Below are 72,089 nucleotides of genomic sequence, written 5' to 3' on the forward strand. Positions count from 1 at the left end.
AAATATGAGTGTTCTGAGCAGACCAAGGTGCCAAGATCAGTGGCAGTAAGAAGTAGGAGTAAGATTAGCCTACAAAGTTTTGAGTTGGCAAAGTTTTTAACTAAGGGACTGTGGAAGAGTTGAACCCACGCGCCCTTCAGAATACCTAGCCCCATATTTTTCCCTCAGGTCAAAATCTTCTAAACAAATCTCCAAATAGAAGAGACTACAGGGCTTCCCTGGTGGCGCAGTAGTTGAGAGTCTGCCTGCCGATGCAGGGGACGCGGGTTCGTGTCCCGGTCCAGGAAGATCCCACATGCCGCGGAGCGGCTGGGCCCGTGAGCCATGGCCGCTGAGCCTGTGCGTCCAGAGCCTGTGCGTCCAGAGCCTGTGCTCCGCAGCGGGAGAGGCCACAACAGTGAGAGGCCCGCGTACCGCAAAAAAAAAAAAGAGAATACAAAAGAAACCCAATGTATTTTAAGATTTAGAAATAGATAATTTCTGGATATCTCACCCATTTATTCATATATTCAGTAAAAATATATAGACACCTAATATATACCAGACACCATTTTAAGCACTAGGCATGTAATATACCAAGAGAATATGTTATAAACATATATCCAAACAAAATATCATTAAATTATTTAAAGCAAGTACATTAGAAATACATTGTATTAGACTTTAAAGCACCTTTTTCATAAATGGTCATATTAAGTAAAAAAATATAAGATCAGAAATAATTTTTTTTTTTTTTTTTTTTTTTTGCAGTACGTGGGCCTCACTGTTGTGGCCTCTCCCGTTGCGGAGCACAGGCTCCGGATGCGCAGGCTCAGCGGCCATGGCTCACGGTCCCAGCCGCTCCGCGGCACGTGGGATCTTCCCGGACCGGGGCACGAACCCGTGTCCCCTGCATCGGCAGGCGGACTCCCAAACACTGCGCCACCAGGGAAGCCCAGATCAGAAATAATTTTAATAACAAAATCAATAGGTTTGATTTTTTTCCTTAGTTTCTTTTGTATATATTTTTAAATATTTCTAATTTTTGTTACAGACAATTCATAAATGCATTATTTTTCAATTTCAAATAAAAGAATATAGGGGAAAAAAAGAAGAAAAATCATCGCTATGTTAAAGCAAAGTTATCCTTGTTCCTTACTGCCAAGAACAATACTCAGTGGCACTGTGTGTACAAAATCTCCATTACAATGTATTAGACCCGAGGGAGATTTCTTTGATATGAAGCTTCTTTGAGAGAGAATCATCCAGACCTTGCTTGTTTATATACACGCCAGGAAGCACACATTGAAGAAAACCTGCAATGGAATGGAGTTTGTTTTCCTCAGTTCAAAAGACAGAATTCAGAGCTATAGTAGCAACGACCTCCTCTTCAATTTTTTTTTTTTTTTTTTTTTCCTGCGCTGCGTGTCTTGCGGGATCTCAGTTCCCCAAGCGGGGACTGAACCCAGGCCACAGCAGTGCAAGCCTGGAATCCTAACCAGTAGGCCACCAGGGAACTCCCCAACCTCCTCTTCTAAAGAATTTACTCCAAATTCAGTTCAGAGTTAATTTTCACCATCCCATCAGATAAAGGCTCATTTGATCCCTTAGCTATGAAAAAAATGAGTATAGTAACATACTTTGTAAAATACTTGGGTTTGTTAAAAATGCCAGGGATGCATTCAGCAATGGAATCCTATGAAAAGTCATTACAAAAGGTGCTATTTTCATAATCGCCTTTTGTGGAATCCAAAGCGGCAGCAACAATTCCTGGTAGGACTGTCTTTTCCTGTACCATAACCGAGATTGGACAAGGAAACCGTATACCTGATTGATTCAGGAAATCAAAGTAATAAAACTGCCAGCAACAATGCGACCAAGCTATTAGAAGAAGGCTGGTTGAAAATTTAAGCACCCTTTTACTCATTAATCTCCAACTGCTAAAGACAAACAAAAAGTAAAATTAACATGATTGTAAACTAAACACTTGTGTCCTGCAGCTACCGTGCTGGCCTGCTGAGAGGGAATGAGCTGATCAAAGCCAGCGAGTCCACTGAGAACTGCCGGATTAGTGCTGCTTCGGGGAGCGCACAGCCGGGATCCATTACCCAGCCTGTTTCGGGAACAGGTGAATACCGTAATTAATCTTGGCTTCAGTTTGGAGGGGAACAGGGAACCTACCTGCCCTGTCCACTAAGTTTATATGTTAATCCCCCGAGCTCTGGGGAAAAGTTTTTAAATTGGCGTAAAGGCTTTTTCTGCCTTTCCGAATGTGTAGAGAAGAAAGAGCTGGGAAGGGTTGCTGAGATCCCTAACTTCAGGCAGTTAAGACGCCTCCCAGGAAAGCTGTTGATTGCTGCCTTGCTTGGTGTGACTCATCAAAGCGCCCAGAGCAACGGCTCTTCCAATGAAGCTAGCGGGATTTTAATGCAAGAAAATACTTGAAGATGCAGGGGCCCACAAACACAAACCAGGAAATTCAGATACTTGGAATTGGAGTTGCTCTCAGGGGCAAACTCATCTAATCAATGGGCTCCTGAATTGCTTAAATCATGTCCAGGACTTTACATATTATTCTAGATAAAGAAAAATGAATAGGCACCTGCCTTGTCCCTCCTTTGCACCAAATTCATATTTTTAGGCAATTAATTGTACAAACAAAATATCTGCATCAGCAATAGAAATTTCACAGTAGAGACACTGAGGGCTTGCACTAAAATTCAGTGCTGAATGAACTGGGTAGCAAAATAAAACAGAAAGCAATCCTTTTTCTTTGAGGAGACAACAAATTATGGATGTAAGCAAAAGATGCTAGACGGCATCCTCTGACACCCCTAACATGGAGTGGTAGAGACCACCCTGTCACAGAGAACTGAAGAAAAGCAGGTTGAGAGGCCTGTTAGGAATTGTAACACTTGGGTGCCCCTCCCTCGTTGACATCCTTGGTGACAGGCTGAGGCCCCAGTGAGGCACAAACTAGTCATCCAAGCATAAAACCTTAAAGAGTAAGGTCCTTTTCCCAGAGACACTACACACATTGATAAAAACGTGGCTTCACTATGACTACCTCCCCCATTCCACTCTGTCCTCCCCCACAATTCAATTCGATAACAAAATATTACTACGTATCTGAAATGTCATTGTTGCCCGCTTCTTTTCCTTTTTATTTCATCTGGATCTGATGTCCTACTATTAAAATTTTGCTTGGGGACCTGTCTTAGTTCAGGCTGTTATAACAAGATACCATAGGTTTGGTGTCTTAAACCGCAGAAATTTTTTTCTCACTGTCCTGGGGGCTGGGAAGTTCAGGATCGGGGTACCAGCAGATTTGGTGTCTGGTGAGGGCACTCTTACTAGCTTGCAGATGTCAATCTTCTCATTGTATCCTCATAAAGCAGAAAGCAAAGAGAGAAAGCAAGCTTCTTCCTGTTTCTTTTTCTAAGGGTACTAATCCCATCATGAGGACTCCACCCTAGTTCTAACCTTTGAATTGGAGAGTGAGGGGCACAAACAATCAGAACCTATATCAATTTCTGACAGTATCCAACTCCTATTTGTTCAAAGTCAACTGAGCAATATTGGACATGAATCCGTGGAGAACAAATTCAACCATATATTTTATTTTTGTTGTTCAAAGTAGGGAGGGAGTCCGTGCATGGTTGCCACCTATCATGCAACAAAGCTTGAGGTGAATTCCACATGGTCATTCAGCTTGAGTTAAGGAACACTCTTTAATGGGGAAACTTACAAGCCAAGGGTCAGGAAGAGAAGATGGCATGGTCTCAGGTCTTCCCATTATCCTAGAGAGAGGGATGCTATGGCTAGGTGCTGTGTGTATTCCAGGAGAGGGACATGTCCCTTGAGATGATACTTTCTTAGAGTAAAATTGTGAAAGGGCAACCTTGTCAGAATGTGGAAACAGACTAGAGCCAGCGTGACTGAGTTTAGGTGCCAGCTGCCCAATACCTGGGGATCTCAGGGGCCCTTAAGAAGTTGCAGCCTGGGACTTCCCTGGTGGCGCAGTGGTTAAGAATCTGACTGCCAATGCAGGAGACATGGGTTTGAGCCCTGGTCCAGGAAGAGCCCACATGCCATGGGGCCACTAAGCCCGAGTGCCACAACTACTGAACCTGTGCTCTAGAGCCCAAGAGCCACAACTACTGAGCCCGCATGCCACAACTACTGAAGCCCACATGCCTAGAGGACATGCTCCACAACAAGAGAAGCCACCACAATGAGAAGCCCACGCACCACAACGAAGAGTAGCCCCCGCTCGCTGCAACTAGAGAAAGCCCACATGCAGCAGTGAAGACCCAACACAGCCAAATAAATAAAATAGTTAAGGTTTAAAAAAAAAAGAGAGAAGTTGTAGCCCCTTCTGTTAGGGGTAGAAATCTATCCTAGGAAGCTAAGTTTGGGCATAGCCCATCCTGCTGGCAGAAGGGGAGACCCTAGTCCTTTCTGGCATGATATGTGGGCAACCTCAGTACTAGCTCCCAAGGTCATTTTGGGATGATCATACTCTTCTATTCATTTTTCAAAGAGTGTTAGTAATAACCTGCTAATGGCCAGTGTAAACAGTACCATGCTACAACAATCTGCTAGGTAAAGGAAGTACTTAGATTTAATGGAAGATTGTTCAAAGATGGAAAACTTTTATTGAGTACTTGTATTACATTCAGACACATCAGAATATTAAGTTACAGGGAGAAGGCAAAATGGAGATAGCCTATCAACTGGGGCAAAAAGATGAAGATACGATGAGATGAAGAAAGATGTAAGAGAGAATAATACTTGAAATAAATTAATTTGACAAATATTTATTGAACACCTGTGCTAAGTTCTGAGGATGAGCAGGTGAGCAAGACAGATATGGCCCCTACTTGTCCTACAGACAAGTAAACAGCCCAGTATATCTTAAAAAGCTAAAATATTAATTTTTAAAGAGTTTTTCCTGAATTACTTGTACTAACATTTTAAAACTCTCTCAAGGTGAAACCCTATTTACCTGAATGAACCGAAAAAAAAAAAAAAGCTGATTGATAAACAGAAGCAATAATAAATTTTAAAGTAGAAATAAATTTTACCTAATCTTTAAAAAAGATTCAGAAAAGTTTTTGAATGTTTATTTTATTCCAGACATATTTTAGGAAAAGACTGTCATACAAAGGCCTATTTAGGGAGAATTTTTAATGTTCAAAAATAAGAATCTTACAAGTGTCCAAGACCCTTCAGGTAACAATAAAGCAACATTTACCAAGCTTTCAAGGAAATGTTATTATCAAATAGAAGGGCATTTTCAAATATGCCAGAACTAAGAACACATACCCCCTTTATGAATAAGCTATTTCAAGACACATTCTAGAGCAAGAGATGATCAAAAGAAAAAATTCAAGCATAGGGAAGTTGCAGCTGGAAGAGACTGGCAATAGTACTGAAAACATTTCATTTGTAGGGATGAGACTTGATAATTGGTGTAAATACACTTATAACCCCCCCAAAAAAGACAAAAAAATATGAATAGGCAAGCCTCACAGAAAGAAATACAATACAAATGGCTGGTAAAATATGAAAGATGATCACTTTCACCACTGATCAGAAATATGCAAGTTAAAATCACAAAGAAATACCACTTTCCAACCTATTATATTAATTTAAAAGAATTCTTTTTGAATACTAACAGAGGAATCAGCTTGACAGAGGAACCTATTGGCCAAATTTGGGACAATTTTAGCATCAAAAGAACAATGACTGTAATTGATTGAAAAACACTGACTATACAAGAAACCATGAGTCCATAAGATACTCAAAGAAAAAAAAAGTAAGAATAATAAAACAATCAGGCAAGCAAAGAAAATAAATAAAAACTTCTTTGCAGGTGACCATTACACCAAGTTCTTACTCTGAAAGGGACAGGAATATTTTTCATTTGCAATAGTAATTGTATCACAGGGTGACCTAATAGTCCTAGTTGATGAGGAAAAGCACTTCTTTCAAGAAAAATGCCAGCTATGAATGTAGACAAAATTTGAAAATCACAATTTGCAACCCCTAAGGACATAATTAAGTCAAGAATTATCAGTGAATGCTAAAACTACTAGGTAAAAGTTTGATAGAGAGCTGGATATTCACCTGGGTGCCAAAAGTATCACCTCACAGATCACTAGCTAGTTCCAAGATGATTGTCACCACATAAACCCAGTGGTCAATCTTAATATCACCAACAATGGAATAACCAGAGCTTCATTATGTGACTCCTAGTTACACCATTATGTGATGCAGTGTTTAACCTGAATCTAACTAAGACATCAGTGTCAACTTCCAATAATAAAAAATATGGGGGTTATTGTTAAATGACAATCAGAAAAATCCAGAAATTAGGACATTCTAGGGGAACAACTGTCCTGGTCTTTCCAAGTCAGTGTCATAGGAAAAATAAAAAGCTGGAGGGTTTAAGAGGGAGATAAGGAGGGATAGGAAAAGGAGTGTCTGTTCTAGATTAAAGTACACTTCAGAGACCCAACAACCAAATGCAATCATAGTTCTTGATTGGATTCTAATATGAACAAACTTGCTGCAAAGACATTTTGGGGACAAGTGGGGGAAACTTGGGTGTGTTGATATTATTGTGGTTCTGTAGGGAAGTGTTCTTATTTAGATATGCATATCAGAACATTTAGAAGTGAGGTGGGGGTGGGGGAATTGGACAGTCAAAAGGTACAAACTTCCAGTTACAGGACAACTAAGTACTAGGGATGTAATGTACAACATGATAAATACAATTAACATTGCTGTATGTTATATATGAAAGTTAAGAAAGTAAATCCTGAGTTCTCATCAAAAGAAAAAAATTTTTGCTATTTCTTTAAATTTGTATCTATATGAGATGATAGATGGTCACTAAACCTACTGTGATAATCACTTCATGATGTATGTGTTGGATTGGCCAAAAAGTTCAAGTTTTTCCATAAGATGTTACAGAAAACAAAATTTTTGGCCAACCCAATAAATCAAATCATTATGCTCTACACCTTAAACTTACAGAGTGCTATTTGTCAATTATATCTCAACAAAACTGGAGGAAAAAAATATTAGGAGTGAAATATTTAGGAGTCACAATGTCTATATTTAAAAAAACTTCAATTTAAAAAAAGTGAAACATATGACAAAATGTTAAAGTAATTATTAAATCTAAGTGATAGGTATATGGCTTTATTCTACTACTCTCTCTACTTTTCTGCACATTTATAATTTTCATAATAAGGATAGAAAGCATTTTTAATATCTAGCATTTGTGAAGGTTTAAGGAAATAGACCATGTCATACACATTGTTGGTTAGAGTGTAAATTGGTATAACCTTCTTAGGGGACAATTTGGAATATATAAATTTTATTTTATTTATTTATTTATTATTGAAATATAGTTGATTTACAATGTTGTGTTAGTTTCATGTGTACAGCAAAGTGATTCAGTTATACATATATGTATAAATTAGATTCTTTTTTTAGATTATTTTCTAAATATAAATTTAGAAAATTTCTAAATTGAGTATAGTTCCCTGTGTTGTATAGTAGGTCCTTGCTGTTTAATATCTATTTTATATACAGTAATTTGTATCTGCTAATCCCAAACTCCTAATTTACCCCTCCCCCCTTTCCCCTTTGGTAACCATAAGTTTGTTTTCTATGTTTGTGAGTCTATTTCTGTTTTGTAAGTTCATTTTTATCATTTTTTATTATTTTAAAAATATTTATTTATTTATTTGGCTGCGCCAAGTCTTACTTACAGCACGCGGGATCTTTAGTTGTGGCATGTGAACTTTTAGTTGCGGCAGGTGGGGATCTAGTTCCCTAACCAGGGATCGAACCCCGGCCCCCTGCATTGAGAGTGCAGAGTCTTAGCCACTGGACCACCAGGAAAGTCCCATTTGTATCATTGTTTTAGATTCTGTGATATGTTTTCGATATCATATTTGTCTTTCTCTGTCTGATAAATTTTATTTTTAAATATACATACCCTTTGACATAGTAATCCCATCATTAAGAATCTATTAATGACTAGTGATACAAGTGTAGAGGATATATGTATAAGGATGTTTACTATAGCATTATTTATAATATAAACAAATCTGAGACAAATGAACCAGTGAAATGGTTAAATATATTTTGACAAATATTACATATTATTTATGACAAAGAATACCATATTACTGTGAAAAAGTAGGTGTGTACTTCCTATATTGGTTTGCTAGTGCTTCCATAAGAAAGTAACACAGACTAGGTAGGAGGCTTAAACAACAAAGATTTATTTTCTCACAGTTCTGGAGGCTAGAAATCTGAGACATGTCAGCAGGGTTGGTTTCTTCTGAGGCCTCTCTCCTTGGCTTGTAAATGGCAGTCTTCTCCTGTGCTTTCACATGGCCTTTCCTCTGTGCCATCTGTGTCCAAATTTCCTCTTCTTATAAGGACATCAGTCGTACTAGAGTAGGGGCCACACTAATGACCTTATTTAAACTCTTCAAATATAGTCACATTCTTGGGTGCTGGAAAATAGAACTTCAACATATGAAATTTTGGGGACACAATTCAGTCCATAACATTTACTAACATAGAAAGATGCTCATGATTTTTTTGGTTAAAAAAAAAAAAGGAGCAGGACAACATGTGCAGTATGACCCCTTTATTTATTTTTCAAAATTAAAAAACAATAAAATCAAAACCTCTGGTACATGTTTATATGCGGTTTGGGTTATATCGAAAACATTCTGGAAGGATAGATACCCAGCTGTTAATAATGGTTCCCTGGGGAGTAAAAATGGAGTTAGGAATGGAAGGGAGGGAGAGATTTCCACTCTTTCTTTTCTTTTTCTTTTTTTTTTTTTTTTTTTACAAACATGGGTTACATTTGTGTTTTTTTTGTTTTGTTTTTTTTGATGTGGACCATTTTTAAAGTCTTTATTGAATTTGTTACAATATTGCTTCTGTTTTATGTTTTGGTTTTTTTGACCATGAGGCATATGGGATCTTAGCACCTCCTGCATTGGGATCAGGGATCGACTGACCAGGGATTGAGCCCACACCCCCTGCATTGGAAGGCAAGTCTTAACCACTGGACCGCCAGGGAAGTCCCATGGGTTACATTTGTAATTGGAAAATTTTAGCTTAAAAAGTACAGCTACAATGTAGACCACCGCCCCCCCCACACACAAAGGAAAACATATTCTTCCTTGAAAGAAAGTGTCCTTATTGAAATGGGGGTTGGGGACTGGCATTCAATCCCAGGTAGATTAACAAAGATGGGGAAAATGGGGAGAAACAAATAAAAATGAGGCAAACTACAAATAACAACGTAAAACAGAATTAAAAAGTATTGTTCTGATGTTGACTTTGATAATTACATAAATAAAGGCTTAAAGCTGACTTTGAAACACTTTAGGATTTCCTTGAACTAGTAGAATTGAAAGCAGAGTTTACCTTTCTTCCAAATTACTGCAGCAGGTAAGAGCAAACAAAGCATTCTATACAGAGAAAAAAGCAAAACAAAAGCATTCTATAAGAGAAAAGAAAGAAAGGCAAGAAGGAAAAGAAATATTTCAAAATTAAATACATAAACAAAGAGAAAAATTAGGAGATAAGAGTTATGGTAATCAATGTAAATAAGAGTTAGATTTATTGAATCCTATGTTCCTGGCGCTGAGCTAAGGACTCTGCCCTGTGCAGGTAACAGAATCAACCTGCAACTCTTTCTGGCTTTGGGGTTTGAAACGAGGCTGAGCCCTGAAGAGAACTCTATGCAACTAGTAACAAATGTCTTGGTTAGAAACCTTGAGGAAAGGAGACTTTCTGTCTCCCAGTCTGGCAAGATTCCCTAAACTGTTGGGGAGATGGGGAGAGGTGGGAGAAGAATTAGCTCTGTGATCTTCTGGGCTGAGACCACAAGCCCTTCCAATGAGCCCTAGACAAAACCTAGAGGCAGCAGGGACCCTCGAGGCCCATGTGCCAAGAGAACAGGAAGGTGCTTTTACCAGGGCCCAGGGCCAGATGTACGCAATTTGCCCTAACTCCTCCATCAGCGAATACCCTATTCCAGGAAGCCACTATTGACCATCCCAGCCCTCAAGTTTAGGCAGCCTGCTTTAGTCCTCCCTAAATGCCCTGACCCCATCTTATCACGGACCATACCATATTTTAATGATCTTTGTATATGCTTGTTCTCCTTCATTAGACTGTGAATTCTCAAGAGCGGGAATTAAGTATCTCCTGTGCCTGACACATAGTAGGCGATTTAGTTCTACAACAGAAGAATATCACTTATATTTGACTGTTTCCTCACTAAACTCTAAACTCCATAAAATTAAAGAATATACATCTGGTTTTATGCACAATTAAATCACTGGAGCCTCACACAGTGCTTGGGACAGATTAGATTATCAATAAATATTTTTGAATGATTAATTCTGTCTTCTCTATGATTCTATCTTCTCTATCTACTGTGTCACGTTCCAAGAAAAAGCATCTTCTTGACATTCTTTTCCTTGTAACGACTTAGTGTTTTAAATTGTTTCTGCCCTTTAACGTTTTAAAATTTGTCATCATTTTCCCGTTTTCATCCTCACACTCACATGGAACATGATCTCCACTATTTGAAAGTGTGCGATTTTGATTCAGCCTTGTATTTATCCTCCTATTGCAAACTGCCAGCCTTCCTATCAACCTCCGTTACCTAACTGCTAGAATGCCATGAACCAGGGGCGGTACTTAAAGGTGAACAGTTAGCCTCCAATTTACAAGCTTGCTTCTCTCCGGGGTAACTGCAAAGTCACACGTTCCTGGGTGTGACCTTTTCACGACATAATCTCCTCCACGAGTGGGTTAGTTAGATTATGTATGACTATAACCGATTAAATTAAAAGTGTGGTATAATGGAAGAGTTAAAATAGTATTCGCTAGGCAAGGTTGTGGAGTTTTTAAAAATATATGATATAGGCTTTCATAAGAGAATAAGAGAAACAAGGAAAACATGTTCCAAATTACCTTCCAAGCAGTTAGTCTGGATTGACAGTCCCACTGACAAAGGAGGGGACCAAACGCTCCTTCGCACCGGTGTCGGCGGCCGCAGCCGGCGCCTCTGTGGGCGGGGCCCCCGGAGCCTCCAGGGACCCAAAGGGAGAGGGGGCGGGGTCAAGGCGGGTCCAGGCCTTCAGGGGCGGGTCCTCAGCGGGCGAGGGGCAGGCTGGGAAGAGGCGCCATATTGGCGTCGGCCGCGCTGTATTGTCATAAATAGAGCCGGTTTTCTGGTGTTTTCACTACTCGGTTGGATGCCTCGGCCGTAGTAAGTGAGACAGTGAGCGAGCAAGCGAGCTACAAGCGAGCGGAGGAAAGTGGACAGGAGGAGAAGGGAAGAGCAAGAACAGGACTCCAGAGCGAAAGACTCGCCGGTGAGGGAGGCGCAGGAAGCGATGAAAGAGATGTCTGCGTAAGTGGTGGGGGCCGGCGGTTGGGGGCGAGGCATAACGGGGTGGGCTGGGGTGGCCGGCCTGGCACCCGTTTCTGTTCCCTGCCCCTCGCGCCGTGCCCTGAGCTCTCTCAATGGTCTCCTTCCCCTCTCCCGGCCGCTTGGCAAGGGCACCTCCCCTACACCCGGCGGCTCACCTGGCCACCGCTGCACAGACTCGGGGACTGCAGGAGTCCCCATCTGTCCCTGGCTGCCCTACCTCTGAGGACGCCCCCAGACAAGGTTGCGGCGGAAGAGAGGCGCGTGTGTCCGTGGGGAGAAATTGTCGGTTACTCTCCTGCCCCCAGCGCTGTCTGAGCCGGTCTCTGCTCCTGTCTGCATTGGCGCAAATACCATCCCCCTCCCTCCCCCTCCTCCCTTCCTGACCGGCTGTCTCCACGTCTCCTGGAGTGAATGACCTATCCCAGCCCATGGGTTTCTCTTTCGTAATGACTATGGTCTCCCTGGTCTCCCCACCTATCCACAGTACATCTGCCGGTCTATACCTCCTGCTCATACTTTGATAAGTCAGAAACAGTGTCCGTGCTTGGCAAGATTTTGTTGTAGCTTCTTACATTTTAGTTTATTAGGAAATAATTTAAACATAAAGAAAAATGCAGAGAATAACATAAGCATCATTTGTGTAGCCACCATCCATCTCTCCCAAAGCATAACTTTCCGTGTGTGTGTGTGTGTGTGTGTGTGTGTGTGTACACACATATCTTTATTTAAAAGAAAACAAGCATACCGAAGACATCTGAAGGATTCTGTTACCTTCTTCAGTGGTCCATCCACCTCCCTCTCCAGAGTTCCCCTGTCACAGTTCCAAATTTGATGCTTATTGCTGCATGTTTTTTATGCTATTACTATACATGTATGTGTCCATAATCGGCATTGTTTTACTTGTTTTTAAGCTTTATATAACTAGTATCACACTTGTCATTCAACAACTTCTTTAGTACAACATAATATCTTTGAGATTTGTCCATGATAGTATTTTCAGCTCTAATTAATTAGTACTACTGTATTGTATTCCATTGTAGGGATACACCCTAATTTAGTCCTTTTCCTGTTAGTGATTATTTTAGGTCATTTCTAAGTTTTTTTTTTTAATGTTACAGTGTGGCAGTGAACATTTTTGTACATGTCTCCTTGTACACTTGTACTAGACTTGCTCCAAGGGTGTTTACTTATAAGTGGAATTGATGAGTGGAAGGGAATGTGGAATTCTGTTGCTTGCCTTGTTTTCCTGTCTAGATGAGGGAGGTTCAGAATAATGGATTTGGAATTTCAGTGCTAGTAGGGACCTTGATAGTCAACTTTTTCAGCATATAGATAAGAAAGTGGGGCCCAAGGTAGCTGGTGTCATAGACTTCACTTAGACAATGAAGAAAACAATTAACTAGAGTGACAGAATGTTAGGACTATAAACTCTGATGCAAGCAAGGAATGTTAATGTATGTTTTGGGAACAAATCTAGTTGTGATTGCTTTTTAAAAGCTAGACTATTTCACTAGGACCTGCTAATGGGATGTTTTTGTTTCTTGGGGGGGGGGCATTGTTTTTACTTAGAGCTTTCTTTCGAGTGGCTGACTGCTTTTCAAAGACTGACTGTAGATGGTACTTGACTTAAGTCTGCAGGGTGTGTAGTGGAGGTGGCCCTGGCCCAGCTCCCATTCAGGCTCTTTGCATTTGAGCTGAGTGGTGTTGGTACAGCTGTCCTGATGCCAACACAGGCTGCTTTTGGCTTGAAAAGACATCCTAACCATGAAAGCTTGAGGCAGTATGAATAGTCCTTCATCAACACAAGCACAAAATATCCTTTTTTCGTTAAAAAAAAAAGCGGGGCTCCAACCATTAGTACTTACTAAACTTTTAAGGTAGCTAAAGTAATGAGTGGATTGAGAGATTTAATGTATCAGTATATGGTACTTTAAATTTTTTCTGCTGTTTCCTTTTTCTTGAACAGAAACACCGTGCTGGACAGCCAGCGTCAACAAAAGCATTATGGAATCACCTCTCCAATTAGCTTGGCATGTCCAAAAGAAATTGATCATATTTACACACAGAAATTAATTGATGCCATGAAACCATTTGGAGTATTTGAAGATGAGGAAGAATTGAACCACAGGTATGTCACTTAACAATGCAAAATATTTTATAGTACATTCTTTAATCATTAATTCTGTGAACATATATCAAGTACCAATTATGTCCCTGCCTAGGGATATAAAAATGACAAAATGAAGAGAAAACTTGGCCCTCCTGGAGTTTATATTTTAGTTGAAGGTTAGAGGAGGAAACTAACAATTAGCCAAGTAAGTAAAATAAATACAGTGTTACACTTGACAAGTGCTGCTGAGAAGAATGAAGCTGGGAGAGGATGTTGTCAGGGAAGGCCTCATTGACATTTGAGGGAAATTTTAAAGGTGAGAGAGGAGCTATGTGGGTATGAGGGAAGAGCATTCTAGGCAGAAGGCTTGAGGTGGGAGTGTACCTGGTATATTTAAGAAAGAGACAGCAGGGTAGCCTAGGTATGTGAAGCAGAGTGAATAAGAAGGGAAATGTGGGCTTAAAGTAAATGAGGTGGGAAGGAGCTTGGAAGGAAAGGTCACTTAGGACCTTGAAAGCCATTTATAACGGTTTTGGCTTTTACTCTGAGTGAGATGGGAAGCTGTTAGGATTTTGAGCAAAAGATTGACATGATTTACTCATGTTTAACATAGTCACTCCGGCTGCTTTACCGAGCATAGTCTGAAGGGGGGTCAAAGGCAGAAGCAGGGAAACTAGTTAGGAGGCTATTATAATAACCCAAGGAAAAACATGATGGTGGCCAGAACTAGGGATGGCAGTGGAAGTGATAAGAAGTAGTAGAATTCTGGATGTATTTTAAAAGTAGGGTGGTTTAATGACTGTGGAATGTGAGGGGGTGGGAGGGGAGGGGTCAAGGACGATGCCAAGATTTTTGGTCTCAGCATCTCGAAGGATGGGATTCCATTACCTGGGGAAGGCTGAAGGAGAAGCAGGTTCGGACAGATCAGGAATTCAGTTTTTCATGTGTTATCTTTGAGATGCCTAAACTCTTCTATCTTTCTTCTTTTTTTTTTTAAATCTGGATTTGGATATGCCATTGGTTTCAAGTTTGTTTTAATATCAAATTGCTTTTATTAAGTAAATTTTATAAAAATTAGCCAATAAATTATTTACCTGTTTTTATTATCCAAAAACTCATAACTGTCAGTGAGAGAATGCTAACCTCTATTATCACCACACTGAATTGATTTTATTCCATAGTAAGGCCAAGAAAGTTGACAGTTCATTTGGCCTCTGCAGCTTTATTGAAGGTAATTTTGATTTTTTTATTAGGCTTTTTGAATTTTGAAAATAGCTCAAAGACCAAAATACTATCAATCACATTTATCGTCTCTTTGGAACTCTTAGGAACCTAAGAATGCCAAAGAGATGTGCCATGTGTCAACAGATGTGATAGCATTAGCACGTGTATAATATGCTTTTACTCTAGCACCAACACAAAGGTACTGCCTATATGTTTAATTACTTTTTAAAATAGTTTGTTTTTGGTGTGTGTTTGTTTTCATCTAAAGCATGTTATTTTTTATTATAGGCTGGTTGTTCTTGGTAAACTGAACAATTTAGTAAAAGAATGGATTTCTGAGGTCAGTGAGAGTAAGGTAAGACTCTAAACTAAATTGAATTCATAGTTTCATTATGTCCTGGTAGTAAGATGCAGAGTTGAGAATAATCAGAAATACATTAAAACTTTTTAGTATACTTGGAAATGAATTGGTGTAGATATTGAGTCCTAAATAAGTGAGGATTTACCCCAGAGGTAGCCAGTGTCTGACTGGAGTTCACATAAATGTCTTGCTTGACTCACATGTAGTAGATCAAAATTTAACTACTGAGATTTTACTTTAAAAGCCAGATTTCAGACTTCTTGTGAAATACCAGGTCTGGCAGCACTGGGCCTTCCTTTGTGCAAGGCAGGAAGAGGCTTGAGTGGAATTGGGCTCCTCCCCTTCAGTGCTTCATGGTCCCCATCACTCCCTGCTCTCTCTGACACAGCAACTGTCAGTTATCAGTTTCTGTGTTTCTTATGTGTATACTTTCGTCATTTGCATTCCTGCCTGGCCCATGAGACATAGGAGTTTGCAAACCCTAATTTATACTTACACAACTTTTTCCCCCCTCTGGTAGCTTAACTATTTTTCTTCTAAAATCGATTACATTTTTCTTGCTTTCTTAGAGTATTTTGAGTATAATTGAATTCTCATTTGTCAGGGAATCATCACTATGAATATTATTTTACTGGCTGTAGTAAAATGAGGTGTAGGGCATGTTCAACTGGGTAATACTATTTGCCCCTTCATGAAGTGGCTCAAACTGTTGTATTTTAAATTTTAGGGTTGTTTTTTTTTTTTTACAGTTTTCCCATCTCTTAACAGCATTCAGCTGAAAGTTAATGGCTCACAGCAGTAGTGTCTCTCTCTGTCAAATCCCTTTCTGCCCACTAATCTGCATCAGTTTAGAAATTAGATAAACACCTGTTAGAATTCTTTCTTTTACAACTTGTATTATTTCCTTCTGTACTTATGATACATATATAAAATTGGTTCTTTTAAAAAATGGGCTCTGAATAAGGTTATGAGGGACTGTGCTAATCTACAATCATTGAGTTTAAATAAATGGTCTTTACGCTGTTTACTTTTGCTGCCAAATGACTATCTGGCTCATTTCTGAGCTCACAGCAGGGTTATCAATAGTAGAGGTTTTCAGTTAGGTTGAATTCTGAGCAGGTGAAATGCTAGTCATGAGTAATAAAAAAAAAAAAAATCATGCTTGTTTCTCTGCTACTAGCTGATCAACTCCTTAAGAAATAAACCTTATTCACCTGTGCAACCTCAGGACAGAGCTCAGGGATTGAATAAATGTCAGCCCATAATTGCTATGGGTATGCAAACCAGATACACAACTTGCTAGAATTCTTTTAAAATCAGAGTATCAAGCTTTATGACTTCTTGTGTGGTCTTTATGTCAGCTGATGTGGTTGTGCTGAGGTCTTTGCTCCCATCCATATTCTAGGATACATCAAGGGAAGTCAAGTGTTAAACTATTCACAAAAGAGGCTAGATTACTTTATTGAGAGATACACCTAACTAATTTTCTTACTGTGTGGTTTTTTGCACCTAAAAGAAAAATCCAGTAGAATCTGTTCCAAGGTCAAAAGGTTTTTTTGTTTTTAATTATTTAAATTGCTTTTTCCCTCATTTCATTCACATCAGTGCTTTAATCTGCAAAGACCAGTAGCTGGTTTCCATTTAATTTCTAGGCATAAAACCATTGTTAAAAATTTGAGGCTTTGCCACTGTTTGGCATTTTTTAAGCAAAGAAAATAAAATATGTAATCATTTTAAAAATTTTAATTGGTTTTAACATCTTTATTTGCATAGATAAGGTGATTGGTCTTTTTTATATCATTATAATTCCCTTTCATTTATGCATATTTTAGTTTGAAAAATATCTGAAGGATTTGAGTTAGATCAAAGATCATTTTAGTATTCTACACACAGTTGGAATATTTAAAGTTTAAACAGTCCAGAACTCCAAGTCAAATCATTTTAGTTAAATACTGTGGTTTGTGGGGAAAATACTTTACTCTGTGATTCAGTTTATCACTTTCTCATAAATCAAGAAGAAATCATGCTTTTCAAAGTAGGAAGGTAAACTAAAAGGGGCTTCTCTATCCTTTTGATTCATGTTAGTCATCAATAATTTTATTAACTCTTTCTAGCTATTATTTGTGGTACTCTTGAAACATGTCCGTTAAACAGAAAATAACAAACATAATGTCCTGTTATGCAGATACTTTTAGTCAAGTTCATTAGCAGATATTACTCTCTGGAACTTGGACTGGGCATTTTGGGGAAATAGAAGTAGTAGACAGAGTTCTCACCTTCAAGGAATTCAAATATAGTTGAAGAGATGGAACTAACATACACAGAATAAAAAAAGTCAATAAATGTAGTATAAAAGTGGTTAAAGATAATAACAGTAGAGGAGCACAGGGGGAAAAAGGAGCTTGTTACAAGATGGATAATCAAAGAAAGCTTCATGAGGGAGGTGGAACTTGAAGTGATCTTTGAAAAATAGATGGTATTGAGATACCCAGAGAGGATGGCAAGCATTTGAGAGAAGGAAAATGGCAAATGCAATGGAAAGGAGACTAGGTTATGTAACGTGTTGGCAGTTGGAGCTTCAGAAGGGAATATTAGGAGACAAGGCAAGAAAGATCCTTAAGAGCATACTGTGGATGTCCTTGGGATCCAAGGATCAGAATCCGTAGAAGAATGCATTGGCAAGTTTTGAGCAGAAGAGTTATGTAATAGAGTTAATTTAAGAACACCAGCCAGTGAATTTTTAACAAAATGGAGTAAGAAATAAAGACTAATGGCAAGAGGGTAACTTATGATACTGTCAAATAGCACAGAATGGGAGTGGGTGGGGAGGAAGTGACATGTGAGGGATATAACCTAAGAATTGGTAAGCCAGGAAGAATAATAATGACTTATAGGTATGGGCAGTAAGGAAAATAAGGAACAAAAATAGAGAAATCAGGAGGTATACCTGGTTTATCATAGGAAGAATTTTTTGCTAGGTTTCAGGCATGTATACTGAAGTGGATCAGAAAGTCTGAGTGAAAATATCTGATGGGCAGTTAGAATTGGCTCTAGAGAGAGGTGAAAAGTAGCATTGTAATTCTGGTACAACCAAAAATATGTTAATTAAAGTTGTTAGATTAGGTCTCATAAGGAGATCATGTCAAGAATTACCCCACTTTCTGGCAGAAATATTACAGAGCTAGAATCAATAAGTTAAGCATATCTGTCACAAAAACTAAAGGGGAAATAGTATTAGTCAAGAGTATGATAACTGTAGAGAGCTGAAAGTGCATTAATTTGGTAGTTCCAAGTTCCTTGGTGACTTTTAAGTGATGGAGCCAAATCAGGTAATTTAAGTGATGGAGCCAAATCAGGTAATTTAGGGTCAAGTGATAAAAAATGTTTTTCTTAAGATAGAGATGTGTGCATGTATACTGGACACAAATTTGTCTTGTCTTTCCTCTGGAAATACCTTCATTACTTCAGCTGCAATCAAAAAAGCTCTGAAGTACTTTTACAAATGTCAGGTCACCAAACTTGACAAATGTAGTACATATCAGTAGCATTTAGGCAATTTTTTAAAATTGAGGTATAGTTTATTTACAATATTATATAAATTTCAGGTGTACAACATAGTGATTCTCAATTTTTAAAGGTTATATACTCCACTTATAGTTATTATAAAATATTGGCTATATTCCCTGTGCTATACAGTGTATCCTTGTAGCTTATTTATTTTATACATAGTAGTTTGTACCTCTTAATTCCCTACCCCTATCATGTCCCTCTCCCTTTCCCTCTCCCCACTAGTGACCACTAGTTAGTTCTCTGTATTTGTGAGTCTGTTTCTTTTTTGTTATATTCACTAGTTTGTTTTATTTTTTAGATTCTACATGTCAGTGATATCATACAGTGTTTGTCTTTCTCTGTCTGACTTATTTCACTAAGCATAATACCCTCGAAGTCCATCCACGTTGTTGCAAACGGCAAAATTTTATTCTTTTTTATGGCTAATATTCCATTCTGTATATATACTGCATCTTTATCCATTCATCTGTTGATGGACACTTAGTTTGCTTCCGTGTCTTGGCTATTGTAAATAATGCTGCTATGAACATTAGGGTGCATATCTCTTTTCAAATTAATGTTTTCATTTTCTTTGGATATATACCCAGGAGTGTAATTGCTGGATCATGTGGTAGTTCTTTTTTTTTTTTTAATTATTTATTATTTGGTTGTGCCGGGTCTTAGTTGTGGCAGGTGGGCTCCTTAGCTGCGGCTCAAAGGCTCCTTAATTGTGGCTTGCTGGCTCCTTAGTTGCGACGCATGGGCTCCTTAGTTGCGTCATGCAAACTCTTAGTTGCGGCATGCATGTGGAATCTAGTTCCCCGACCAGGGATCAAACCCAGGCCCCCTGCATTGGGAATGTGGAGTCTTAACCACTGCACCACCAGGGAAGTCCCTGGTAGTTCTGTTTTTAGTGTTTTTTTAGGAACCTTACTACTGTTTTCTACAGTGGTTGCACCAATATACATTCCCATCAATAGTCTACAAAGGTTCCCTTTTCTTCACATCCTTGTCAACATGTATTAGAGCATTTAGACAATTTTAATGCTAAATAATTTGAACAATTGAATGCCTTAAAAATTTTTTAATTTTATTTTAGAATCTCCCACCTTCTGTTGTGGCTACTGTTGGTGGAAAAATTTTCACCTTTGGCTCCTATAGGCTTGGAGTACACACCAAAGGTAATTGCTTTTCTATGTTTTACTGGTAAGAACTTACAATAACAAACTTATTTGTTGTTCATAATCAGAAAATACAGAGGAAAAAATTCCCATTATCTCACTACTAGAGTACTATATTATTTCCTATACTCATCTTACGTAGTTTCTTCTGTACATATGTTTGTGTATACAAAAATGTAATACATATTCAATATACTGTTCTTGATAATAAATACTTTGATTTGCAGGAGCTGACATTGATGCACTTTGTGTTGCTCCAAGACATGTGGAGAGATCTGATTTTTTTCAGTCTTTTTTTGAAAAATTGAAACACCAAGATGGCATTAGAAACTTAAGAGTAAGTATCCTCTCGTATTTAATATTTTGAATTTGTTAACAGATAACTGCAAAAGCTAGGGCTTATGATGGTTGATGTATTTCTTAAGAAGTTGCTGTATCTTGTTAAAATAACAGTAATGACTAAAAACATGGGCTTTTTAGTTATACACACCTGTGTTGAATCTAGAATCTACCACATATTAGCTTGTGGATTTTGGTCAAGTTACCTATTCTCTCTGAGTCTCAGTTTCCTTAGCTATCAAATGAAGATCTAGTGATAACATTCTTATAAAGTTTTTTGGAGGATTGATGAGATAATTTACATAAATCATTTACTATAATATCTGATAAATGGTTGGTGCACAGCAAATGGCTCATTATGTATAAGGTTCAACTAGTAACTCTTTATGTGTGTATATCTAGCCATTCATTCAGCAAATAAAATTTCAGCACCAATGATTCATCAGATACTGGCCTTAGTCCCACAAATACAAGAGCGAACAAGATAGTTTATGTGAGGGAGGGACTGGGGGTACTAAGCAAACAGGTAGTTTTAATGCAATCTCAAGTGCTTGGATAAGGCGAAGCTCAGAGGATTTGTGTTATTTGGGTGTCTGGGAATGGAGAAGGAGGTTAAGAATTTGTTAGGTTGGGGAATTCCCTGGTGGTCCAGTGATTAGGACGCCAAGCTACCAGTGCAGGGGGCGAGGGTTTCATCCCTGGTCGGAGAACTAAGATCCACACACGGCAGTGGGGCCAAAAAATTTACAAAAAAGAAAAAAAAATTGTTAGGTTGGGGGATTAAAGAAGGCTCAGAGAAACGTTTCTACTAAATCCAAATGATATAGATTTTTTTTGATAGATTAGTCATGGGATCTGATATTTTAATATCTAACACTAGTGCTTTTTGTAAATAATCAGTTTTCAGCTAAGTTCAACAAATAGTAAATACCCAGACGATAGCAGTTCTGCCTGCCAGTTTCTGATGAATATTTTTAGAAGGATAATATGTTAGGTAACTACTGTCATGGACATTTTGCGTATCTTAAACAACACAGTCACAAAGTAGAAGTGCTTGCTTAGGTAGAATGAGAAACTAAGAAAATTTTCAGTTTTCCTACTGAGTTAAAATAAAAATTGGGAGAAAAAGTATTCATGTTACTGGCATTTGGGAAGGATAAAGGATTACACCTTATTTGTTATAATTGTTTTCTTTTATTGTAGGCTGTAGAAGATGCCTTTGTGCCTGTTATAAAATTTGAATTTGATGGAATTGAAGTAAGTGTTAAATATTTTTCTGACTTTATAATTGAATTATTTAACCTATATGGGTTTGTTTGTTTGTTTTATAGTTTAAAAATCAGACTTATATAGGCACAAATTTTAAGGAATCAAATACTCTAGTCATGGTGAGTCCTTCCTCACCATGGAAAAGGAACCAGCCTCCATCCCTACCCCCAAGATGTTTATACACATCCTTCTCATTCCCATAATCTCCTAAAATAATTATATTATTATAGTTTTAGTTGGAGCAGTATTCAGTGTTTATATTATTATGGTCTTATAAATAATGTTCAAAACTGAGCACAAAACGTACTAGGTTACCATTCTTTGCTGTGTGTCTTTTGTTTTCTTGGGAGTTAATGTTTTGTGTTTTATTTGCTTGATGTTTATACTTTGACTAATTCAAATTCAGTCTCTCCTAGTTGTCTAAATCTCCGCTAAATAGATTTGGATTTCTCAGGTGTCCTGTCATTATCGTCTTGAAAAAATATCTCACTGATTCTTCTCACTTCTAATCCACACTGATTGTTCTCCATGACTGATAATACAGCTGTCATTCTGACATCTCTCTTCTCTTATCCTGGGATTTCCTTTTGCTTCTCTCTTGAGTTTTCTTCTTTCTTGACTTACTTTCATTTTAGTGGCACTCATCCACCAGCTTCCTGAAAAAGAGCACATATTTTTGAGATCTTGAATGTTTACAAATATCTTTATTTTGTTCTCACACCAAATTGATAGTTTGGCTAAGCATAGACTTCTAGGTGGGAAATAATGTTTCTCAGAATTTTGAAGGCCTTGCTTCATTGTCTTCTAGCTTCCACACTCTGTTGAGGAGTGTGAGGCCAATTTGGTTACTCATGGTTTTTATGTGACCTATTTTGCCTTTTTGGCCACTTGTGTGATTTTCTTTTCTTCTTTTTTCCCTGGTCTTCATAGTTGTAAAATTTATGGTAATACACTTTGTTTTGGTATGTGTCTTTTCAACCAAATGTGCTAAGGCACTCAAGTAGTTCTTTCAGTTTGGAAATACCTGTCCTTCAGTTCTTGGAAATTGTATTGAATTCAGTTGTGTTGCCCGCCTTTGTTTTCTGTCTCTTTCTGGAACTCCTAACATTTGTATGTTGGACCCCCAGGACGGCCGTGTTTTTTTGGGGTTTTTTAATTTTTTTTTACTTCTTCCTTCCCACTTATAACTACATCTTCATATTTTTGTTCTGCTTTTTGGGGGTTTTCTCATCTTCTAAATGTTCTCTTGTTTTCCATTTCTGCCATCATATTTTTTTTAATTAATTTTTTAAAATTTATTTATTTATCTTTGCGGTACGCGGGCCTCTCACTGTTGTGGCCTCTCCCGTTGCGGAGCACAGGCTCCGGACGTGCAGACTCAGTGGCCATGGCTCACGGGCCCAGCCGCTCCATGGCATGTGAGATCTTCCCGGACCGGGGCACGAACCCGTGTTCCCTGCATCGGCAGGTGGACTCTCAACCACTGCGCTACCAGGGAAGCCCTGCCATCATATTTTTAATTTCTAAGAATACTTTTTTATTCTCTAAATGTTCCTTTTTATTTAAGAACTTATTTACAGCCTCCTGTCCTTATTTCCCAGATATAATATGTTTTATCTCTGCTTCCTTAGATCTGCTGAGTCTGTTACCATTTGTCCATCTGCTTTCCAGATTTCATGGTTTTTACCGTTGTCTCCTTCTGTTCTCTTTGACTTAGTGGGTTATGCCTTTAAAAACAAAATAAAACTAAAACAAAAAAACAAAACAAAATTTTGCTGGTATTTTAGTGGGGTTTCAAGAGGGAGTGAATGTAAATGTGTTGGATCTGTCATCTTATCTAGAAATTCACTTACAAGGTTTTGATTTTTTTTAATGATTGGCAAAATTAAAATGCTTACTCTTAATTTGAAAATTATTCTCCCAAAACTTTGCAGTGATTTTCCAATGTGATATTACCTGCATAGGCCTTTGGAAGTTTTGGTAGAACTTCCCAAACTAATAATTAGAACTTTTTACATTTTTGAGGTGGGAAGGGGGGAGAATGGACTAAAAGGAGAAAAAGTAATATTTCTCTCTCTCTCTCTCTCTCTCTTTTTTTTTCCATCTTTCCAAAGATTGATCTAGTCTTTGCAAGACTGTCAATACAAACCATATCAGATAATTTAGATCTAAGAGACGACTCTCGACTGAGAAGCCTTGATATAAGGTGTATTCGCAGCCTAAATGGTAAGCTTCTAAAGAGAAATCTCAGATACCTACTTGAAAACAATTAGATGAATAGAGATCTTTTTGCAAAACTATTAATAGACGTTTTAAGAATTAGACAAACTCAGTTAAAAATGATGTAATTTTCTTTATACAAGTAATCTGATCACATTTAAGCATCTTAAAACACAAATTTACTTGAAATGTTTATGTTTATAGCAGTGGTCCTCAAACTTACTGGTCTCAGGACCCTTTTATACTCTAAACATTTTTTGAGGACCACCCCCCCCAAGATCTTCTGTTTATGTGAGTTATATTTATCAATTTATCATATTAGAAATAAAAACTGAGAAATTTTTAAGGTGTTTAATTATTAGTTCATTTTAAAATAACAATAGTAAACCCATTATAAGTGAATATAAATATATTTTTGTGTGAGAATGGCTTTTTTATTTTTTTGCATTTTTGCAACTGTTTAATATTTGACTTAATAGAACACAGCTAGATTCTCATATCTGCTTTTGCAGTCAATCTCTTGTAAAATTTTGTTTTGATTGAAGTATAGGAAGAAATCTGGCCTCTTAAAGATATGTAATTGGAAAAGGAAGTATTTTCATAGCCTTTTCTGATAATTGTGGATATTCTTTAATACTACACCAAAACTTGACTGATGACAATTTCCTTTTTTTTTTTTTGTAAATTATCTTCTTTCTGGTGGAAGCCTCTTTTTATTTATTTATTTATTTTTCTTTTAAAATTTTATTTATTTTTTGCTGTATTGGGTCTACATTGCTGCGCGCGGGCTTTTCTCTGGTTGCGGCGAGCGGGGGCTACTCTTCATTGCGGTGCACGGGCTTCTTATTGTGGTGGCTTCTCTTGTTGCAGAGCATGGGCTCTAGGCGCATGGGCTTCAGTAGTTGTGGCACGCGGGTTCAGTAGTTGTGGCTCACAGGCTCTAGAGCACAGGCTCAGTAGCTGTGGCGCACAGGCTTAGTTGCTCTGCGGCATGTGGGATCTTCCCGGACCAGGGCTCAAACCCATGTCCCCTGCGTTGGCAGGTGGATTCTTAACCACTGGACCACCAGGGAGGCCCAATTTCCTTTTTCTTTTCAACAGCTTTATTGAGGAGTAATTGCATACCATAAAATCCATCCTTTTTAGGTGTACAATTCAGTAGTCTTAGTATATTCACAGAGTTGTGCACCACAATCCGATTTTAGAACATTTTCGTCATTCTCAAATGATCCCTCATACCCATTTGCAATCATTCCTTTTTCTAACCTCCAATCCCAGGCAACCACTAATCTACTTTCTATCTCTATAGATTTGCCATTTCATACAAATGGGGTCACGTAATATGTGGTCTTTTGTGTCTGGCTTCTTTCACTTAGCATAATGTTTGTGAGGTTTATCCATGTTTGTAACATATATCAATAGTTTGTTCCCTTTTTTGCTGAATAAAAGTGATCTTTTTAAAGTGTTAATTAGAATATCAGACCTAAAACTGTATCAGTTAACTTTTTGTACTCTGTTGCATTAAAATCTGTTGGTCTGTCTTATTCTTTGAATGGATCTTTTACCCATGCATGATTTTGTCCTATCATGCCTTAGTCATTTAGAAAATACTGGCTCACAAAGTTATTTGGATCGTCTAAATGTTAACACACATTTCATTATAAAATAATTTTAAAAAAAATCACATTCATTAATGTCACCACCAATCTCATTAGAAAAGTCTAAGTCTTGGAAAGCTGTCAAGCTCACACTAGCAGATACCAGTTGTCCAAAATTCTAATTTTTACTTGAAACTTCAAGTTTTATTATTGGTAACAAATTTTGTCATTTGTTTTCCTAGAAGTGAGGAGCTCACTTTGTTCATTTTTTAGGAACTGTCTGCTAAATACCCAAGTATGAATAACTGTAGTTGTCTTGTCAATCATTCTTTCAAGTAAAACTGGTGTTCCTTGAAAAAAAACAGATAGTTCAGCTTACCTTGAAAATGTTCAAACATCACACACGTTCCTTTCCTGTTTTCTAACTGCAAATTTGTGGTGAAGACAATATTGTCTACTATTTCAGTTTGTTGCCATGGCTTTGATTCACTGCTAAGATACCAGCAGTTTTACCCACCACTGGTTTGGCACCGTGAGTGCAAATGTTAACACAGTGAAACAGGCAAAGAAAGCATTAATATTATAGAAATAGATTTAACCTAATAGATTCCCAGCAGTCCACTGACCACACTTTGAGAACCACTGGTTTATATTGGATTGGCCAAAAAGTTCATTCAGGTTTTTCCATAAGCTGCTATGGAAAAACCCAAATGAATTTTTTGGCCAACCCAATATTTTGTTTAACTTAATCATTGCATTTTGCTGTATTTCCAGAGTGCAACAGTAAATCACAGTATTTGTGGATAAGGTTTGCATTAAAGCAATAACAGTTTTATAAGTTGGAGGCATTTGATTAACAGTAAAGCCAAAGGTGGAAAAAAGCTAAAAAGATATTCAGACTCATCTCTTATTTTAATATTGGATTGTATAACCCATGTGCTTTTTAATTCTTTGTAAGCAAACTGATTTCTCTTATATAAGAGCTACATTTAAAGTACATAAAGAAATTAAGCCTCATATTTTAGTATCTTTGATATTTTTAGCATTTGAGAGTCAAAGTTAGAAGGACATTTGAATTAACTGGAATTTGTTGCATAATGAAAAATGAATGCTTTATGTTTTTCAGGGTGTAGAGTTACTGATGAAATTTTGCATTTAGTGCCAAATAAAGAAACTTTCAGACTCACCCTAAGAGCAGTCAAACTATGGGCAAAACGTAAGTATCCCAAGTCTTTTATTTTACGTTTGCATTATAAAATTATAATTTTCAGTTGCTCATGGTAGAAGCACATATGGGAATTCCTGAACCTGTTGATACCTTGGGGGATTGAGGTGCAGTAAGCTTTGGAGAAGCTATTTCTTTTTCACGTGTGATGCTTACCAGTGCTCTGATGTGTGACTTTACCTTCTTCTCCCATGGGTGAAAACTAAAAGCCCCTGACTTTACATCTTGGATTGCAGCCAGGGAGTCAGAATGAGTTAGAACTTGAAGAGTAAAACCCTTACTTGTGTTCGAGCTGTCTATGGACAGGACCGTCTCATCATCTCTGTCTCCCCATTACAGCAGAGAGGCTGGTGTATAGCAGGTGTTCAGTAAATGTATTAAGTGAAGAACCTACTGTGATAGTTTTAACCTTTTGTTTTTACCTTCCAACACTCTTCTAATAAAGCCTTGAACTGTACTAGTTTATATATATATAGGATGTGGTTCATAAAAGACCCAGCCCTGAGCTGGCACAGCACAGTTTGTATTATTTGTAACTACATTTAAGCTGTGCTGCACTTCTGGCACCAGGTTTTACAATCTAAAACAGTGCTTTCCAATCAAACCTTCTGTGATGATGGAAGTATTTCATATCTGTGCTGTCCAATACAGTAACCATATGGCCGTTGAGCACTTGAAATGTGCACCTGAGGAACTGAACTTAAATTTTATTTAATTTTAATTAAATTTAAAATTTAAAAATATCTAAAGTGAAAACATAGGTCCTCACAAAAACTTTTACACAGATGTTCATAGCATTATTAATAATGTCAAAGTGGAGACGACCACAAAATGTGGTATATTCATAATGTGGAATATTATATGGCAGTTAAAAGGAGTGAAATATTGATACATGTTACAACATAGATGAACATTGAAACCATTATGTTAAGTGAAAGAAGCCAGTCTGCATATTGTATAATTCCATTTATGTGAAATGTTCAGAGTAGGCATATCTATAGAGGTAGAAAGTGGATTTAGTGGTTGCCTAGGTCTGGGAAGACTTGGGGGAAATAAGAGGTGTGTGACTGTTAAAGTTTTCTTTTTGGGGTGATGAAAATGTTCCAGAGTTGATTAAAGTAATGACTGCACAACTCTGTGAATAGAATAAAAACCATTGAATTTTATACTTAATTGATGAATCTTATGGTATGTGAATGATAGCTCAATAAAGTTACCAAAAAAATACTATATATAGGCACATGTAACTTGTGGCTACCATATAGGACAGTACACATCTAAAAAGACCTTAAGCAAGTAGAATTTGTCCTTGGGCTCAATTATATTGTGTAGTCAGGGTAAAGTAATCTGCAGTAACGGGGTATCATGAACAATTTGTTTTTCCTTATAGATTAAATACCATGTTTTGTCAATTATTAGATGCATGTTTTTCACATTTAACATAACTGAAATGATATTTTGTATTTTTTTCTCTTAATGGGACATAAAATCATCTATATTATATAATAACTGAGGACATCTTAGTTTTGATGAAATATGGTAATGCTTCTTTATAGATTGCTGTAAGAAACAGTCATTCAAAAAAAGAAACAATCATTCAAGAAAATGAGTAATATCAATGGTGTATTGTACTTTATGGAGAGATATACAAATTTTTGCACAATACTGAAGTCAGTCCCCAACTTTACAGTTGAATTTTTAAATGCCCAAGAACATGATTAGGGTAGTCCCCCCTTATCTGCCATTTTGCTTTCTGCAGTTTCAATTACCTGCAGTTAACTGCAGTCTGAAAATATTAAATGGAAAATTTCAGAAATAAACAATTCATAAATTTTAAATTGCATGCTGTTCTGAGTAGTGTGATGAAATCTCTCGCTGTCCTGCCTGGGACAGAGATGGTATTGCAGTACTTGTGTTCAAGTAACCCTTATTTAACTTATTAATGGGCCCAAAGTGCAAGAGTAGTGATGCTGGCAACTTGGATTTGCCAAAGAGAAGCCTGTAAAGTGATTCCTTTAAGTGAAAAGGTGAAAGTTACCAACTTAAGGAAGGAAAACAACCGTAGGTCGAGGTTGCTAAGAGCTACATAAGAACGAATCTCCTATCATGAAATTGTAAAGGAAGAAAAAGAAATACGTGCTAGTTTTGCTGTCTCACCTCTGTGAAACTGTGAAAGTTATGGCCACGGGACTTCCCTGGTGGCGCAGTGGTCAAGAATCCGCCTGCCAGTGCAGGGGACATGGGTTCAAGCCCTGATCCAGGAAGATCCCACATGCCACAGAGCAACTAAGCCCATGCGCCACAACTACTGAGCCTGCGTGCCACAACTACTGAAGCCCGCACGCCTAGAGCCCATGCTCTGCAACAAGAGAAGCCACCGCGATGAGAAGCATGCACCGCAACAAAGAGTAGCCCCCACTCACTGCAACTAGAGAAAGCCCCAAAGACCCAACACGGCCAAAAATAAATAAATAAATAAATTAATTTTTAAAACGTTATAACCACAGTGATAAGTACTCAGTTAAGATGGAAAGGGCATTAAATGTATACAATAAGATATTTTGAGACAAAAAGAGGCCATATTCACATAACTTTTATTATAGTACATTGTTATAATTGTTCTATTTTTATAATTGTTGTTAATTTCTTACTGTGCCTAATTTATAAATTAAACTTTATCATAAATATCAGTACCATCCCATGTTTCAGGCATCCACTGGAGTTCTTGGAACGTTTCCTCCACAGATAAGGGGGAACTAGTGTACTGTTGAAAAGTTTTTCTTCCCTACTTGTGGACCCTCTGAATATCTTTCCTCCTCCCTTTCATTTCTCTCTCAACCACAGATATTGAAAGGTGGGAAATTCCAATGTCATATCAGTAGAGCCCAGTTGGACAGTCAGAACTGAGGCAGGGAACTGAGATGTCTGTATTGGAGGGCAAAGTAGGGGGTAAGATGAGCAGCTTAGGGTTTACTGATAAGAATGTGAGCCTAACATGAAGGTCTGTTTGTTGATTTTAATGTTTCTATAAGGGAGAAAAGTTCTAAGCAAATCTTAGGAGGGAAGTTGTACTGTTCCTTACACTTGAATGTCATGGATAGTAGGTCCTAACAATAATTAACAACTGTATTAATTTTCTAGGACGTGGTATTTATTCCAACATGTTGGGATTCCTTGGTGGTGTCTCCTGGGCAATGCTAGTTGCAAGAACTTGCCAATTATATCCAAATGCAGCAGCTTCTACTTTAGTTCATAAGTTCTTCTTAGTTTTTTCCAAGTGGTAAGTATTCATATGCATATTTTCACTACTTACTAACCTCTGCCTATATGTAAATTTGTTTGCAAATTTAAGAGTTTTGCTTACACCTTTTGTCGTCTTACATTCCTTTTTTAAGTTAAATTTAAAAACATCAAAATTGAGGCAATGATGGGACCCCAGATGGTGCTTTCTTCTAGGGGGACTGTGAATGTGGGCCTTTAGCTTATGAGAGTAGTCTTTGCTAATTACTAGCTATATAGAGGTTAAGATCTCCTCATATGTAAACTAAAGATGATAACTATAGCTGCTTCACACAATTTATTAGGAGTATTCTCAGTAAGTGTTAGCTGTTGCTGTTATTAAATTATCAGAGTTAAGTCCATGAAAGCAAATGAGAAGGAAAGAAAAAATTCAAGTTTAAATTAGTTGCAGCTAATGGGCAAAGTAGTATTTGCCCTTTCAGAGAACACTGCTTTAAAATAAGCAGCTTTTCCCTTTGTATACTCCCTTCGTCAGTTTCTTTTTTTTTTTCAATACCAAATACCCAAAACATTTGCTGTGTGAAAGTTGGAGCAGCATCTAATGATTTTAACATTTCATATAGTTCCTGAAATGAGGTCTTATGTGAGTTTATTTGCTTATTTCATGTTAGGGAATGGCCAAATCCTGTGCTGCTAAAGCAACCGGAAGAAAGCAATTTGAATTTGCCAGTTTGGGATCCTCGGGTATGTGACTTATTACGGCATTTCATTAAAACCTTTTAGGAATAGGATGATTCTGTAAAGTGCAGTCTAGTTAAGGATAATTCCTCGTGTTCCTGTTCATCTTCCTTCTGTGTAACTATAGTCCTTTCCCTCCCTCTACTGTGTTTTTTCGGTGCAGATGATTTGTATCTCCAATCCAATCCAAATGTTATGTCATTAAAAATCACCCATATAAGACTTGAGTGGGTATATCAACCAAGATGTTATAATCTATTGTTAAAAACTGTCTTACAAGTAATTAGTTACTAATAATAAAGTACTGAAGTATATAAAGGATGTACTTTGCAGTACAGTTTAAAGCAGATTCATGGTTCCATGATAGCATAACTCTCACTCACCTTGCATTTTAATGTGCTTCTAAAGTGATACTCATTCCTCTGAGTAACCAAGGGGAAGTCATCTGTTGAATAGGTGCAGAAAGAGGATGGAGAACCACTGGACCAGATAATGCTTTTTGCCCTTATGATATTGTATTTCCTTGGTTCTAAAAGACCACTGTTTATAAGCTGCACCATCCATTTAACAGCTTTTTGGGGGAGAAATAAACTTCTGCAGAGTTTTCTTTAACTTTGATTATCAGACACATCTGACTTCAGAAATAACTGAAGTTGGGGAGGGGAAATGTACTTCTTAGAACTGAGGAGATGTAGTATTAAATTTATATTTCATATTCTTCAGACTTTTGGGGATGAAGTGAGGACAACTGAAATAGGAGAATAGATCAATTATTCTGCTTCTAATTTCACAGGTAAATCCATCAGATAGGTATCATCTCATGCCCATAATCACCCCTGCCTACCCACAACAGAATTCTACGTATAATGTGTCCACATCAACTCGAACAGTAATGGTAGAAGAATTTAAACAAGGTAAACCTGTCAGCCCTATTACCCTTTACATGTTCCCGCGAGTTTTTGATTGACAACAGTGTTATTCTCTATTGCAGTTATGCCTATTATTTCTAAAAGTTCTTTCAAATGTGTATTTTTTAAGTACTTGGTTTTGCAAAATATATGATAATATGAAGGCCAAAAATAGAGCCACCCCGGTCTGGTTGAAATTGACTTTTATGTTCTAAGAAAGAGCATAATAAATCTACACTTTTTTATTCAGGGATTTGGTGGGGTTAGAACTTTGGGCGTAGGGTCACACAGGAGCTGATAATACGATGGTCAGTTTTCAAAATCACTGTCTCTCTCTCTTTAGGTCTCGCAGTCACAGATGAAATTCTTCAAGGGAAATCAGATTGGTCCAAACTCCTTGAGCCACCAAATTTTTTCCAAAAGTATAGGTATTTGAAATTTTGCATTTTGTGTGTGTGTGTTTAAGGAAGAAGAATGTTAAACTTATAAAGTTAATACACAATAGGTGACGTCACTTATATTTTAAGTGAGGTAAAGGATAGGTTAGCAGAAACCCTAGGTGATGAGAAAGTCTCTGTATTCTAGTAGTGTCTAACCCAGTATTTGTGGGTTTTGGGGTTTAGTGAATTGTTTTTAATTAGAAGGTCTAGAATTAATTTTGTGAAAATCAGAGCATGTTTTAATTTTCATAAATGTGTGCCTGTATTAGCTGTTTTGTTCATTGGGAGGGAGAAGGAGTAATAAAGAGTAAAAAAGAAAAAGTAATAATGGAAAGTCAGACCCTAACAATGTTTCTCTGGCTTTTTTCCCCCTGATTATTGCTGAAAATTCTTCACAGACATTATATAGTATTGACTGCCAGTGCATCAACAGAAGAAAATCATCTAGAGTGGTAAGACATTTCAAGTTCTCTATCTACTGTGTGATGATAACATATTTATATGGTACTTTATCATTTCTAAAACACTTTCTCTATTTTCAAAATTATTAAATCTTATTGATGACTGTTGTACTTGACCATGAAGCATCAGTGTTTAAGAAATGCCATCAAATTAATGTTTCAGAATTGGAAGTGACATGAGATAAGAATATATGTACAGATTTTTGCCTTTTGTCACTTCTCAGAGTCAGATTTAAGCAAAATTTTGAGGCAGTTTGAATGATTCTGATACCTAGCCTATTACCATATATATATATATATATATATATATATATATATATACACACACACACACACACACCCCAGACTATATATACACATATATGTATTTTGAAGTATAGTTGATTTACAGTATTATATTAATTTCAAGAGTATACCATAATGATTCATTATTTTTGCAAATTGTACCCCATTAAAAGTTATTACAAGATAATGGCTTTAATTCCCTGTGCTGCACAACATATCCTTGTTGCTTATCTATTTTATACATAGTTAAATCTGTTAATCCCATACTACTAATTTGTCCCTCCTCTTTTCCCTCTCCCCTTTGGTAACCACTTGTTTGTTTTCTGTTATCTGTGGGTTTGTTTCTGTTTTGCATATACATTCATTTGTATTATTTTTCAGATTCCACATATAAGTGATATAATACAGTATTTGTCTTTCTCTGTCTGACTTATTTCACTAAGCATAGTATTCTCCAGGTCCATCCACATTGCTGCAAATGTCAGAATTTCATTCTTTTTATGGCTAAGTAGTATTCCATTTTGCACATACACCACAACTTTATACATTCACCTGTTGATGGGCACTTCAGTTGCTTCCATGTCTTGGCTATTATAAACAGTGCTGCTATGAACATTGGGGTGCGCATGTCTTTTTGAATTAGTGTTTTCATTTTTTCCGGATATATACCCAGGGGTGGAATTACTGGATCATATGGTTCTGTTTTTAGTTTTTTAAGGAACCTCCATACTATTTTCCATAGTGGCTGTGCCCATTTACATTCCCCCCAACAGTGCACAAGGGTTCCCTTTTTTCCACATCTTCCCCGACATTTGTTATTTGTGTACTTTTTGATGACAGCCATTCTGGTAGGTATGAGGTGACATCTCGTTGTTTTGATTTGCATTTCCCTGATGATTAGTGACTTTAAGCATCTTTTCATATGCCTGTTAGCCATCTGTATGTCTTCTTTTGAAAAACGTCTTTTCAGGTCTTCTGCCCATTTTTTGATTATTGTTTGTTTTTTTTGATATTGAGTTGTATGAGCCCATATATTCTTTTAATTTAGGAGATGGTGGCATGAAAGGCTTCAGAATCTTAAGCTTCTGTCAACGGATAGGAGATATTTTTGGTCAAGGACTAGTACATTGTTTTTAGCGCATCTGAACTGATTCCTTCTGCCTCCAGTGTATTGACTTCACTAGCTCCATCAGGCAGAAACTGTTAGACCACCAAAGATGGTTGTGCTTTCCTCAGGTCTGCTTTTTGGGAAAGGAAAACATATTACTGTCCTGTTTTTGCTTCAAGGGTTTAATGCTTATTTCATTGACAATTAAAGAGACCTTGGGAATTCCCTGGTGATCCAGTGGTTAGGACTTCATGCTTTCACTGCCAAGGGCACAGGTTCAAATCCCTGGTTGGCCAAAATGAATGAATGAAAAAACAAACAAGAAAAAAAAAATTTAAAGAGACCCTGAAAAGAATCCTTTCACTAAAACATTTTATTTGTCTAGATTAGGGGTCAGAAAACTATGGTATAGTGCAAATCCAGTCTGCTACTTATTTTTATAAATAGTTTTATTGGAACACAGTCACACTCATTCATTTATGTATTGTCTATGGCTGCTTTCCTGCTGCATGGCAGAGTTGAATAGTTGTGACAGAAACATACGGCCCACAAAGCCTAAAATATTTACTCTGGCCCTTTACTGAAAAAGTTTGCCAACATCTCATTTAGATAACACAGAGGAGTAACTAAGTGTTTTGTATATCCGCTGTTGAAGAACATATAATTATAATGTGTAAGCTTTTTCAAGCGTTTGAAAATGTGAAAATGTTCTTGTAGTTATTCTTTGTAATTCATAAAATCATTAATAAGTTAATAAAATAAGTGACAGTAGTCACATTTAAGTGAGGTAGAAAGTAAAGTTGCAGGTATCTGATGAAGTTTTTTTTTTTAATAAATTTATTTTTTATTTATTTTTGGCTGCGTTGGGTCTTCATTGCTGTGCATGGGCTTTCTCTAGTTGCGGCGAGTGGGGGCTACTCTTCGTTGCGGTGCGCAGGCTTCTCATTGTGGTGGCTTCTTTTGTTGCAGAGTACAGGTTCTAGGCGCACTTGCTTCAGTAGTTGCAGCACGCGGGCTCAGTAGTTGTGGCTCGCGGGCTCTGGAGCACAGGCTCAGTAGTTGTGGTGTGAGGGCTTAGTTGCTCCACGGCATGTGGGATCTTCCCGGACCAGGGATCGAACCCATGTCCCCTGCATTGGCAGGCAGGTTCTTAACCACTGTGCCACCAGGGAAGTCCCTGATGAAACTTTCTATATTTTAGTAGTATCTGATCTGATTTTAGTGAATTCTTTTTAAAATTTAATATCTAGTATCAATTTTGTAAAGATTAGAGCATGTTTATTTCATGAATTAAGTGCTAGTTATTAGCTCTTTTTGTTAACATTATTTAAATATATGTTAGCCTTAGGGTTTAGGCATAAGATTTGAAAGTAGAAAAAGATTTAGAACCAGGTTAATGAACAGTTTTTGTTCATGCTCCAATCATGACTATTTTATGGTCTTAAAAGGCAGGGTATTTTAGATCAGGAATGCATTAAATAGATCAGTTCTTCTTGAAAAAGAAAGGGAAGGAAACAAATTCACTAAGTAACTTCTCACTTACCTGAATGGTATTTTAAACAGAGTCCCTAAAATATTGTACTGAATTTTTTTAATGAACCCTGTAAAGCATCATAGCTAATATGCTGTTTGGTTTACTTGGATGTAGCTTCCACATTTAATATGGAAAAATCTTGTCATTTTATTTTAGGGTTGGATTAGTAGAATCTAAAATACGTGTACTTGTTGGAAATTTGGAACGGAATGAATTTATTACTCTTGCCCATGTAAATCCCCAGTCATTCCCAGGAAATAAGGAACATCATAAAGAGTAAGTTAATTATTTTTTAATATCATATTTTTAAAATAATGGTATCCGAAATATGCATGGTTTAAGATCAGTTGTGAGATGCTATTTAACAGGCATTGATGGAGGATAATACATTGTATACTTGATCACGAGTTGTCATGCATTAAAACTAAGTACATGCTTTGTTGGTAGCCCACAAACCCCAACAAAAAACTCCATCACAATATTTGGAGCATCTTTAAATATATATTTAGTAAGTCATTTTTGAAGCATTTAATCCTCTTGTATAATAACACAGGATAACTTAACAGTGTTCTTGGTGTCAGTTTTAAGAATTTGGCCAAACCATTGACATTTGTATTTATGCTTCCATAGACCAAGTTTTAATTACCAAATAGCATCTGTAAAATTGTAAAAATTAATGGAAATTCTTAAATTTTTTATTTTATAGCAACAATTACGTATCAATGTGGTTCCTTGGAATAATTTTTCGGAGAGTAGAAAATGCAGAAAGTGTTAATATAGACTTGACCTATGACATACAGTCATTTACTGATACAGGTAAGACTTTGTCATCATGGAGCTGTGGTGCTCAACCTTGGCAGTAACGCAGTATCACCTGCCTAGGATCTGGCTGGCTATATTTTTTAAAGTTCTGCAATTGGTTAAATGAAGATGGAACAGCTATATCATGAAAATTAATTCTGCTATTAAAAAAGTAAAGGCATGATGAAGCGACTTCCAAGACCTGTTTGTGGGCGGGGGTGGGGTGGGGGGTTGCAGACCAGTGTAAAGAAAGAATATATGTATGTTTGCTTAAAAATATATAGACTAAAAAAAAAAAAAATACATAGACTATCTCTGGAGGGATATATAGTTTTTTTAAAAAAAAAACTGGCAGAACTGGTTGCTTTTAGGTCAAGGAACCAGGTGTGTCTAGTGGACAGGAGTGAGGCAACTTCACTGTATACTCTTGAACCCTTTTGAGATTTTGTTGTTGTTGTCATTGTTGTTTTAAATACTTATTTAATTTATTTGGCTGCACCAGGTCTTAGTTGCAGCATGTGGGATCTTTGTTGCCGTGTGCGGGATCTTTAGTTGTGGCATGCGGGATCTTAGTTGCAGCATGCATGTGGGATCTAGTTCCCTGACCAGGGATCGAACCTAGGCCCCCTGCATTGGGAGTGTGGAGTCTTAACTGCTCAACCACCAGGGAAATCCCCCCTTTGAGTTTTGTACCATGTAAATGTATTAACTGTTTTAAAACAAAAAGAAGACTAAAGAAAGTCTATAGGTGATTCTTAGTGTGCACAGCCAGTGTTCGTAATCACAGTCATAAAGACGACTTGCTTTTTACTTTTTTTACATGAAATAAATATCATTCAGTACAGGCTTGCTGAATATGTCTCAGAATCAGTGAAAAGGGTCTTTCACATCTAGCTCCCTAAGAATATCTCCCTGGAATATCTTAATATATCTGTTATAAATTTGGAGTTGTCTTAATAATCTGGAATAGTGTACATTCATACTATTAATATTCTTGGTTAGCTCATCTGAGTTTTCTAAATTCTTTTGAATTAAGCACTCACATTTATCATGAAAATCCAGGTTCCTGTGCATCACCTAGAACCACTGAATCACATGCTCTGGGAGTGGAGCCAGGAGTCTGCACACTGAACAAGCACTCCTGGTGATTCTTTTATAAGCAATCTTGAATGAAAACATAGATATAAATTTTTCCATTCTAATTTGGACTCATTTTTCCAAAATGAGGGGGTTGGGAAGCTCTGTTTATTATAGATTTATAAAATGTTCTTCTTCAGATAGAGATACTGAGGCCCCAAGAGATTAAATAATTTACATTTCACAGTACTTACTGTGCAAAAGAAAGCTCCCATCCCTGTCTTGAGTAAGCTTATAATCTAATTTGGTATTCACAATTAACGTACATTAAATAATTTATATGGTAGTTAATAAAAATGATTTTCTTATAAGGAGTGAAAAGCACTAGACTGGGGACCTAGGCCTACGTGTATTCCAATTTTGGCAAGGCATTCAAGGCTGTTGAGCCTCATTTACCCACCTGTATAATAAGGATGTACTTTTAGATGGTTTCTCATGTCTAACATTCTGTGGTTGGTGTAGAAAAAGAAGCTTCATGGAGGAGGAGAGCTTGAATTGGCATCTTGGATATTTGGTATTAGGATTAGCTCAGACTTGGGCAAATAATTATGAGAAGACATTGCCTTTGGGGAAAATAGCAGAAAACAAGATTTGGAAAAAGCCTTTTTTCCATACATTTATTTTGTTAGATTTGATTATGGGGAAGTCTTAGAAGTTGGACATGAGAAAACTAGTCAGTACTTGAATAGGGTTGTGACATTGTGAAAATGTTTTGGAAGTATTTGTTCTGTAAGAGGAATGTGTGTTTGTGTAGTGATGTGGAGATATTAAAGGTATGTATTTCAGAAAAAGAAAACAGCCCTTGGTTCAGAAGGAAGTTCCCCATTTTAACATACTGACTCTGTTACAGTGTACAGACAGGCAAACAATATAAACATGCTAAAGGAGGGAATGAAAATTGAAGCAACTCATGTTAAAAAAAAACAACTTCATCACTACCTTCCCGCAGAGATTCTTCAGAAGAAGAAAAAGGTGAGTTTGTACTCGTAACTCTCCAATCTGAGTGGAACTCAGACGAATGATCCTGGGACCAAATTTGCATTTTTATAACGCCCAAACCTATTGAGAAGAAAGAGGGAAGGTACAGACAATTCAATCTAGGACTAAAATCTTACCTTCATTAATCACCAAAGATAATTTGTTTTATATGTACTTCAGAATTGAAACCAGTCATTTTTCTCATTTACTTTTTGAAATCCTAAAAGCTTTCCCCTCTTTCAGCAAAGTCTTTCTGATGTCAGTCGAAGTTCAAGTGGACCTCAATCCAAAAGATCATCTCTGGATAGCAATTGTTTGGATAGCTCCAGAGACACTGATAATGGAACACCTTTTAATTCCCCGGTGTCTACAAACAAGCCTTCCAAGCCTGATAGTCCTCCTTCAGCAGAGACAGAAAGGTCTGTATTTCAAAATTTTCCTCTCAGTCTTCAGCTTATTTGAGGATAATGTAAACTTTTCTATACCTTTGCTAAATACTTTTTTTTTAACTGTAAAAAGATTTTATTTTGCCAGTTAGTAGTCAGTTTCTTATTTAGAATTATTTGACAATTTGTGGTAATCCTCTGGGGCATGGTATAGGTTTATGAGTATGTGGGAGTAGATAAGTACATAGAAATGTGCAGGTTTTCCTTTAATTTTTTCTGTAATTCTCTCCCTGGGTCCTCTTCCTTTCCCTACCCTTTTCTCTTCCTTCAGTGAAATGTTAAAGTTAGGAGTACTTGAAAGAAATTATCTTAAATGTTAAAATAAGAGTGTTTTAAATGCGTACTATTTAAATCATTTAATGATGATATTTTAACACTTTTAACAGGAATAATGCTGAGCCTGCTGCTGTAGTTGTGGAAAAGCCACTGACTGTCCCGCCAGCCCAAGGACTGTCTATTCCCGTCATTGGTGCAAGTAGGTATCTACGCTTTTTTTTAGTAACGATACTACTACATTTGTATTTAATTACTGAAATCTTTCTTTTTTCCTTTTCAGAAGTTGACTCTGCAGTAAAAGCTGTATCACCTCCAGCTGTGTGTACCATTCCTACTGTAGTAGGACGAAATGTCATTCCTAGAATCACAACACCCCACAGCCCTGCCCAGGGGCAGCCACATCTAAATGGAATGTCAAATATAACTAAGAATGTTACGCCCAAAAGATCCCACTCCCCATCCATAGATGGGTCTTCTAAGAGGTTGAAAGACATAGAAAAGGTAAAATTACAACTTCAGTGGTGATTCAGTAGTTGATTTTTTTCAAAGTAAACTTAAAATAGTGCTGAAGAAACTCAAATTCTTCAGTTATCTTAGTGTTCCATTAGGATTTGACTGTTTAAAAAGAGTATTTACCTAAACCCTAATAGGATAATACTAATTGTTCATCTTAAATTCAAATTACTGGGCTTCCCTGGTGGTGCAGTGGTTAAGAATCCACCTGCCAATGCAGGGGACACGGGTTTGAGCCCTGGTCCGGGAAGGTCCCACATGCCGCGGAGCATCTAAACCCATGGGCCACAACTACTAAGCCTGCGCTCCAGAGTCTGTGAGCCACAACTACTGAGCCCGTGTGCCACAACTACTGAAGCCTGTGCACGTAGAGCACATGCTGTGCAACAAGAGAAGCCACAGCAGTAAGCCTGCCCACCACAAAGAAGAGTAGCCCCCACTCGCCGCAAGTAGAGAAAAGCCCGCGTGCAGCAATGAAGACCCAATGCAGCCAAAAATAAAAATTATTTAAAAATTCAAATTACTAATGTGTCTAAAAATTTGAATGATCTTCGTTTCTCTTTGACTTACATAAAGGCATTATTGGTAACTAAATAATCATGTTTATTGTGTTACAATGTTGATCTCCTCTGCTTCCAGTAGGTGGTGGTAAAACTGTTTTATTCATTATCTGGATAGATTAAACAAAAAGATAAAACTTTAGAAATTAAGGGTGGCAATGGAATTGTCTAATTTAAATTCTCTTCCCTCATCAAACCATGTTCATAATAGGTTTTTTTGTTTGTTTGTTTGTTTTTTTTTTGGCTGTGTTGGGTCTTTGTTCGAGGGCTTTCTCTAGTTGCGGCGAGCGGGGGCCACTGTTCATCGTGGTGCGCGGGCCTCTCACTGTCGCGGCCTCTCTTGCTGCGGAGCACAGGCTCCAGATGCGCAGGCTCAGTAGTTGTGGCTCACGGGCCCAGTTGCTCCGCGGCATGTGGGATCTTCCCGGACCAGGGCTTGAACCCATGTCCCCTGCATTGGCAGGCAGACTCCCAGCCACTGCACCACCAGGGAAGCCCACGTAATAGTTTTGATGTTAGCCTGGTCACTAATTAGTTTCTCAGTTTATATAGATTTATGTGTTTTTTATAGGTAATAGCAACTCATTTTAATGTTTATATTTTAGTTTATTCGACTTGAATCAACGTTTAAGGAATCACGTGCTGCTGAGGACAGAAAAAGAAAATCAGTGGTAAGTATATCAATAGTGTGCTTCAAAATATTTACTTTTAAAGAGCCATGTATCAGGAAAAGTACTATATTCAAAAGTAGATCAGATTATATCTGTCAACTCTTGGTTATGTTTCATTTCATGTAGAAATAAGCATTTGCATATAGGAAAGAAAGTTTTCACTTGTATGTAATTCTGTTTTTAGGATGCCATTGGAGGAGAATGTATGCCTATTCCAACTATTGATACATCACGCAAAAAGGTAATAGATAGTCTTATCTGTAATAAAATACGCAGTTAAAAATTCATAGGTAATCTGCAGGTACAAAAAGCTTACTAAGAAGAGCCTAGCATGGGGTGAGGAAAAGAGTAGTAAGATTTTGTCCCTGTCCTCAAAGACCAGCAGTATAGTTGGAAGTTGGGTTGGAAATAGCAAACAAAGTGTATGATCCTAAATGTATGTACCTCAAAAGTCTAGAAAAGAGGGAGTCGTTTAAGACTTTACGATTTATGCAGGTTATGTTCAACCTTTGTTTTCATTTATTTTTAAAGAAGCAGTTTAGTGCTCAGCACAATAATTTCTTACCAACACTTGATAGTCTTTTGTTGTACACCACTGCTTACTGACAAAATTTAGGTTTGATAGTTGGGGACCATAGTTACTAATATTTTGGAGGAACCAAATATACTGGTATACAGAGTAAGTACCTTTAAAACATGAGCTAAAGAGCCCCTAAATCTCAATTTAAAAATTTATTTTCAAAGGATTACCATTTAAGCTAATAATATTATAGGTGCTCAAAAAAATCGGCCTTGTGTAAATCAGAAGAAGCCCTTCTTTGAGAGGTTACAGCAAACAAAATGGCTTATTTTTCACCCCCCATTAAATAAAGTGTTTCTCATCACAGTCAGCTGTCACCCTGCCAGGTTCCCCAGGATGTATTGGCAATTCTAAAGCAAAATAGAAAATGTCCTCATACTTTCTATTAGTTGTAGAATTTGTAAAATTTCTTTTAACGTAAGAGTGGGTTACAAAAAGTAGAGGTGTATAATTATGTATGGTAATGGAAAAAAAATTGAGATGATATTAAAGTGTGAAATGACATGTCTGGGTTTTGCTTTAAAAGATTTCAAGTATAAAGGGTAAGGGGCATAAACCAAACAAATGTGGCAAAATTTTAATAATGTCTGAGTCTTCTTTGTGGCATCTAAGTCTTCATTTGTGGCATTTAAGTCTTCATTGTCCTTCCTATTCTCTACTTCAATGCACATCTGAAATTTTTCATGTCTTTTTTTTTGAATGGATGTGTGTATGATATAATTTGTTTAGCCTAGGTAACATGCGAGGAGAATTAATTCTTGCAGTCATCTCTTGACAAGAAGCTGATATGCTGTTTCTGTCAGACAACTATCTGTATTTTAGGCTTCTGTCTTTGTTTCTGTCTTAGACTTTGCCTTCATTATATAATAATCTTTAGTGTCTTCAAAAGCCCTCATATAGATGTCCCTGACTTTTACCATCACTGAAGTTACCTACCCTGACTACAAAGTTGGTTTTCCTAAAAACTTAATTATCTCACAAGTTGGGTTATTCTTCTGCATGAATGTATTACAGAAACTAATTGAAGGCTATAACTGGATATCAAGTTTTCCTCTGTATCACACACTCATTTTTTCACCTTGCACCCCAAGAATTTCCTGTTTAGTGACCATGCTCTTCACCTATTTCTCTTTAACATTGCCCGAGTCTGAGGAGGACTTTGTTCTTTATGCATTTCTCAGTCTAGAAGTGGCAATTGATTAAACAAAGTCCTCTTTCCTATTCATACAGTCCTCCCACTTCTACCCTTTCCCTATCCCTCTGCTTTTCACCTGTTTAAAAAAAATAATAATAAGTCCCCAAAACAAGGGGACTTGAACATAGGGAAAAAATATTCAACACATACTTGAGTGTTTAGGAACTTAAAGCATTTGGGAAAAAACTCAGAGTTTTGTGACTGATTTACTCGTTGGACCTTTATAATGTGTATTTGTTTTTCCTACTTTGTATTTCTTTCTAACAGAGACTGCCCAGTAAAGAACTACCAGATTCATCATCTCCAGTTCCAGCAAATAACATCCGTGTCATCAAAAATTCCATTCGACTGACCCTAAATCGGTAAAAGCAGTGCCTCCTTACTTAAGTGAATATGCAATCATTTAGTGGCATAGATGCAGCCACTCTTTTTAAGATAGAGGTGGCTGTCATACATAAAATAAGGTGAAAGTTACAGTCATCGGCCTAACAACCTTGAAGTGGTTTTTTGAACTCTCACACTTTGACCTGCAGATGCTGTAGCATTCTCTCATTGATTGCTACATACAGTTCTCTGAGGATGACCTGCTATCAAATTATCATCTACAATATTATGGCTTTGCGTTGGAGGTTTTACTGCCTTAACTTTCGATGCTTGTTTCTCTGTTGTGGGAACCAGTTCTTGGCTCTCTGGACACTGATAAAACAAGTCCTGAACACCGCCCCCCTCTTTTTTTTAAGTCTTATGTTGTAATCATTGTATAGAACTAAAAAAGTTGAAAACAAAAAAAACAAAACAAAAAATGTAATTTTCCAAATGTTAACACATTTACTTTATCATTGAAGCCACTTTGTGACACCTGAGATAAATGAATGTGAGGTATCTTCTCTGCTTTCCTCATTTGTGTAGATGTACTTATGTCTGTTCTGTTGATTTAAGTTATTTTTTCTTGGATTGGCACACGGAATATTTAACTTTTTATTGTGCCTTTCTATCCAAATGTTGCATAGTTACCAGGGAGGATTAGTCCAGTGATTACATAAGAGTTGGGCACCATAAATTCTCTATATTTTGCCTCCCATGGAGGCCTTTGAAATGCATCTTTATTAAGAATCAAAATATGACCAGGATACTGAAAGTCAGTATATGAACGGTGAAATTGTTACATATCCTATCTCATGCCATTTCTTGTTAGTTGACTGGTATTTTTTACTGAGGAGCAACTCATTCCGGCATCAACAGTAAGATGCCTTTAAGTATGGCAAACTTGTATTTTTGAAGTGTACGATTAACTTGGCATGATACTTCCTGACCATTACTTACCGCCACAACTTCAAACAGTTCCTTCGTGGACTAGGCATGCAGAAATGAGCAGTGGATTTTATTGAAACCTAAAGGCATTTTTGAATGACATTGTTACCAACCATTAATTGGCTCAGGACCTTTGTAATTTTTATTTAAATATATGAGTTGTCTTTTTTTACACTGCCTTTTTCAGTGCATTTCTTAATATTTTTTAAGTTTCATGAACGCATGCTCCATTTATTAAAATCCATAACCATGTAATTCTTCTTGTAATATGTTGATTCAGTGTTTTGTAAATGAAGTCGTATGTATTTTCAGAGTATTTTTGTATGTACTGTAAGATACCATCTTTTCAAAGAGAAAACTTTAAAACCTTTACTGTCTCTCTTTAGTCTAATTTTTTAAATATGGATTATGCTTGAATTACTCTTTAAACGAAAATGTATAGATTACACAGCCAGGAATGTTGGTATATATTACCTTCTTCAGCTTTCACTCACCATTTAGTAGGTCCAGTAGGAAAAACACAAAATGGTACATTTGAATAGTGCAGGGAAAATCCTTGGTTATATAGTTTATAGGACTCATGGGATGCCATTTAGCCAGTGGAGTAATAGTCCATTTTCTCTTGCAAGCCCTTTACCATTGAGTTGAAATACTTGAATTCTAATTGTCAGAGAGCAGGATCCTTCTTTTCCCACTCCTGTTCCTGACCCCTACGTCTCTGAAATGGAAATTGTAGTGTTTAACTTTTACAAAGGAAGACTTCTTAAAAGTAAAGAAGAGCAAGGGGAAAACAATGGTTGTTCCATTATTCACTTTTTATATAGCAAAATATGAGAATGAAATCCCATAACCAAGTTGTAGCTTCCTTGGCAAAGCTGTTCTCTTAGTTGACCCTTTTTCTTTATTCAAGTATTTTGAGATTTGTTCTATAAATACTCTATTTGAGCAAAAGAGAATGATTATGCAAGGACTGAATAACTGTCACCTGACTTAAAACATTGATTGATTGAAAACTTCTTTAATAAGGGCTTTAAGAATTCCCCATACGTACATCCATGTTTACCCTCTTATATAAACCGATTCCTTGGAGTAACTAGCGGAGTTCATCTTTAATAAGAAAGCAACAGGCCTAACCTTTGTACTGTAGTATAGTCATTCCTCTTGTTTTAATGGTCCATTTGACATGGGGTTAAGACATAGCCAAGAGTTTAATGTTAGACTTCTCAAAGATAGCATTCTTCAACCTGTTTGGTAACTGGGGAGTTGATGAGGTGCTTTTGAGATAGCGGGTTTGGTCAGAAATGAGGTGTTTTCTATCCTGAACAGTAGGTAGAACATTGAGTACAGTTGACCCTTGAACAACACAGATTTGAACTACATGGGTCCAGTTATATGTGGATTTTTTTCAATAAATATAGTACTTGTATTTTCATTTCACAGAACTTTAAACTAATTAATTAATTATAGGGGAAGGTTTGATTGAGATCACAATATGTGGAATCGAAAGAACTAGGGTTTGAGTCCTGATTCGATCCAGACTGTTTCAGCTTCCTGCCCTTGGGTGAGTCATGTATCAATTCCTTTGTTTTTGAAGCAGAGATAGCAGTACAGGTGTTTTCAACTGGGGTGAGTGGGTTGGTGCCCCTAACTCCTGCATTGTTCAAGGGTCAACTGTACATTTTGTTACCATGGTAGGAGACCTCCATTGTAAGGGTTCCAAGTAAGTAAGAGGGAATGGTCTGCAGTTATGTGCTGTGTTCACAGGCACTAGGTAGATGCATTTGATTTCAAGTGTAGAGACTATACCTAGAAATATAACTAGAAATATATTTTACAAAGTCAAATAACCTGTTCTTCAGTATGTAGACACATGTTCATTTTCACAAGGGTATTTTAATCTCATTTTTCAGTGACTGGCTCTAAAGAATAATATATCAATGAAACAATTATCTGCTAGTTTAAACCTTAGGGACTTAACTAATTTGAGAGACAGGATAAATGGCTTAAAGCCTTGTAAAATTGGGGCAAGAGGATCTTATAAGACTATGCTTACAATAAGAGTTTTTGTCTTAAGGCAGCAATTTAGTAACATCATTAAAATGCTTACTGTCCTATATAGTTGCAGTGAAGTGAAGTGAAGTGAAGATGGGCAACGTCGAAATGGGCTGAACTTATTTTCCACTGTGTCCCACAGCTTTGAAATAGAAATTCCTAACCTGCGGATCATGGACTGTAGGGAATCCCTTGCAAATGTATATAAGAAGTTTTTGTTCATATACATTTTTCTGAGGGAAAGTTCATAATTTCATCAGCTTCTCAAAGTGGTCACGACCCTTAAAAAAAAGTTAGGAACCACAGCTTTTCAGGATTGAATAATCCCAAACTCTTTGCAGTTTTCTTCTTAAGATTTTTCTGTGGTGTATTTCTGAAAATGTACTGTGGCTCTTAACTAGTAAAGTGGGCTAATGAAGGACTCTGGAACACTGAATTTCTCTCCAAGTTTCTTTATATATCTCAGATGAAACTTCATCAGTATTTAGAAAAAGGTGTATGATTAGGTTTGTGTCTTCACTTAACTTAGATTCATTAACAGGGTCAAACTTAAGTTCAACAAATTTCAGCCTAAGAATGATCAGAGTAGAATAGCTTAGAATAATGATTAGAAATGGTAAAAAAATAGGATTTATCATTAAAGATCCTAATCCTTTGATTTTGGTAGGCTTAAGTTTCTTATCTCTCCATGTTTGTGGTTCAGATCAGAACAGACTGAACAGACCAATAAACAGAACTTTAGTGTAAAAAAATTTTTTCTAATAAATAAAATTGTGTGTGTATTTAAATAAATAACTATTAAAAATTCCAAAGCTTAGAATTTAGGTCATGATAATAGTGATGAATATAGTGCAAGTGGTGGAAGAAAACTGGTCTCAATAATGGTGACTATTTCCTTAGGATTTTTTAAAAGAATTGTACAAGGTCAGACTCTTCCCAAATTTCCCATTTTTCCTGGAATAATTTTATATTTGAAGTAGTTGAACATAAGATTATCATCAGGCTTGCTATAATTTTTAATGTATTGCTGCATTTTTAGCAAGGACCCACGTAATTACCTTAAAAAGTGCTTAGGATATCTTTGAGGTCAATGGTGCTACATCACGTCACAGTATTATGTAAGATGAATGCAGCTCCTGTTCCTTTTTAGCTAGCTGTTTGTGTAGTTCATATTAACTTTTCCTGCCTTTTATCTGGATTGTCTTAATTTCTTAGTTGTACACACGAGCCTCATTATCTGTCTGGAATAAGTAATCAAATAAACTTGCTTTGATAAATAGGTGTTGATGATTGACTGATATTATTCGGGAGTAACTTAACAGTACCAGACGTCTTTAACTTATTTATCAAACTGACAGCCAATTCGGTCCTTCACCACTCAGAGTCTTTGGCAGGTAGTGGTATCCACAACCTGCTTAACATAAAAGCAAAGTTCATACTCAGTTTGCCTTACACGGAATATCTGATTAAACCTTAGCAAGCAGTAGCATCTGCCTCAAGTGTTGAGGGCAAAATTCTATCACCCTGTGGTCAACATCAGGCAACCAGAATACTCTCCTAATGGCTGGACAGAGGTGCCTTTAGCAATCAGATCTTGGGTACTGTCCACAGAAGTACAAGCTACAGAGCTTGTTACATTCTTGTTAATGACTTGTTTTTAGCCTATCCACCTATCTTAAATCAGGTACTGAATTCACAAGTAAGAACCTGCTGTCTACATCAAGATTATTAGCAAGCCACTCATGGCACCAGTGGAAACACACTTGACATTTATTAAGCTAATTAGCAAAGCCTCCTGTATTGAGTGAGCTGTGGATAACAGAAGGGCTTCTAATAGTCACTTGTGAAGTACACTGATTGGAGTGCCAGCTGACCATCCCTGGAGTGTGAATTTCTGATTAGGGCAGCTCACTGCTCCTAGGATATAACTTTAACACAATTATCACACTATGCTGAATGTGTTAAATTAACATCATAACAGGTTCTTTGTGGCTCTGAATGCATTAAGCTATTAAGGGCAAGATAGAATTTGATGCTTTTAAAGCGCATGTTCCAAAAACTATCTTTCACACCATATCCAGCCAAACTATTACTTATTAGTCCTTAAAAAGACACACTTCTAAACCCTTCCTTGCCAACCTCTGATTACTGACATTTTGAGCCTAATGGCCACATAAAGCCTTCCATGATAATCTGGTCAGAATCAATCATCCTACCTTCCCAACACGTTACTTGTGACTTTTCAACGTTTTAGTTACTCTAACTTGCATAATGTTCCGTTTACATACTTGCTCTCCCCTGAGAGGTTGTAAGTTGAGAGTAGGAAGCTATATCCAAGGATATGTAGTGGGTATCCAGAAAATCCTGAAGAAGAAAATGTGTGAGGGACTTCCCTGGCGGTCCAATGGTTAAGACTCTGCGCTTCCACTGCAGGGGGCATGGGTTCCATCCCTGATCAGGGAACTAAGATCCCACATGCCGTGCAGTGTGGCCAAAAATAAATAAATTTTTTTAAATGCATGAGTCCTGTTTCGTTGGTTGGTTTTGATTTTTTTCTTTTTAGTCTGAAGAGGGTTATCTAGAAGAGAGACCTGATGAAGGAACTAACAGAAGCAAACAAAACTTAGTGAAGATCATTAAGGCACGTTTCTTTTTCACCGTGAAGATCATTAAGATGCATTTTTCAAACTTTTTCAACTGTAACACTTAGTTAAAAACATTTTAGGGCTTCCCTGGTGGCGCAGTGGTTAAGAATCCGCCTGCCAATGCAGGGGACATGGGTTCAAGCCCTGGTCTGGGAAGATCCCACATGCTGCAGAGCAACTGAGCCGGTGCGCCACAACTCCTGAGCCTGCACTCTAGAACCTGTGAGCCACAACTACTGAGCCCATGCACCTCAGCTACTGAAGCACATGCACCTAGAGCCCGTGCTCCGCAACACGAGAAGCCACCGCAATGAGAAGCCCGCGCACCGCAACGAAGAGTAGCCCCCGCTCACCGCAACTAGAGAAAGCCTGCTCGCAGCAACGAAGACCCAACACAGCCAAAAATAAAATAAATTTAAAAAAAATTTTATATTGCAAGCCAGCACATACATGAACATGTGTGTGTACATATAATTTATATATGTATATACACACATAGGTAATTAAAACAAGTTTCACAAAATGCTCTCCTACTATGCGAGACGCAGGTTGATATTTTAAGAGCCAGCTGTGATCTCACTAAGGTGATTTCACAGCCTCTCCTGAGTTGTCACCTACAATTTGAAATACACTAGAAGTTCTCTTCCCAAAAGTTCATCTCAAACTTGGATCATCTTTCTTTATTCAGCCTGTTTTAGAATGCAAACTGTTACAGCAAATAGTACTGAAAGGCTAGTAGGGTGAAGCATGGTGGAGAAGTAGATGAGGCTAGCTACTCCTTTCTCCCAAGGAAAAACGTTACCCAAAAGACTTAACATCTTTGCATCAACTGACAATAAAGAAAAAAAAATCATGAAAGCCAAAAAATCAGCAAACGGCAAGAATTGGGACGTTTGGATGGTATTTATTTTAGTATTGGTTAGTTGACCTCAGCTGACCAAGGGGTGTCATCAATCCCTGGAGGGTGCACTGGGGATGGACTGAAGAATGACAGGCTTAACTTATTAACCAAAGTCACTAGAGTGAAATGTATAAATTTCTCATTTAGAAAATTCTATTGTACACACACAGCTCTCATATAATATCCCAACATGGTCGAGGAGCTCAAGGGTCCCAGAGAATTGGGGTCCAATAGTAAAATTATTACTATCTCCTGTGGAATTCTAGACCATAATTATAAACGTTTAACATTTCCTAAGCAGTTAGGATGTGCCTTTTTAAACATTATAGCACTTAATCTTTACAATGATCCTAATAAGGTAGCACTGTTGTCCTTATTTTACAAATAAGGAAATTGAGACAAAGAGTTTATGTGACCCGCTCCAAACTGCATAACTATTAACTGGCAGACTCGGGAAGTATTATGATTCAAAGTATAACGCTCAATCATATCTCCCATTTATGAAAGAACTTACATGGAGGTGTGGATCAAATTCCTGCCACCCTGCATTCTTCTGTGGAGTCTGGAACTTTTGAGGGAAGGCTGGCCAGCAGCAGCAACAGTCATTTGTGCCAGGCTGCAGGGGGCACTGTGGCCTCCTGCAGGGAGCCCAGGGCTAAGACTCAGGAAAGCCCAGTTCTGCCCAGGCTCTGCCACTTACATCTGTGTACCTTCAACAGACACTCAACCCTCCTGTGCTTTGCTTTCTCCCACCTGAAACACTTGCCCTTCAAACCTCATGGGGAAGCTGTGACATGAAAATATTCCAAAAGATTGGCAGGTTCTACAAACAGGATGGACAAACAGACTGTTAATCTCCCAGAATAACAGCTGTGTAGCATTCCTTAGCCATCAGTCTAAGAGCAGGAAGAAAAGGGATCCAGGAGGAATATCGCCAAGAAAAGAAAAGTAAAAATGAAGTTTTACTTGATATGCTTGATCATAGTGAGAGGATATTAAGACTTCTGTCAGAGTTTGAGAACAACCAAATAATTTTTTAAATGACACATCTTAGTTTCAGTGAAACTATATAAAAGGAAATATATGCTTTATATTATATATATATTTTATATATAAAGCTATATAAAGAGGAAATAAATCCACAGTATATCACATGGCTCAGCTATAAACATTCATATAGTCATAATAATATAAGTAGAGAATATTGAACTAGCCCCAAATTATACCTATACTGAGAAGGGGTGGCAGAGGGCGGGGGGGAGAATAGGGTGTAAGAGAGTGAAATCCTCACCTTCAGTGGTAGTAAGTAGAAAATATCTAAAACCAAAACGTGTATAATAGTGTAAGCATGTTATTTAGAAATAATAGAAAAATAAATAGTAACTAGGAATAAATAATAGGAGAAAAGTCTTAAAGACTTGAAAATAAATGTCTCTAGGGAGCAGAAATCAGGACTGAGGAAGAGGAAGGGAGAAGATAACTTTTTGTTGTTTTTTAAGAAGAGTTGTAGAACTTTTTGCCTCTTAAACTAGTATATCCACTATCTCTAACCAGTATGCAGTCAGAGAATGTTGTAGACTTTGGAACAGATAGATCTTGGCTCCAACCCGTACTGCTTGTGAGACCTTGGGTTCCAGGTTCCTAATCTGAAAAGTGAGACTATCAATACCTGTTTCGCCAGTGAAGCATCGAGAAGTGGTTTAGAAGCTCTGCGGCCAGACTGCCTAGGCTCAGACTCCAGCTCCGACTGACTGACAGAAGTTGTGAAAATTCCTTAATTTCTCTGTGCCTCGGTTTTCTCTTCTGAAAATGGTGGTTACGATCACAGAACCTACCTCAGAGTTGCTAAATGGATTGAAAGAGAGATCCAGAAGCTCCTGGCACATAGTGAAGTTCAATGAATAACTGAGGCATTAGAGGGTTACACGAAACAGTGCATTGTGCACTAGGCATGGTGCTTGACCCTGAACGGGCATCCACTTCTAAACACACACCCAAAGAATCAGGGAAGAAGCCGGCGCTGGTCTCCCCAACCAGACTGAAGTACTAGATCTCTACCTTCCATGCAATGATGTGAAGATAAGTGGTCCCTGCCGGGCCACCAAGCCCCTCCCTACACGTACTTCCTGGAAGAGTTGTTTTATTTGGAGAAAGTATGTAAGACTCATTTAATTCTTACAGAGTTTCACTGGCTTGTTCTTTGGTCTGCTTAAATGTTACAACGGGTTAGGCTTAGATGAGAGTGGCTGTCAAGGCCGTTTGTGCCAGTCAGGACTCACGGAGCGCCTAGCGGGGCAGCTGCACCACCAACGTGCAGTAGACGCTCTCTGGCTTAAACAAGCATCCTCTGATTTCAGGTGAGCCTACACCTGTGACACCTGCCCACGCATGGAGAGATGGCCACAGGAATGATCCAAAGCCACACCCGTCCCCAGACATACCTATACCTCTTGACTCCCGCCTCTCCTGGGAGACAAGACTAACCCAGCTCCAAGTCACTTCCTGCCAGGGCTTCAGGGCAATTCAAAGAACATCTAAGTGCAGGTTCTTTCCAAATAGATTGGTTTCTTGAAACTCACAAGAAGTCAAACATCAGAAAAGAGGGGATTTCTGAAAGCCACCCACTAGGATGGCAACTGGTCCTTGGTAGTTTCAAATATTAAGAAAAGAAAAACAAATCGGCGTTGATTAGGCAGTATCTAATCTCCCTGAGCACAGGAAGTGAAGGCAATTGAGCCTGATTTGCAGGAGGCCCTGAGGGTGTACAAAGCAGCCACTCCTCTAGCAAAGCCCACTCACCGTCTGCAGAGACACCTGCTTTTCCTGCCCCAAGCTGAGCACACCAGAGGGAAAGCACCATTAAATTCCCTGTGAGCTCGGGGCCCACTAACTGCATCAAGGTCACCAGGTGAAGGGGTTGGGGAAGGAGGGAAGAAAGGATGAGATCAGTTTGACAGGCTAAGTTGATGGGGTCAGTGGGAGACAAGAGCCATGAAGCCATTCATTCCACAAATGTTTATGGAGCCCCCAACATTCACCAGGCATTGACTTAGCCACCCAGGACACAGACAAGAATGAAACTTGTCCCTGATCTGAAGGACCCCCTAAGACTGGTAGGAAGCTGACTGACATCTTGGTTCTGCCACACCATGGGAGCACAGCAGAGGGACCCCTTACTTCTGCTTTGGTCAGGGATGGTGCTAGGGAAGAACGACCTTAGGGTTCAAAGTTGTAGAACAATTAGGAGATTTCCAGGCAGACAAACAGTTGGGGGAGGTGGGAGGGTGAAAAGCAATGCAGAGGAAACCACATGTGCAAAGGATGGAGTTTCTGGAAATTAGATGGTGTAGTGGGGCTGTGTGAAAGGAGTACTGGATGCATTTAGGGAAAAGGTGTAAGAAGAGGCTAGAAATGTCGGCAGAGTCCCAATACCTGTGCATGGGAGAGGGAGAGAAAGAGGCAGGGAGACGGTGAGTTTCCTGCTATGGTCTAGCTAAGAAATGAGGAGAGCAGAAACCACAGCAGCAGAGAGGGGACATATTTCAAGAGGTTTCTGGGGGTAGAATGGATGGGATCCGCGGACAAACTGGATTAGGGAAAGAGTAGAAGGTAGTTCCCACGTCCTTGGGTTGGAAGATACTTTTCTGTCGTTAATTCCGAGAATACAGGGGCAGTGTTGGGGTAAGAGGGTCAGGAATTCAGATTTGACAGCGTCAAATTTGAGCTGCCTCAAGCTCACCCTTATGAAGATGTGCAGTAGAGAGTGGGAAACACAGACATACCTCATTTTATTGCACTTTGCAGATACTGTAATTTTTACAAATTGAAGGTTTGTGGCAACCCTGCATTGAGCAAGTCTATCAGCACCATTTCTCCAACAACATTTTCTCACTTCCTGTCTCTGTCTCACATTTTAGTAATTCTCACAATATTTCAAACCCTCCACCAGCAAAAAGATTACAACTCGCTGAAGGCTCAGATGATGGTTAGTGTTTTTTAGCAAAAAGTGTTTTAAAAATTAAGGTATGTGCTTTCTAGACATAATACTATTGTACACTTAACAAACTAGAGTATAAACATACCTTTTATATGCACTGGGAAACCAAAAAAAATTTGTGTGACTCACTTTATTGCAGTGGTCTGGAACTGAACCCGCAATACCTCCGAGGTGTTCCTGTGTACTGGTCTGGAGTCCAGGAGAGAGGTCTTGGCTGGAGGTTCAGGTTTCACAGTTTGGCAGGGTTGGCTTTACAGATACTTGTTAGTGGGGAACTAGGCTTATGAGAGGGGTTCTCCTACTGGAGAAACAGAGGGGACAGCTTATCTGATTGGTCATCTTGGGGAAGGAACTAAGCAAGTGCAGCCAGGCCCTGGGGGCTTACCCACTCTGGATCTATCCTGCTGTGTGCTGAGTGGTTCCCTGGGACTGCAGTGGGTGGTCTGTAGAGAGTGAGCCACTTGAAGCAGACCCAAAGCTATGGCCTCCAATCAGCATTTTCAGTAATAAAGCGAACGTTTTGATCGCCATCTGTCTTCTACAAACTCATGAGGGAGAAGGTGTTGTTTATTGAAACCACTGCCAAACTCCCAACACTACTAGTGTACGTTTTGTTTGCTGTACTTTTCTCTCCTCTGCATTCCAAGCAGGTGGTCAGGCCTGTTAGTGGAAATATCTTTCCTAAGATGTTTTTGCAGGGTGAGAAAGCAATCACTGGTAGCCTGTGCATGGTGTTCCTGGGGCCAGGGCTTTGAGGGCTGCAAGAGGAGACAGAAGAGATTCGACCCTGGACTGGGAAGAGGGAAAATACCAGCAGGTCCCCGAGGAGGACTGGGGTCTGGATGCTGCTCTGTGTCAACTCGCCAGGGAGGTGACAAGTCCTCAATGAGGGCAGCTGAGCAGTGCAGTTGGGAAGGCTGGACCCCAGGCCCAGGAGCTCTCACTTTACCAAGGATTCCTTTGCTCCAAGCAGTAAGGCCACTGGCCCTGAGGAACCATGGGCCCAGACCAGGGAACATCTCAGCAATTATCAGCCAGACCAAAGACCAATGGCTTTGACTGGAGGGGCCTCCCAGGAGGAGCCGACTTGGCACACCCCTGGGTGGAAGCGGGGGACGTTTACTGAGATTAATTTCCTGCCAGCACAGTAGAATCGGGGCTCATTGCCAGATTGAAGTTGATTTAAACAAAGTCAAGAAGTGTATTTCCTTCACTTCAGAGTTGGAAGACTAGGATTCACAGCTCTGACCGTAGTTATCAGAACACAGGGGTGCTGGGAGTACCGAATGCGGGGCTCAGAGAGAGTGAAGCCAGGGAGTGTGGGCAAAAGCCTGGACAATCTCAGATTTAGGGGTAAGTGAAGAAATAAGGGGCTGAAAAAGCAAAATCAGCAAGGCAAGAGATGCTAAAGAGAAGAGTTAATAGCATTAAATACTGCATGAGTCCACTAAGACTAGGACTGAAGTGTAGCCATGTGATCTGGCTGACCTTAGGATGACCTTAGCAGAGCAGTGCTGTGGAGGTGGACTCGAATGCAAGGAATAAAGGTCACATTCTCAAGAAGAGCAGCAGGGGAAGAAGGGAGAATCAGGGGTCATAGATCGAAGTGGAGGGAAGATTTATTTTGGACTTAAGAGATTTCTGAAGGTGCCTTAAATTTGAGGAGAAGAAGCCAATGGAACAATTGCGGATACTTCATAACACTGGATCCAGAGGACAGGAATATTTGCACATGTTGAGGAACGAGCCCAAGCAGGGAATAGGAATATGGAAAGGAAGGCAGAAGGTAGAAGTGATGGTAAGCTGCCACTTTAAAAAAAAATAATAATAATTATTTATTTAGGTGGCACCGGGTCTTAGTTGTGGCAGGTGGGCTCCTTAGTTGCGCCTCACAGTCTCCTTATTTGTGGCTTTAGGGTTCCTTAGTTGCAGCATGCGAACTCTTAGTTGCAGCATGCATGTGGGATCTAGTTCCTTGACCAGGGATCAAACCTGGGCCCCCTGCATTGGGAGCGCAGTCTTAACCACTGTGCCACCAGGGAAGTCCCAAGCCACTTCTGATATTACATTATAAAAAGACTATGCCTTCCCTCTTGGGCACTCTTGTCTTGCTCTCCCTTGAGTCACTCCCCCCTGAGGGGAAATCAGCTGCCATGTGTAAGGCAGCCCTATGTAAAGGCCCATATCAGTGACCCTAGAAGAGGATCCTTCAGCACCAGCCAATAGCTTGATTGCACTCTTATGAGAGACCTTGAAGGAGAGGCACCCAACTAAAGCACAGCCAGAATCCACAAACTATAAGATAATAAATGTTCGTTCTTTTCAGCCACTAAGTTTTGAATGCAGCGATAGATAACTATGAAGAAGTAGATATGTTTGCATGCAGGGAAGGCAAACATTTGAGGGAGCATGTGCCTGAAAGCCTTCCACTTTCTGTGCTGAGAGCAAGTTGAAAAAGAGAACAAAGGTTTGGCATGGCTACATTGGAAGATGAGAAATTCAGCTGGCTAAGGGTGCATGAAAGAATGGGCCAGTAATCGTAAGAGCCCAGCTGAGATGGGTGATTTAAAAAAAAGTTGAAGCTACTGCAATAAGCAGTTAAGGACTTGTTGTCCAGCTACCTTGACACCCTGCAATAGAAGAGAAAGAGGTTGTTGAAATGACCAGGATCGGGAGTTTATAAGATGATGAAGTAGAAAGCCAAAGAAGCAAATCAGTTGGAGATGCTAGCAAGAGACGGGCTACAGTGATGGAACCACAGGAGGGGAACAAGAGGTGGTGAGAAGGTCACAACTGGATGGACAGAAAATGGTAGGTAGCCTCAGTGAAGCTGGGGAGCTGCTTAATGGGCTTAAGAGTGAGAGGAATCAAAAGGCCCTAGGCCTGTGCTCAGAGAGGAGCAGTTCTGGGTGACCAGATGACTCAGGCTGTGCCCACGGGTGCAGGTTTCTTAAATAAGTGCCTTCTGCCAACTCCTCCAGTCTGATTCAAGCCAACCTGAGCTCCCTTCATCCCATCACCATGAACGCCATGCTTCAGCCACAAAGGACTCCTGTGGTTCTGTTCTCATGTCGGCCTGGGTTGCCCTCCCTTCCAACCCCGTCTTTCCCCAACAGATTCCTTTTCAACCCTCAAGCTCCAGCTCATGTTCTGCATCCTAAGTGAGCTCCTCACAAATGTCTACTATCTGAATTAATGCCTCCCCACCCTATTACAGCCTGGAGTTTGCCATATATTATCATTAGGTTGATGGGGTTTTCTGTTTTCTCCATCAGAAGGTATATCCTTGGCGGGTAGACAGTGCGAGCCAGGACCTTTAGGTAGCTGGTGTTCCCAGAAGAGTGTCTGATTTGCAATCAGTGCTCAGTACTGAACTGGATAAAGTAGTAAAATAATAAGGCTGAAGGCACTGAGCACACAGTAAGTCTTCCTGAGGAACTCTGAGATGAAAAGGGCAGCGGGAGAGAGCACATCCGTTCACTGTGCATCTGCCAACACTCATGACAGCTGTGCCAGGGAGCTCTTCCAAGTTTGGAAGACTAAGGCTCAAAGGTTCAGACTTGGCCATCACTTGTCTCTTTACTCCTCCCTAGGTCCATCAATATGCCGATAACTCCCAGAATTCCTCTCCAGCCCAGAGTGTTCCCGGGATGGACTCTAGACACAACTCCCACTGCCTCTGCCACCTCTCTAACAGGCCTCTCAAACGCACATGGTCACAGACTCCTGATTCCGCCGCAAAATGTATTGCTCCCACAGCTGTCTTCATCCTAGTAAACGGTGACTCCGCTCTACAAGGTAGGTCTAAAAAATATCGACTCCTCTCTTTCACACAACCTCCGTCAGTGGTCCGATCGGCACTTCCTGTCAGCTCCACCACCCGCGGGTGTCTACATTCAACCACCCACTCCCCTGCTTCCAGCACCTGCCACCTGGATTATTGCAAGCCACTCCTTACCACCTGCCGGCTTCCCGCCTGCCACCTTCAGCCAATTCTTGGCACAGCAGCAGAGAGGTTCTTTTCAAATGTAAACCCCATCTTTCCGCTCTCCCGTTTAAAACCTTCCGCTAGCGCCCCATCTCAGATCCTCAGATGGCCTACCAGGCCCTGCCTGATCCGGTCTCCTGTCAATCACTGCTCTGATTTTTAAAATAGCTTTTCCAGATATAATTCACATGACATACAGCTTGCCTACTTACGGTGCACAACGGTGTGGCTTTTAGCACATTCCCAGAGCTGTGCAGCCACCATCTCAATGAACGTTACAACGCTTTCATCATTTCAAAAAGAAACTGAATCCCCTAGCCATCACTCCCCCATCTTCCCCTCTCTCCCAGTCCCAGGCACCCAGCTTTCTGTCTCCATAGATTTCCCTTTTGTGGATATTGCCTTGAAATCTGAGTTTCTCTCTGCCTCCTGAAAGCCCCTTCTGCCCACCTTCTCCCTCCTCCTCTCCTACCCCACCCAACACCTTGGCCTCCTGATTCTCCCTGAACACTCCCTTCTCAGGGCCTTTGCACTTCGGTTCTTTCCACCTGAACCCCATGGTCCCCAGATCACGGCCACACCTCATGTCTCCACTCAAATGCCACCTTCTCAGGGAAGGAAGCCTTCCCTGACCGCCATACAAAACAGCACTCCCATCATTCGCTTACCCCGCACCTTACTTACTTTCTCTGCGTCACTAATCATGATATATAATATAAGTAATTTATACAATATATATATAAAATTATATATGATATCAAGCATGCATATTTTTTTTTCCTTTTTTAATTGCCTGTGTCTCCCTGCCACCCATGGAATATAAGCTCCAGAGGGAAGGGGTTACCACTTTTGTACCCTTAGTGCCTTGAACAGCACCTGAAATATACTCTATAAATATCGCCAAATGAACAGCAGAAACAGGACTTGAACATCAGTCTACTGGACTCCAAAACCTATAGCTTCAGTCACTGTACTCTGCAGATCTTAGAAAATGGGAAAGATTTGGACAGTGGCAAGAGGTAGGAAGGTCTAACGCCCATGCTCAGGGTGGTGCATGCTGAGGTACGTTGCCCAGGTCTCCCCTCAGGATGGGGTGTTCTTTACCCCAGCTGCGGGGAGCGTTGGCAGCCAGCAGCTCACAGCTGCATCCTCAGGGCTGGCCCTGGCCTAAAGAGAGCCGCCTCCCTCAAGGCCACTCTGCCCCTTTCCAAAGCAGCCTGTATCCAATGGTCAATGTGGGGTATAAAGCCTGCCCCGAGCTCCAACTGTAAAGGGCCATCCTAGCTCCGGAGCTCCTTGTGACATTTGGTGAAGACTTTGTTGGGACAGCATCAAAGTTCAACTTTTCCCTCCAACAATCCTGCTGCCTTTCCTCCTCCCACAGGCATTGATCTTGAGTTCACTCCCCAATAAACTTTGTGCAGGCAAATCTCTGTTGCAGAGCCTACTTTCTGGGGAGCTCAACCTGTGATGCTCAGAATAAATCCTCCAATGACTTTCCAGAAAGGTCAAAAGATCTTTGGGAAACTGGACACAGAACAAATAAGCTGGGCCTCTGAAAGCTATGCCAACAACCAGATGAGCCAGGCTCATCACATCCCTTTTAACAGAATAACATGGAAAGGAAGAGAATGTGGCGTGCGTGGCCCACGACCACTGCCACAGCTCGGGAGTATGCCTCACGTGAAAGCAACTTCATTTCTTAGCCAAGCAGACCTCAGCTTGGGTCCCTGTCTGTGCCATGACCTCACCCTGCTGAGCCAAATCTGCAGCAACTCATGAGTCATCGGGCTCGATCATAATTTCCTATTAGCTACGTACCCCGCCCCAAAGGACAGTGGTTATCTTCACCTCCCCCTTCTGGAGCCTGGCTGCTGAGTGGGAGAGAAGAGGGGAGGGGAAAAGGAGTCATCAAGAAATGACAACCCCAAGGGGGCAGCAGTATCCCTGCCTGAAGTCTAGAGAGGAACAGGCAAAATTATTAAAATCATACTTGCCTGTCAGCCTTTCAGTTGAATAAGAAATTAGAAGGTGGTCTCCTCTCTAGTGTGGGAGCAGCTTGAGAGCAGGCATCAGTTATCATAAGTAATAGTACAGCCATTCATAAGACCATGAGTCATCCTAAGGCCGCTTCTCATATAGAGACTGGGCCAAGCTCTGTTCTGGGCACTTGACATGTATTCAACTAGTTTCACCCTCTTAACAACGCTTTCAGGTAGGTGCCAATCTTATCACCCTCATTTTGCACGTGAGACTAAGGCACAGAAAGCTTAAGAAAGGGTAGGAAACTTACTAAGGCCACACAGGTTACAAGAGAGTTTGGCCACTGTACCTACCACACTACCGGTGTGTATAATTCAGGGCCGAAGGCAGTGCTTGGGTTTGGTGGGGTACACTGCCCTGGAGGCCCTTCTCACAGCTAACCGCACACCCCTCAGGGGCAAGTAGGGGTGAGCGGCCCCCTGGGTTAAAGAAAACATGGGTTAAGGAGAAGTGCAGGGGCTTCCCTCCAAGCGCCCCTTCTTCCTGCCTAGGGTATGGGCTGTGAACATCTCCCCATGCCTAGATTCACGGCGCCTGCTTTCTCTTTGATGCATTCATTCTTTCCAGATTTTTTTACTTTCTTTCCATTTGCTCACAAGGGAAGGCCTGCTGGGGCGGAAACATCATGCTTGAGTGAAAGGAGAACAATGGGTGCTGGCGGCCGAGGAAGCCTCGAGTGTGGTGGCTGTACTGCGGTTCCAGAACTTCCTCCAGGCAAGATCTGATCTGACAAGACACACAGCAGGGCTGATGCAGACATTCATCACTTCCTCCCTCAACAAAAGGTGCTAATAAAATAAACTTCTCCTCTCACTGGCCACTTGGCCGCTGTGTTGATTACAGCAAGATCTTTATGGACTCTGGTTCTTTACTCATCCTTTCCGAGTATTATTTTCCTTGTACCTATAAGCCCCAGCCCCTCCCAACACACACACACAAGAACTTGGCTGCGTTTTTCCTTGGGCGTCTCTGGGTAGTGTTGTTTATTCCCAAGTTACCCTCCTGGACCAAAAAGAGTGATGATCCCCTTAGGTTCCAGATTTTAAGAATGTCTAGGTTTAGCTAGACCAGTGTTTCCCAAGCTGTTTTCATTATTACCCCCTAAAGAGCCTTGTCAGGTATTCTTTTCCTAATCGCCCTTCTTCCCATGACATTACTGTCTACCAGCATATCTCAGGGCCACGAACCATTGTAATATCTAAGATTTTTTTCACATACCTCTGCCCTCACCCCCCGCCCCACTTCACCTAAGAAACACCTTGGGGTTAATATCGCCTGCTAAGAATATATGAGCTGGAATCAGCAACAGAGTTTCCAGCCTGGCACTTTCTTCCTTTCAGTGGTGATGGCTGATATCCTGCCCCAGCGCTGCATTTCTTGCTCCTGGTTGTAAATAAACTCCCATCTACCTCTCCCAGTCAAACCTTAAGCCTGAAGTAATTTCACTCGTAGGTAATTACCCAAGAGAAATGAATGACTGTGTCCACCAGAAGACCAGCTTTAACTGTAACAGCCCCAAACTGGAAACAACCTAAGTGACCTCCAATAAGAGAATAGACAAAGTAGGATATATTCACACAATGGAATATTACCAGCAACAAAAAGGAACAAACGACTGCTACACATAACAACATGGATAAATAGCAAAAACAATGTAACTGAAAGAAAACAGACACAAAAGAGCATATATGGTATGATTCCATATCTATGAAGTTCAAGAACAGGCAAAATTAGTCCATAGTGATATTCGGAATAGTATTGATAGTTACCTCTGGGACAACTTAGAGGGAAATTTCCTCCTCTATCTTGATCTGACTGATTGTTACATAGGTGTACTCAGGTTAAAATGTGTGTACTTATATAAAAATAAAAAGTCTGGCTATACACTTAAGATTTGTGCACTTATCTCTATAAATTACACCTTAAAATTTTAAACAGGTCCTTGAAAGCTCCTAAAAAACAAATCAGCCAGAGGTGCCTGGTTAAGATACAGATTTCAGGGTCCCATTCAGAGACCTACTCTATGGGGCAGGGCTGAGAAACTGACCCTTATCCAAGGCCCCTGGTTATTCTGATGCATGTTGTCCTGGCATTACCCTCTAAGACACACTGGTCAACAGCACCAAGGCATGTGGGATCTTAGTTCCCCTACCAGGGATCAAACCAGCGCCCCCTGCATTGGAAGGGCAGCGTCTTAACCCCTGGACCGCCAGGGAAGTGCCCAGGTCAAGAGTTTTAGCAGAAGGTATTTACTGGCTTCAGTGGCATCTTGGTACATGTTCCCATTCCATAAACCTGAAGAACTTGGAGTGAATGGAATAAATGTAGCAAAATGTTCCCTGAAAAGCTGTGAGAAATGCAACAAAAATAGACCCCTATGTCCTATAAGCTTAAACTGAATCAATGTGAAGGCAAACTGCCCTCTAGGAATGAACGCTATGATGTTGGAAGCAAGGGAAAAAGGCAGAGAAAGGGACCCTTGAGACTAAACAGTTTTGAATTGCTGCACTTGAGTACTCTGGTTGCATCCCACCCTAGAACACTGTGTGTGGAAGGCAGAGAATCTTATTTGGACCTGAGTACTAGCTCCTCCCGTTGAGCTGTGTGACTTTGGGTTCCTTAACAGCTCTGATCTTCAGTTCCTTCTCTCTAAAATGGGAATAACAGAATTTACTTCATGGGGTTGTTGTAAGGATTAAAAGAGAGAAAGAATATAAGGACATTTTACCATATGTAGGGAAGGAAAAAAGTTTTTTTCCCTCTACCCTGTTAGGTTCTGTACCTGGGCCCTGTAAGTTAGACTGACAAAAGACACATTAACAAGAGAGAAACAAACAGAAGTTTATTAACATGTGCATTGCACATACCTATGGGAGTACCCAGTGATGTGTAACTCAGAGGGGTGGTTACAACTCGGGCTAGGTGGCATCTTAACAAAAGAACAACACACTTTGAGAAGTGATAAGAAAAGGAAAAGGACTTTGAATTTCTAGGGCAGCAAGTTGTGGGAAGACAAATACATGGGGGAACGAATGAAAGACAAAGTCTTGTTAGTAAAGTTTGTTGTATAGGTTCCTCCGGTGCCACCTCTGAGCTGATAAGGGTCTAGAGGTATTTCCAGTGATGAACTTCTGTCCTTTCTGGTAGAGAGGGGAAAGGGACACCTTTATAAACTTCTGTCCTGCTTTTAGGCAAATGGGGAGAGGACAGAGAGCTTTTCTTACATCTGCTTCTTCTCAATTGCTGGCAGTTCAGAATCATTCTTATACCAGAGTGGCATATTTGGGGGAGGCATAGTCTGCTACCAGTCATATGCTTGGCATGCAGAAGGAGCTTCTTAAGTGTGGCTTTCCTGAAATGTAAGTTGTTTGCACTAGCTTCAGCTCCTCATTCACACATCAAATATTTACTGGGCACCTATTTTGTTCCAAATACTGAGGGGCCAGGGCTGGAAGGATGGATGAGATGTAGACACGCACAGCAGATGAGGTGGGCAGAACGACCTGGGAGGACAGGAACTGGGGATACGCTGCACAGTGCAGGCAGCAGCCCCACCCCAGTCTCGGGGACCAGGGACGGTGTCTCAAGTTCCCCCAAGCTGAGTTTAGCAAGATAAAGGGAAGTTGCCAGAAAGGCTGGCATAAGGACAAACAAAGGCCTGGGGTAAACAGGGCATCTAGCTGTGTAAACTTTCTGGGTTCTCTTTCATGGGGTGCACTGATATGAAAGCCAACATCTAGGGAGAGATTGCTGTGTGCCAGGCGCTGGGTCGGATGCTGTGCAGAACGTGAGGCTAAGTCAGTCCATGCTCTCAGGAAACTTTCATCTGAATCAAGCCCTCCCTAAACCCCTACAGTAAAAGACATCAGGGGATCGAATTACACACATAATTTGTATCTGACCTAGCTGTGAACCAACTGCTAGTCCCCAGGGGGGAGGGCTGCAGTCTTGGGTGCTCTTACTATTTGGCCCCTGGACCTGGTAAAAGTCTCTGACCATGGAGGGAGTCGGTAAGCATGCTGACTGGCCCAGTCCTACTACCTCTATCACCCTCAAGTTACAGCATTTATGAGGTTCTGCTTCTTGGAAGTCAATTGCCAGGAAACACTCATGAGTGGCAGAAACCACACTCCACCTCTGGTATGTCGGCAGTATCTTTTCCCAGGTACCTCAGGCAGAATCCAAAGGCCACCATGTCACTTTATCATAAATTCTACCTTTTCAAGAAAACTTATGCTCTCTGTGAAATTGAGCAACCTCTCCAGGGCTGTGAGAAGTGGTTCATGCTCAGCGGCATAGTAGTAACTGTTTAACATCGGCTCTGCGGGGAAAAAAAAGCCCTGACTTGTTCACCAATTCCTCTGGTGTAAATACTCCCACCATGACCAATTTCAAGCTACCAAAGCTACGCCACTGAGTGTGGAGTCGGGAAGAGATGTGTACGATCAGCTCTGGCCAGTGGAAAGGAGTCTGCTACAGCACACCCCTGAGTCATGCTCTTGGCAGCCCCTGAAAGATGACTCACCAGAATGATTTGTAAATGCAACCTCAGTGATGAATAATGGCATATTCTTAAAAGCCCAAAAGCATTGTCTGAAACACCTTCGGGCACTAGAGTGACCTGCTCTCCGAGCTGGGCTCACGTATTCTTCTCTAGATCAGGCTACCTTCCATATCAAGTCCCATCATTTTTCTGCCCAGTCTCCTCCTACCCATCCATCCTTCCATTTTCAGCTTAAGTCACTTCCTCCAGGAAACCTTCCCAACACTCCAGTCTCCACTTAGCTCCTCCTACCATGAGCTCTCAAGGCCCCACCCACGTCTCCTTGCTGGGCTCATCACAGTTGAATGTTAAATGTTGTTGGTGTGATTATTTGATTTGTATCTTTCCCCGTCTAGATTAAATTCCCAAAAGGCAGAGCCTGGTCACCATTGATCCCTCCCCCAGCACATGATGGGAGCTCAGAATACACTTGTGGGACAATGAAGTAGAGGATGTGACGAAGAGTCTAAACCAAGAGCACCGACACGGGGCAGAGGCAGAACTTCCTTTCAGGATCGCCCCACAGCGCTCTCTCCACCTTCCGTCAGTCGCAAGGTTTTCAGCTTCAGTGTCAGTTTAGCCCCAGGGGCATCCTCATCCAGTAGAGGAAAAAACTGTCCAGCTCTGATGAGAAGACCCTCTAGCCATGGGCTACCACTAGGCTTACATGGCTTGTGTACACGTGAGACAGAGATCTCCTGTCTGGCCAGATGCAGCCCCAAGGACCCTTGATTTGCTACACGATGCTCTTTGGTGAAGAAAAACGCTCCTCTTCCTCAGAGCACACAGCTTGGTGGGCAGCACTGGGACTGAGTTTCAGCCCTTAGTCCACCACCTTTGTGCATCGTATGAACTGCAGAAGTATGCACAGCAGCCCTGTTGGCTTGGCCTCCCCAGGAGCCAGCCTCTCCAAGATCTAGGGACAGAGAGTTGAGGGCAGAGCAAACAGCAGTGCAAAGTCCCCGAGGCAGGGCTGAGCTCAGACATTGAGAAATAGGAGGAAGTCAGAGAGGGCAGCAGGGGCCAGAGGGGAAGGAATTTGACTCATGAAGAGCTTATATTTCAAGTGTTGAATTGAATGGAAGTCGTAAAATTGGATAAAACAAGAATTTTCACTCTTATTCTCATGACCTATGGACTACAATGGGAATAGACCCTGAGGGAATGTACCAAGGTGGCCCCCTTATTATACACAATAGTTTGGGGACCAGGTCCCCTCCCAGGTCATGCAAGACCTGAGCCAAATTATATTGTGAACCCTCCTTCCTCCACCTTCCCCTCCAGGTAAAAGCAGGTTGCAATAAGCACGGAAGATGGCCTTAAAGGGGTGGACATTTATTGTTACATGTACCTATCCCCTTTCCCCTCTTTTGGAATTGTTTCTTTTCCTAATCCAAACATGTGATTTGAATGAGGGCTGCCATATTCTTACAGACCTGGCTCTTGGCCTGAGGTGGAAACTTGGCCTTAACTAAACCAGCTGAATTCTTCCCTAGGATTTTAAAAATATGGACCAGAGAGACCTGAGTAACTCCTTTCTGTTGCATTTATTTTCTTTTTTTGGAGGTGAGCACTTATTACAAAACTAGGCTTGGGTATAAACGATACAATGGTAATAACAGGAAAGGACACAGTCCTGCCTCCATGGAGGTTATAGTCTAGTGGGAGGGACTAGACTAGTCCCTCCCACTAGATTGTGAAATTACAAAGGGGACAGCTACTACATAGAAGAGCCTGGTGGTACTCTGAGACCTGTGATGGGTGAAGTTGGCCATGGCTGGCTTCTCAGAGGAAGTGATGACTGAGCTGGGATCTAGGCATTGGGAATGGCACGTGAGAAGACTAAGTGGCAGGAGAGAGCATGGTGAGTATAGGCAGAGAGGACAGCATGACTTGAGAAGAGGGAGAAGGTTGGAGTGCAGTTTGATGCCAGATGAGGATAGAGGTGTAGGAAGAGACCATTATGTGTTAGGAATTGTGTTTTGTTCTAGTTATAGAGACCTGTAATAGGAGTGGCTTCAATAAGATAGACATTTACCATTTCTCACCTAAAAGTTGTCTGTAGATAGAAAGTAAGCATCTTTATCCCAAGCTCCTTCTACCATTTTCTCTGCCTTTTTTTTTTTTTTTTTTTTTTTGCGGTACGCGGGCCTTTCACTGTTGTGGCCTCTCCCGTTACGGAGCACAGGCTCCGGACGTGCAGGCTCAGCGGCCATGGCTCACGGGCCCAGCCGCTCCGCGGCATGTGAGATCTTCCCGGACCGGGGCACGAACCCGTGTCCCCTGCATCGGCAGGCGGACTCTCAACCACTGCACCACTAGGGAAGCCCTCCCTGCCATTTTTAGTGCTCATTTCCATCTTCAAGTTCTCCTCATACTCTCAAGATGACTGCTCGAGCACTAGCTATCACATCCACATTCCAGGCAGAAGGAGGAGGAAGGCATAAGGGCAAAAATGGCAAAACTTCCAGCTGAGTCAGCCTTTTATAAAGGACTTCCCCTAGAAGCTCAACTTAATTACTTCTGCATACATCTCGTTATCCACCCGTGACTGCAAAGGGAAGGGGGAAAATGTGATCTTTTCAGCCAGGTACGTTGCCAATTCCAACAACATGGGGATTTTGTTACCAGGAAAGAAGGGGAAAATTTCAGATGCCTTTGAGATACCCAAGAGTAGACACCAGGTAGGCAATTGGCTACATAGGCCTAGAGCGTGGAGAAAGGTCTGTGTTGGAGAATAAATATGGGAACCCTCTAAGTAGAGATGGTGATTAAAACTGTGAGGATCTCTGAGGGAGGAAGTAAGAGGACCTAGGATAGAGCCTCGAGGAACTCCAACATTTGATGGCCAGGTAGGAGGCTAAGCCAGTCAAGAAGACAGAGAATGAGAGAGATAGAAGATGGGAAATGTGAGGCTGCGGCACCACCCTGTTGGGGACAACCCCTATCTGCAGGGAGAGAGAAGAAAGCGTCCTTGTAGAGAGTTAGCCAGAGAGAAGGACTGTGGGAGGAGGAGGCAGGATGAGGGAGGGATGTTTTCCCTGGTTCCCTCACATCTGATGCCCTACCCTTTCTGTGATTGAGCTGTTGAGCCATCTTTTTTTTTTTTTTTTTTTTTTTTGGCTTTTTTTTTTTCCACACGCGGGCTTTCCCTAGTTGCGGCGAGCGGGGAATACTCTTCGTTGTGGTGCGTGGGCTTCTCATTGTGGTGGCTTCTCTTGTTGCGGAGCACGGGCTCTCAGCGCACGGGCTTCAGTAGTTGCGGCTCGCAGGCTCTAGAGTGCAGGCTCAGTAGTTGTGGTGCACGGGCTTAGTTGCTCCACAGCACGTGGGATCCTCCTGGACCAGGGACCAAACCCATGTCTCCTGCATTGGCAGGCGAACTCTTCTTTTTTTTTTTAAACATCTTTCTTGGAGTATAATTGCTTTACAATGGTGTGTTAGTTTCTGCTTTATAACAAAGTGACTCAGCTATACATATACATATATCCCCATATCTCCTCCCTCTTACGTCTGCCTCCCACCCTCCCTATCCCACCCCTCTAGGTGGTCACAAAGCACTGAGCTGATCTCCCTGTGAAGCAGAATTTCTTAACCAAGCTCTCTATCCATGTACCTGAGATAAACAGCAAAATCAGATCTGGCCAAGTGGCAGAAGGAATTTTAAGTAGTAGGGAAAGGGCCAATAAAACTATTGTTCATTTTTTGATGAGGGGTGGGGAATGGTTTGAGTAGAAAGGACTAACTGATAAACCATATCCTATTTCCACGTGACTTTGAGTTCCCTAGGTACTGGTATAAACAAGGATATGAAACACACACATCCTCCCTACTCAGGCGGCTAACTAAACCAAGTAACTGTACCCCATCACGGGCCATAAGCTTCTCCAAAGCTCCTTTTCTAATCCAACCTATTATACACATGCAAACCATCAACTTTCCCAGTTTGGGAAATAAACATGGAAAATAGTGCTCAGTCCTCAACGTTTTCACCACAGGAGGTCTTGGAGATGGGTATTTTGACTCAAGCCAGTCTCAGCAGCTAAAATATCACCTATCCTTGTCTACTCTCTTGAGAAGGAATGAAGCAACTGGGATGAAACAGGAGAAGTGAGCATTTTATACAGGAAAGGTGATATACAGTAAATTTCATACTGAAATGGTTTTATTCTAGGAAAAATTAGTCAGGAACAAATGCTAGATTTCTTATAGGCTCAAGGTTTAATCGAACTAGTGGGTAATTGTCCACAAGAGATTGTCTGGTCTTGAGAAGTCGTATCACCATGCTCCAAGCTTGGGTGTACTGTTCACATACTTCACCACTTTGAAGTCTTTGCTCACAAAGTTTATGGCATTAAACTGTTTTTGGTTTCCACCTTAAGGGATATGAAGCTGTTGTACGTTCTAGATCAGTCACGGAATTAAACAAAACTCAGCTACCTCTGAATAAGCCTACTCCTTGAGTCACCCTGAGTAATTTTCACTTATGTCATTAGTAACTGGAGTGAGGGAAAAAACTTCTAATGTGTAACTTTTAAGAGCCTAAGTCATTCCCTACTAGAAAATTAAGAGTTTAGTGATTCATAGCAACTCTTCTAGGCCAAAAAGATGCTTCCGATTATATGACTAGGTAGTCCCTTATGTACTACCTGCTTGAGCCCCTGGGGAGCTGGGCCTCCACCCCAAATCGTCTCCCTCTATCCACCCTACTTGTTAGGGTGTTCAAAACTTTTTGGTCCCTCCTCCATTTAAATGAAAATTCCCCTCAGGGGAGCATTGTCTTTACCTTAATCTGTGTTGGTTTTTGGTTTTTGTTTTTTTTTTTTTTGACTGCGAGGCTTGCGGGATCTTAGTTCCCAGTGAAGGATGGAACCCACACCCTTGGCAGTGAAAGCGTGGAGTCCTAAACACAGGACTGCCAGGGAATTCCCTACCGTAATCTGATTTACAGAGGGGAGCAGACAGAGGAGAGCAGGCTTTCTTTGGTTAAGATTTCCACTCAGACTTCCTACTAAATATAAAATCACTGCCTCAATCTACTTTTTTCTCCTTGGGTCCCCAAATCATTGCTGGGAGGAAGTTTGGAGACTATCTCAAAGGTAGGATGGCAGGCAATATTTTGCCAGTTAAGTGCACAGATCCTGGGTTGTGTTTGGATCTCCTACATACTGGCTGGGTGACCCTGGGAAAACTACTGTAACCTCTCAGTGCCTCAGTTTCCACATCTGCAAAATGGGGATAATAATGGTACCCAATTTATATATCTAAAGTATTAACTATGAGGAGGAGGAGGATGATGATAATCTTTCTCCATTCTTCTTCTCTTCTCTGATCTACTGAAAATGACTTCTTTTCAGTTCCCTAAAACCTTCTCTCCCTTGACATGAGCCTCCTAGAATGCTAGTCTCTCTTCTTGGGACAACCCCTCCCCACAACTTCACCCCTCCACCTTCACCTAACACACTCAGGTTTTACCTTAGATATTACTGATATGGCCCTGATCAGCTACGCCCAAGTCTAGGGTGAGGATCTGTGAAAATATTCCAACCACACCCCACATTTCTCCTATTCAGCACCTATCACATGGAATTATAAGTGCCAGATGAGACTACACTCCCCGAGGACAGGCACTGTGTCTATTTTATCCAAGGACTGAGCACACAGTTTTGATAAGGAATGAACCCATCGATAGATGGATGAATGCTAGACAAAAGTTTACTAATACCAACGTATGGAAATTCCTATAGACATTTCAGTGGAGAGGGTATGAGAATGGAATTACCCAGAGAAGGGATCTTTGCCATCAAATACAGATTTAGTGCCTAGATGTTATTTACTTGTCTTTTAAAAACTGATGGCATTTGATGCCAACAGCTCAAAAACCATTTATTATTTCATTTAACTTTACCTCCACAGATGTAGTAATAATATGTTATCAGGATAACAAAACCAAGAAGTTTCTTTTAGGTATTTCTTTTTTGATTTTAGCAGAGGACAAACAGGAAGGAAAAACAGGAATTGAATCCCCTAGCATGTAGTCATGTGTCTCTGTTTCTCAGAGCCTCAGTTACAGTGAAGAGATGAATGACATTTAGATATGAAGCTAGTGACTTCGGGTCTCAGTCTCTGGTGAAATAGGGTATTTCCATTTGGTAATCACTGCTCTAAAAATGGTAAGAGTGTGTGGCCATTCTGCTGAACAGAACTCCAGCCCAAAGGAATTTCCCTGGGAGCCCTGCTTCAGCCATCTCCCTGGTCCCTGGGAAGTGTTTGTCTGATTTTTGCGCAGTTCTGAAGGTGAGGTCATCATCATCACCCTCTCTATTCAGGGCACCATCTTGAGGGTACTGAGAAGCAAAAGGGTAGGAGACGGACATGGTGCCCATCCAGCATGGAGCAGAGGGGAGCCAAGGACAGAGCCAGAAAGAGCCACAGAGCCAGAAAGGGAGCTAGGTGTTGCTCATGGAATAGGCGACTGGACAGGCCAAGGAGTGCACGAGGGAGCAGAAGAGGTGGCCATATTGACAAGTTAACAGTGAAGCAAAGGAGGCAGATGAAGCAGGAGTGTGTCCGAGAAGTAGGGCAGACCGAACGCATTTGTAGGGAGGAGGGGCTGAGCTAAAGAGAGAGAGAGGGAAGGGGGAGAGCCAAAGCAGTGAAGTTCAGTGAGAGACAGGAGGAAATGAAGATCAAGATGGAGGAGGAAACTTTGGGTTGAAAGAACTTTTCTTCCTCCAAGACCCAAGGATCAAGACAGAGACATATTTTTAGGGGAGAAGAGAGAAGTCCAAGAAGTTCATCCTGGAGATGGGCAGTCCTGGGATCAAATGCCTGCACTGTGACCTGGAAGCAGTTAGAGGCTGGAAGAAGTCTTTAAGCTCTGGTTTCATCATCTGCAAAACAGGGTTATCGATACTTTGCAGATGAAGCGTACATACTGCACCAGCCTAGTGTTTGTGGCTGCTGCATAAATGAGAGCAGCTATGATTATTTTGTTACTCATTTCAGGAAAGCATGAGGCAAGGACATCTGCAGAAGGGAAACAGGGAGAGAAAAGTTTGGGGCCTTGGGGGAAGTGAGTTGCCATGAGAATAAGACACACAATTAGAAGGTGATTAGAAGGCAGGCCAAAAGGCAGTGAGGACTTGCTGAGGTCAGAGGGCAGGAATTTGGGGCAGTCCACTGGCAACGCTGGGATTTGAACTAGTAGGGCTCAGCGGCCTGGGAATGGGATCAACATTTTCAGGGTGTGGACATTTCCACGGCATTGCCTTGACATTCACGTTGTCGTGTTGAGGGAAACAGCTGGTTGTTTTAGTTTTAGGGAAGCTGGTCTTTTGATCAGGATTTGCACGACAAAGCACCACTTCAGGGTCTGTGGTTCTTCTGTAGCGTTGAAGCCACTGTAGGAGGGACTCCCTGTTTCTCCCACAGCAGAGCTGGAACCAGGTTTTCACCATTGTTTTAGTTAGAGCTACTGTCCCCACAGCCTTTGCCTGTGCGTTGGCGGTGGAATGGAAGGTACTAAAGGAGAGCCAAGTATGTGGCTCAAGGAAGAGCAGAACAATGGCTTATGGGAGAGACCAAACTGCAAAATGCCTTTGAGAAGGTACCTCATGCTGTTTGCTGAGCATTTCATTTTTATTTTATTATTTTTGGCCGCACCGTGGACAGCATGTGAGATCTTAGTTCCCCAGCCAGGGATTGAACCCGTGCCCCCTACAGTGGAAGCGTGGATTCTTAACCACTGGACCGCCAGGGCAGTCCTGAGCACTTCATTTTGACAACCTGAGTTGTCAGTGACCTGCGGTGCAACAAGTGCTCTAGAACAAGATTTCTCAACATCAGCACTATTGATATTTGGGACCAGACAGTTCTTTGCTGCGGGGGGCTGTCCAGTGGATTGTAGGATGTTTAGCAGAGCCCCTGGCCTCTGCCGACTAGATGCCAGTAGCAGCCTACCCACACCAGCCCTTTTTATGACAACCAAAAATGTCTCCAGACATTGCCAAATGTCTCTTGGGGGGAAACTTAGCCACGGTTGCAAATCTCTACCATAGGACGGTGATAATCCTTGAAGGAAAACACTCTAGAATCTACGTTTCATCACTTGGCTCTCAGCTGTATCTATCTCTCCTCCCAGCATGTCTCCAAGGACCTTCTTCCTCATTATCAAACCCCGTTTT

General features: G+C 40.2%; 1 protein-coding gene across 4 annotated transcripts; it reads left to right on the forward strand.

Annotated features, from left to right (window-relative positions):
- Positions 1–11,218: 11,218 nt before the first annotated feature.
- On the forward strand, positions 11,219–47,065 carry PAPOLG (poly(A) polymerase gamma). 4 transcript variants are annotated; one of them, XM_027131760.1, is made up of 23 exons: positions 11,221–11,455; positions 13,443–13,604; positions 15,099–15,165; positions 19,820–19,901; positions 20,129–20,238; positions 21,444–21,497; positions 23,624–23,735; positions 26,454–26,543; positions 29,694–29,832; positions 30,464–30,536; positions 31,324–31,444; positions 31,782–31,866; positions 32,277–32,330; positions 35,423–35,542; positions 35,973–36,082; positions 38,055–38,176; positions 38,426–38,601; positions 39,015–39,103; positions 39,185–39,405; positions 40,583–40,648; positions 40,833–40,889; positions 42,691–42,785; positions 42,957–47,065. In XM_027131760.1, the coding sequence occupies exons 1-23, from the start codon at positions 11,439–11,441 to the stop codon at positions 43,174–43,176; spliced, it is 2,442 nt and encodes an 813-aa protein (XP_026987561.1). In that variant the 5' UTR covers positions 11,221–11,438; the 3' UTR covers positions 43,177–47,065. The 4 variants fall into 4 exon arrangements, 3 of the variants coding, with proteins under 3 accessions (XP_026987563.1, XP_026987561.1, XP_026987562.1); XM_027131761.1 differs by having other exon boundaries at positions 15,099–15,150; XR_003438235.1 differs by lacking the exons at positions 35,973–36,082; positions 39,015–39,103; positions 39,185–39,405; ... (2 more) ...; positions 42,691–42,785; positions 42,957–47,065 and having other exon boundaries at positions 11,220–11,455; positions 38,426–38,538.
- Positions 47,066–72,089: the final 25,024 nt, after the last annotated feature.

This window comes from Aethalodelphis obliquidens, unplaced genomic scaffold (assembly GCF_003676395.1).
Source record: "Aethalodelphis obliquidens isolate GAN/ISIS:26980383/991018 unplaced genomic scaffold, ASM367639v1 scaffold40, whole genome shotgun sequence".
NCBI classification, from domain to species: domain Eukaryota; kingdom Metazoa; phylum Chordata; class Mammalia; order Artiodactyla; family Delphinidae; genus Aethalodelphis; species Aethalodelphis obliquidens.

Excerpts from the sequence above, each read along its gene's own strand:
- PAPOLG (XM_027131760.1), top strand. Across the intron at positions 19,902-20,128 it reads GCTTGGAGTACACACCAAAG|GAGCTGACATTGATGCACTT; the intron begins GTAATTGCTTTT and ends TTTGATTTGCAG. Across the intron at positions 39,104-39,184 it reads TATTCCCGTCATTGGTGCAA|AAGTTGACTCTGCAGTAAAA; the intron begins GTAGGTATCTAC and ends TTTCCTTTTCAG.